The 72,089-nt window shown below is 34.3% G+C and overlaps 4 protein-coding genes and 2 long non-coding RNA genes across 6 annotated transcripts; 4 read left to right on the top strand and 2 right to left on the bottom strand.

The window, feature by feature from the left end:
* The first annotated feature begins 24,327 nt into the window (after nucleotides 1–24,327).
* On the top strand, nucleotides 24,328–28,617 carry LOC141692741 (F-box protein CPR1-like). Its single transcript, XM_074497674.1, has 3 exons — nucleotides 24,328–25,756; nucleotides 27,844–27,924; nucleotides 28,296–28,617. Exons 1-2 carry the CDS (start codon nucleotides 24,615–24,617, stop codon nucleotides 27,881–27,883), a joined length of 1,182 nt encoding a protein of 393 aa, XP_074353775.1. The 5' UTR covers nucleotides 24,328–24,614; the 3' UTR covers nucleotides 27,884–27,924; nucleotides 28,296–28,617.
* A 1,333-nt stretch (nucleotides 28,618–29,950) lies between these two features.
* On the bottom strand, nucleotides 29,951–38,670 carry LOC141689008 (uncharacterized). The gene is made up of 4 exons (XR_012562227.1): nucleotides 38,537–38,670; nucleotides 38,280–38,451; nucleotides 37,455–37,620; nucleotides 29,951–30,262 (listed from the first exon to the last, which is right to left on the bottom strand). It is a non-coding gene; the product is annotated as an uncharacterized LOC141689008 (long non-coding RNA).
* LOC141689007 (uncharacterized) lies at nucleotides 37,617–49,587 on the top strand. The gene is made up of 4 exons (XR_012562226.1): nucleotides 37,617–37,837; nucleotides 37,912–37,994; nucleotides 38,315–39,721; nucleotides 48,768–49,587. It is a non-coding gene; the product is annotated as an uncharacterized LOC141689007 (long non-coding RNA).
* A 780-nt stretch (nucleotides 49,588–50,367) lies between these two features.
* On the top strand, nucleotides 50,368–53,407 carry LOC141693505 (F-box protein CPR1-like). Its single transcript, XM_074498635.1, has 3 exons — nucleotides 50,368–51,732; nucleotides 52,703–52,780; nucleotides 53,112–53,407. Exons 1-2 carry the CDS (start codon nucleotides 50,585–50,587, stop codon nucleotides 52,740–52,742), a joined length of 1,188 nt encoding a protein of 395 aa, XP_074354736.1. The 5' UTR covers nucleotides 50,368–50,584; the 3' UTR covers nucleotides 52,743–52,780; nucleotides 53,112–53,407.
* Nucleotides 53,408–54,630: 1,223 nt separating this feature from the next.
* On the top strand, nucleotides 54,631–60,560 carry LOC141692782 (vacuolar-sorting receptor 1-like). Its single transcript, XM_074497721.1, has 12 exons — nucleotides 54,631–55,109; nucleotides 55,763–56,455; nucleotides 56,892–56,980; nucleotides 57,089–57,158; nucleotides 57,229–57,312; nucleotides 58,050–58,126; nucleotides 58,260–58,341; nucleotides 58,502–58,584; nucleotides 58,873–58,939; nucleotides 59,419–59,547; nucleotides 60,020–60,117; nucleotides 60,244–60,560. The coding sequence occupies exons 1-12, from the start codon at nucleotides 54,812–54,814 to the stop codon at nucleotides 60,340–60,342; spliced, it is 1,869 nt and encodes a 622-aa protein (XP_074353822.1). The 5' UTR covers nucleotides 54,631–54,811; the 3' UTR covers nucleotides 60,343–60,560.
* Nucleotides 60,561–65,081: 4,521 nt separating this feature from the next.
* LOC141692657 (protein FATTY ACID EXPORT 3, chloroplastic-like) lies at nucleotides 65,082–69,898 on the bottom strand. Its single transcript, XM_074497566.1, has 7 exons — nucleotides 69,590–69,898; nucleotides 68,437–68,824; nucleotides 68,039–68,206; nucleotides 66,885–66,931; nucleotides 66,752–66,789; nucleotides 65,780–65,876; nucleotides 65,082–65,444 (listed from the first exon to the last, which is right to left on the bottom strand). The coding sequence occupies exons 1-6, from the start codon at nucleotides 69,788–69,790 to the stop codon at nucleotides 65,786–65,788; spliced, it is 933 nt and encodes a 310-aa protein (XP_074353667.1). The 5' UTR covers nucleotides 69,791–69,898; the 3' UTR covers nucleotides 65,082–65,444; nucleotides 65,780–65,785.
* Nucleotides 69,899–72,089: the final 2,191 nt, after the last annotated feature.

Here is a 72,089-nt window from a genome sequence, read left to right as displayed (position 1 = left end):
CTAATAAAAATAGGGTTTATAATAGTGTATTTATAGGCAAAATTTACAGCTGAAATTTTCCCATAAATATTATTATTATTATTATTATCCCATTTATTATTCTCATTAATAATTAAAACACCTTTTAATTATTAATCCTTTTTCTAAACACTTTAGAAATAATTCTCTCTCTTGATTTAATTTCCAAAAATTAAATCCTTAATTAATAATATTAAGAACTTTTCTTAATTAATTTATAATCAATTAAATCTCATTTAATCAATTATTAAATTTGCCAATTAATTATTTATTTCACAAATAAATAATTATTAGCCATTATTAATTAATTCCTCCACCATTAAATCATTCTCTTTTTATGGTGTGACCCTGTAGGTTCAATATTAAGCCGGTAGTAGAAATAAATAATAATAAAACTATTTTATCATTATTTATATAAATTCTCTAATTTATTAAATATGATTAATTAATTAATCACATTTATTCTACATCGTGAGGGATACTTCTCAGCATATCGCGACTATCCGGATAATATGAATTCACTGCTTAGAATACCAAGAACCTATTCAGTGAATAGTTACCGTACAATAAACTCCTTCTACCCTACAATGTCCCGATTAAATATAAGGCATGGATCTCGTGTCAAGCCTATCTAATTTAATCACTTGCTTACCATTTATTATGCGTAGTTCTATGCAAATTAGAAACTCCTTTCTAATTTCATTCACTCTGGCCAGAGATTCATGAACTAGCATAAGTGGATCAGCCTTGAACATTCTCTTCCTTCACTGGAAGGGGTAGATCCTTTATTGATCATACACTATCTTCATGTACAAATTCCTATACCCAGTAGAGCCCTAATAATTGTCTCTGGAGACTAAGAACTAAACCAAAGCATAGTTCAGTGTACACAAGATGACTATGATGACCTCAAGTCTAAGGATACTTGTACAACTATCACTATGTGAACAACTGCTGACACGTGAGTGAACTCCATCAGTTGTTCAGCTGTGCGAGTCATGTTCAGTGAACTTATTCTATAATAAGCACCTACATACTAGCTATAGTGTCACCACACAAATGTCTATGAGAACAGACATCCTTCATAATGAAGCAAGCATAGTATGTACCGATCTCTGCGGATTATTAATTACCAGTTAGTAATCCTACGACCAGGAACTATTTAAGTTTAGAGTTATCATCTTTTAGGTCTCACTATTATGATCTCATCATAATCCATAAAAAGCTTTACTCTAAACTATGGTATATCTTATTTAAACACTTAAATAGATAGAGCCCGTAATAAAAATAAAACAAGTCTTTTATTAATATCAATTAAATCAAAACAGATTACACAGAAAGTTATTCCTAAATCCTAATTCATGATTGGACTTAGGACATATTCCTTTCACTCTTGGGGTTTTCTCAATGTACTCAATTCTGTCAGAAGTAGGTTTGAAAAACCTTTTCTTGTCCAGCTTGGCAACCATATCTTGTTGATTGATAGATTCTTGAATTTTGTCCACGTTGTCCTGAGTTACAGATTGTTGACCTTGAAGGTGTCTTGTACTGAGTGCAGTAACTCTTAGTTGTGTCTTGAAATCATCATTGACTAGCATCTCATCAGCTTTTACCAAGTTCTCAGCAAGTATAGTTGAAGAAGGAATATAAGTAACTTTGTTCCATTCCTTAGTCCACTCCCTTCCTCTAGGAGTTTCACTCCAAGGTACTGGTGCTTCCCCTGTAACAAACTTCTTGACTAAGTCGGCTTTATGAACAGTTTATTGAGGTGCATGTCCTGATGGACTAGCTGCATCAGCATCTACATTGACAGCAGCTTCACCAGTAAGTTCAATATTAGCAGCATCAGAACTTATAGAATCAGCATCATCAGCATCCTCTGATAAAAGAACAGTATGAGAGGCTATTGAGACTTCAACATCATCCTCTAAGTGCCGATCTCCAACTAAGTTCTGATCAACAGCCAAACCTTTATGCCCACCTAAATTCTGATTTTCATCATCCAGATTCAGAATTGGTGTAGAAGGAATATCTTTATCAAAATCAGCATCTAGAATTGGTGTTGTTGGTGGAGTGATTTGAGTTGGTGGAGCTTCTACATACAAAACCTGAGGCACTTCCACGTTACGAAAGTCAATTTCATCACTTGGCCCCTGGTTATCAGCATGTACTGGAGATACTGGAGGTGTGGGAATATGAGTTGTTTCTGGCTCATGAAGTGGAGAATGATGAGTTGCATGAAGGTCTGGATCAGCACTTGGAGAATTGTGAGCTTTAACAGGGTCTTGTGAGATCAGAGATTCCTGACCCCTTTCCTTAGCTGTTGCTTCCATTCCTTTACCAGAACCTGCAGGCCTTTTTGCTAATGTTTTAAATCTTTTAGCTTTTGAGGAGACTGTAGGAGCTGCATCATCAGAATTAATTGTTCTAGGCCTTTTCAGGGACTTAAAACTCCCAGTCTCTGTATCAATCTGAGAAGAGACGTTCTCAGCTGCAGAAACAACAGGTTCTGTAGGTTGAACCTGTGCCTCATCATCTGATTCATCTCTCAAGATGATCCTCCTTCTTTTCTGCTGTAAAACTTTCTTAGATCTTGATGTTGTCGCTCTAGCAGAAGAAGGCTGCACAGGATGTGCTGAAAATTGAGGTTGAGATGACTGTGATGGTTTGAAATATGTCCTGATTGAGGGTTGAGTAGGTTGAGGTTGAGAAGGTTGAGATGTTTGGGTAGATGTGGTATGGTCTGATGGGCGTTGTGGTGTCTGGGATTTGTTGGTGGGTTGAACATCAGGGTAAACAGATGTGTAGGTTTGAGGATCAGCATTTACCAGTATTTGTTTCACCAACTGAGGTATCTGTAAGGGTCTAACCACCCGATTTGTTGACTCATGATCGGAATGGCATCAAAGTTGGAGCACTTATTGGCGAATGCCTTAGTGATACAATCAAATAAAAAGCTCCATTCCTTCCTGATATTTGCTCTTTTCAATTGTCCAAGCTATCCCAAACTGCTCTCATAGCCCAAACTGGCCATGAGCTGCTGTAGAACAGGGACCTCCACTGTTGAGAATGTACAGCCTTCTGGTAAGTGAAGAGCTTTACGAACTGCTCCAGGAGTAACCACATGCTCAATATCATTTACTTCAAATACGATGCTTGGAGTACCGGTAGCACCACCATTATCAAAATGCCCAGTCCGCCAAAACGTCAGTACTTGTTGGCTTGAAATAGTTTGAGGTTGGGTCAAAGCATACCCAATCTCACTATTGGCTAACAAATCTTGCACAAAGTGCAGATCTGATGGAGCTTCAGCCTTATTCAAGATTGCAACATAGTTATTTGGTACAAACTTGGCTCCATCAACAATTAAATCCTTGGGTGTCATGAGAAATAAGTGAGAAATAAAATTGCCTGTAAGGTGTTTGATAAAATATATGTAAAGAAACCGTCAGAAAATGTGAGAGAGAATAAGAAAAGAGAAAGAGTAGAATAAGAATGAAAATAAAAGATTTAAAAGTCTTTTATCTCTTTTACTTAGACACCCCACGTGACAGTAGTTAATATGTAGTGGAACAGACCTTTACACCTGTCAGACATGCAGTAGTTAAGGCAAAAATTAATGGGCACGGTAAATAAGAAATTATTACTTATCACATGCAGTTTTTCAAGGAGAAAAACCGTCCCACTAACCAAGTAATCCCATTAAATAAATGATTATTACTGCTTTATCTCTCATAAACCAATATTCAAAAAAAATATGACCGTTGAGGTAATGACCAAAAATAAACCAAGTAAATAAATACTGCCACGTCAGCATCAAAACTTGATTATTATAAGAATTTAAAAGTCATCAAGAATTTGGCTCCTTAACTCGAAAAGTGAATGTTTATTTCTCTAATTCTTCACACAAATACTGATATGAGTACATCATAACTTAATCATCAAAACTTCCATCAGAACTTATCCTCAGAATTTATGCAACTGACACTTAAACTGTTCATCTAAAACAACATTTATCACCACAGTAATTTTCATCATTCATAAGGAGTGTAAGTGTGTGCAATAAGCTAAATATCAGACAAAGAGTAAAGTCTGATGCACTTCAGTACATCTTAGAAATAAGGCATAACTAAGAATTTTGCTCAAAATATGTCATTAGTCTGAAGCCTACTATAGAATGAGTTCATGCATGAGTCCACCTCAACTGTTTTCTGCTCATTTTATGCATCTTTTGAAATTCCTTTTTACAGTGGCTTCTCAGTGTAAGTGAGTCACAACTGCTTATCCGAATTTATGCTATTATCAGAGTATTTCTCCAGTAATCATAGAATGTGAAAAGTCACCAAGAAAATTTTATTTTGCTTTTCTAATGCATATTACTTAATACCAACAATGCACTTGGGTCTTCCCTTCCACATATATTTTTCTCTAGATCTCAAAGGAGTACCTGATATTTATTTCTTTTCTTTTCTTTTTTCTTTTGATAAGTGAGGCTTATCAGCACTTAGTACATCCATCAGATTTAACAGATAAGAAGCACTATTCTAGTTTTTGACTTAGTAATAAGATACACAAAGTAAACTTTAACCAAGCTCAATATCAGAATTTGCTTGTGTTAAAAGATTTCCATATAAACAATTACTTCAAACATGGGATTAGTAGTATATTAAAGACTACTAGGTCAGCATCTAGCATAGTTATCCTCATTGGATTGAATAGTCACAGAGACATGCATATCATTATCAGAGTTTAGAGATTCATATCAGACAACAATCAGCACTTAAGCAAATTTCAATTTAAGCACATAATACACAAAGATAGTAATATCTGTAAATACTGATCATAAAATCTGATGTATCAGAACATAAACTAAGGAGATTTAGAGAAAGAACCTGAAACCATTCCAAGTTCATTTACCAATCTTGTAAAAGTAGCTTCACACAGTGGTTTTGTGAAGATATCTGCTAGTTGTTGGTCTGTTGGAACAAAATGCAATTCCACTGTACCTTCATCCACATGTTCCCTTATGAAGTGGTACCTAATGCTGATGTGCTTTGTCATTGAGTGTTGAACTGGATTACCTGTCATAGCAATAGAACTTTGATTATCACAGTAAATAGGAATTTTAGAAAATTCCTACCATAATCCAATAACTGATTCTTCATCCAAAGAATCTGTGCACAACAGCTTCCTATAGCAATTTATTATGCGTCTGCAGTTGATGTGGAAATTGACTTCTGTTTCTTGCTAAACCAAGAAACTAATCTACCTCCAAGAAATTGGCAGCTTCCACTTGTGCTTTTCCTGTCAATTTTGCATCCTGCAAAATCTGCATATGAGTAACCTATTAGCTTAAAGTCTGATTCTCTAGGATATCACAATCCCAGATCAGCTGTACCCTTAAGGTACTTGAAAATTTTTTTCACAGCTGTTAAGTGAGGTTCTCTTGGATCTGCTTGAAATCTCGCACAAAGACAGGTAGCATACATGATTATCAGGTCTACTTGCAGTTAGATAGAGTAATGAGCCAATCATACCTCTATAATCAGTAATATCTACTGATGTACCAGTATCCTTATCTAATTTTTTTGCAGTGGCCATGGGAGTGGATGCACTTGAACAATCTTGCATTCCAAATTTCTTCAGCAAATTTCTGGTGTACTTGGATTGACAAATAAAAGTGCCTTTTTCATTCTGCTTGACTTGAAGGCCCAGAAAATAGCTAAGTTCCCCCATCATACTCATTTGATATCTTGACTGCATCAGCTTGGCAAACTTTTTACAAAGTCTGTCATTTGTAGAACCAAAAATGATATCATCAACATATATCTGCACCAAAAGTAAGTCCTTTCCATGGTTGAGATAAAATAATGTTTTGTCAATAGTCCCTCTTTTAAATCCACTTTCCAGAAGAAACTGAGCTAGTGTCTCATACCATGCTCTCGGAGCTTGCTTAAGGCCATAAAGTGCTTTGTCAAGTCTGTAAACATGATTAGGAAATTTTGAATCTAAAAAACCTGGAGGTTGTTCAACATATACTTCCTCTTCCAATTCTCCATTGAGAAAAAGCACTTTTCACATCCATTTAAAAGACTGTAAACTTTTTGTGAGCAGCATAAGCCAAAAATATCCTTATGGCTTCCAATCTAGCAACTGGTGCAAATGTTTCATCATAATCAATTCCCACATGTTGAGAATATACTTTTGCAACCAGCCTTGCTTTATTCCTTGTAATTATGCCATCACTATCAGTTTTGTTTCTGAACACCCACTTTGTACCAACAACAGATCTGTTCTTTGGTCTTGGCACTAGGTTCTAGACTTTGTTTCTTTCAAATTTATTTAACTCTTCCTGTATTGCTTGTACCCAATCATCATATTGAAGAGCTTCTTCCACTTTCTTTGGTTCAGTCTGAGAGAGAAAAGAGTGATAAAGACATTCATTTGATGTAGCTGTTCTAGTTCTGACACCTGCATCAGGATTTCCAATAATTAAGTCAGGTGTATGTGCTTTAGTCCACTTCCTTGCAGATGGAAGATTTTCTCTCGAATTGGATGCTCCCCCATGATCCATACTGTCTTCATCAACATTTTCTGATTCTCCCCCTGAAATTATGCTCTCTGAGTTGATTCCTTCAGAATTTGAGTTTTCAAAAATATTAGCACTTGAGTTTCCAGAATTATCAGAACTTGGCCCATCAGAACTTGATGAATCAGAACTTGAAGAGCCTGTTGTAGGTTCCGATGCTTCTTGAAATGTGGTTGTATCTTCAGTATGCTCCCCCTGCACAGGTGCAACTTCCTTTGGTGTAGTCACCACAGTTTCAATAACATCAGAGTTTAATTCATCAGAGTTTGCAGTATCAGGATTTAGACTGCCAGGATTTACAGTATCAGAATTTAAAACTTCATTCTCAAATCACAGCTGATCATGATCATTGAAATCTTCAAGTCCTTTAATCTTCTTATCATCAAAAGAGATATTGATAGATTCCATGACAACCCTTGTTCTTAAATTGTAGACTCTGAATGCTTTTGTGGAAAGTGGATATCCAACAAAAATTCCTTCATCAGCTTTTAGATCAAATTTGGATAGTTGTTCAGGATGAGCCTTAAGAACGAAACACTTACATCCAAATACATGAAAATACTTCAGATTTGGCTTCTTTTTCTTCACCATCTCATATGGTGTTTTGCCATGCTTGTTAATGAGTGTTGCATTCTGAGTAAAACAAGCAGTCTGCACAGCTTCAACCCAAAAGTAGGTTGGCAACTTTGCTTCATCAAGCATAGTTCGTGCAACTTCAATAAGAGTTTTCTTCTTTCTTTCAACAACTCCATTTTGTTGTGGAGTTCCAGGAGCAGAAAATTTCTGCTTTATTTCATGGTCTTTGCAGAACTCTTCCATAATCAAATTCTTGAACTCAGTGTCATCATCACTTCTTATGATCTTCATAGAATCTTTGACCAATTTATCCAGTTGCTTGACATGATCAATCAAAATAGATGCAGTTTCACTTTTTGTGTGCAAGAAATACACCCATGTGTATCTGGTGAACTCATCCACTATGACCTAGCATATTTCTTCTTTGCAATAGACATGACATTCACTGGACCAAATAGATCGACATGTAGTAGGTGATAAGGCTCAAGAATTGAAGATTCAGTCTTGCTCTTGAATGAAGATTTTCTTTGTTTTGCCTTTTGACAGGAATCACAAAGACCATCAGGAGCAAAAACTGATTTTGGCAAACCTCTCACAAGATCTTTCTTGACAAGTTCATTTATATTGTTGAAATTTAAATGAGAGAGTTTCTTGTGCCAATTCCAGCTTTCTTCAATTGATGCTCTACTTAACAGACAGATTGCAGAACCATCAATACTTGTTGAAAGCTTGGCTACATAAATGTTACCATGCCTGTATCCTTTCAGAATAACTTTTTCTGTAGATTTGCTTACAACTTCACAGTGTTCTTCAAAGAAATTCACATGATAACCTCTATCACAAATTTGACTAACACTGAGCAGATTGTGTTTAAGTCCTGAGACCAGAGCTACTTTTTCAGTGATGACATTCCCCAGATTGATATTGCCATATCCCAAAGTTTTACCCATGTTGCCATCTCCATAAGAAATATATGGGCCAGCTTTCTCCATAAAGTCTGATAGCAGGGCTTTATTTCCAGTCAAATGTCCTGAACATCTACTGTCCAGAACTAGGATGTTTTTTCTGTTGACCTGCAATCACAAAGACCACTAATGATTAGTTTTAAGGACCCAGACTTGCTTGGATCCTTTGGCATTATTAAGTTTGTTAACATTTGCAGCGGATTTAACATCAGAGTTTATGTTAACATTTTTCTTATCAGCATTTACACTATCAGACTTTGTATCAGAACTTACACTAGAAGGAACAATGCTAACTTTCTTTAAAGAAGGTTTTATTTGATAATAATCATAATACAAACTATGATATTCCTTACAAGTATAAATGGAATGCCATAAACTACCATAATGAAAACAAGGATTTTGTGGCCTATATCTAACAGACTGACTCTTAACTCCTGACTTTGAAGGTAAGGAGTTTATGTTCTTATTTTTCCTGCAAAAAGAAGCCAGATGGTTAGAAATTCCACAGTTATAACATTTCTTTCTAGGAGCATTAGGAACAGGCTTATAATCATTACTTTTATTCACACCTTCCTTTCCATTCCTATTTTTCCTAGGTGGATTTACCTTGTTTACATTCTTAACATCTTTTAGCTTATGCTTAAGCTACTTCTTTGTCATTAAGCCTATGTTAACTTCAGCTGGCTTATCCTATTTTGGTTTGTCAGATGTTAATTTCTCTTTAACTTCTGATTTATCAATATCAGACTTTACAGCTACAAACTTAACAAGATTTACCTTTGGCTTTTGTTTAACAACTACAGGCTCAATTTCTACAGTTCCCTTATCATTCTTATCATCTCCATAACCTAAGCCTTCTTTCCAGTTTCCACTACTTAACAAATTCTGAGTTGTTCTGCCAGAGTTAGTCCAAGTCCTGATAATCTCTTTTTCCTTTTCTAACACAGTTTTTAGAGATTCATTTATTTTAATTATTTCATCCCTAACATAAAAGGCATCATCTCTATCTTTCCGAGTTTGATGGGACATGACTAACTCTTTATCTAAATAATCATTCATCTTCTTATAAGCAAGATTTTCAGAAGTTAATCTTTCACATGTTAAAGTTTGATCTCTATAACTAATAAACATGGTTTTAAGATATCTTCTCAACTCATTAATATCATCAGTATGAAAGGCATAAGTAGTTTGAGGTACCTTTAACTTAGCAGTATCAGAACTGCTATCAACATTTGCCATCAAGGCATAGTTCACTTCACTCTCAGAATCTGAAGTGTCTGTCCAGCTTTTCTTCTTTGTGACAAGAGCCTTGCCTTTGTCACTCTTCACTTTCTTGCAATCAGGAGATATGTGGCTTTTCTCACCACAATTGTAGCATTTGACATTTGTGTAATCTCCTCTGTCAGACTTTCCTCCTTTGCCTTCAGATTTTCTGAAACTCTTCTTATAAGAACTTGCACCTTTCCTGGAAAACTTCTTTCCCTTTCTGGATTTCCTGTATGCAATTCTTGTGATTCCTTTCAGCATAAGAGCACACAGCTTCATCATCTCTTCATCAGGATCCATCTCAGGTAAGCTTTCAGTTTCAGAGTCATCATCAGTATCAGAACTTGATGATTCAGTATCAGACTTTGTGATGAGAGTTTTTCCCTTGCCTTTCCTTGAGGCAGCTGCTTTGGGGAATTCCTCCTCAGCCTTAAGAGCGACTGTCCTTGACTTTCTTCCTTTTCTCTCGTTTCTTTGTTCCATCTCAAGTTCATGAGTCTTGAGCATCCCATTAATTTCATCAAGAGTTGTTTCTTCAAGATTATAGTTGTCTCTTATAATGGTGGCCTTTAAATCCCAACTTTCAGGAAGAGCTAACAGGAATTTAAGATTTGAATCCTCGAGATCATATTCCTTGTCAACTAGTGATAAATCATTCAAGAGTTTGACAAATCTTTCATATAAACCAGTTAATGACTCATCAGGCTTTGAGTCAAAGTGCTCATACTCTTGAGTGAGTATAGTCTTCATGTTCTTCTTAATTAAATCAATTCCCTGGCATCTTGTCTCTAAAGCATCCCATATCTCCTTTGCAGTCTTGCAGTTGATTACCCTGTTTGACATTACATTATCAATGGCACTATACAGCAAGTGTCGTACCTTAGCATCCTTAGCAATTGATGAGATATCTTCAGCAGTGTAATCACTCTTCTCCTTTGGTACAGACTTTGCTAGTTCACCTGCAACTACAACAGAAAGTTTGGTTGGCTTGTGTGGTCCTTCATTGATTATGTCAAGGTAATTAGGATCAGTAGCTTCCAGAAACATAAACATCCTCACCTTACATATGGAATATTCAGATGGTTTCAGTATGGGAACTCTAATAGTCTCATATCGACTATGGATTTAAGTCTTTGGAGGTTCTTCAGTTTTGGTGGGCTTGGTTGGAGTTTGTTCTTCTTCAGACATGATTGTTTCCGGATCTTAAACTGTTTGTGTGTTAACAAATCTGCTCTAATACCACTTGTTAGGTCACACACACTGTAGAAGGGGGTTGAATACAATGTTTATCACAATCAAATCGAATTAAAGAACACAAGTAACAGAAAACAAGCTTTATTAAACTCTGTTACAATATGGAAATGTCCTCTCTCAGTGATGAACAAATTATCACGAGAATTTCTAGGGTTACAATAAATAATAACTTCGATTATGATAACACATATAGTGTAAACCCTATGTCTGTGTTTAAATTCTACACAGTTACAAGATAATCTCTAATTGATATGGAATATAATTCCGCTTCCTAAAATATATCAACTAGTTATTTTTTCTTCCAAGTATTCTATTTTTCATAGTATTCCTTCTTCACGCATATCTCTTCTTGCGTTTGTCTTGATCTTCTTTACTTTCAATCAGCCGCCTTCATTATCTGAAAGTCTCCTTAAGTCCTGATATTATCTTCTGATAAATATCTCCTGATAACTTAAGTTCTGACAACTTAAGTTCTGACTTCAATATAAATGTTGATTTCCAGTTAAGTACTGATTTGTCCTGTTAAGTAAAATCTGAAAACTAAACACAAATCATATTAGTCATGACATTATCAAATATATCTAACATATATTATTAAGTATATTCACACAATTTTGTGAATCACAACCAGAATAATCTATTTCCAGACCAGATGAATTATATATCTCAGTAAAGAAATTTCCACCTCCAATATAATTCAACAATACCGTATACATTTGTCGGACATTATGGCTTTTCATAAAATTTTCAAATCCAAGTAATTTTTTATTATCACTATCATAAAATCCTTCACAATTAATTCCTCCTCTGCAAATAAGAAAGATTTGTCGAGGAAGTTTGGCACAAAATTCCATTGAGAATGGTTTTGGTACTCTCTGTCATCAATATATACGCAAACGATCAATTTCACATTTATATTAATTGCCAACGACTCTAAATTGAGTATTGTATTATATACCAATGAACCAAAAGAGTTATGTTCACAAATTCCGATTAAGAAGCTTTTCCTCTTAGCCTTAAGGCCTTCTTCTGTTCTTGATAAACGACCTTGCAAAATTTGATAATATTGAAATCATTACGTAACTTTCAAAAAATATGTCAGAACTAGGCTAACTAGGCTAACTTTTTATTCATCCAAACATCAACTTGGAGTATAATGTAGAGGTTAAATATCACAAGCAATGTATAAATTATAAATAATAAAATAATTTGACATTACTTAGCAAAAGATTGTTATGTAAATCATATTAAATTACAAATAATAATACACAACACATTATACTATAACTCTCCAAAAGTGGTGATATGGAATATATGTGTTTTTGTACTTTCAAACTAAGTACAAACTAACCTTCATCATTTTTGCACGAGAGAGATGGTACAGTGCTAAACTGTGACTTGCAACAAGAGCCGATACGATGATATTTTATATTAATAGAACTTATAATCTAAGATCATTTTACAATGCATCTTGGTTTTTGTAGGATTTTTTTACATTGTATCTTTCGAATTTATGCAGCTTACTTAATTGTTGCAATGATTTTCAAACTAATTAAATGAATATCTTTATGAAGATTTGACCAAGATCGATATATATATATATATATATAGGTTTTTTTTAATATATTGGACAGTTTTAGATAAAATAAGACAACTAATATATTTATGAACAATATATTTTTCATATATTTAGCTTACTTAAATCTTTATATGATTCTGTAGAATCACTGGAAAAACTTCATGAAGATTTGTAATGAATCAATCGATATCTTTTCAAATTTTAAAAAATAAGATCTAGAATAACGAAATTTGTAATTTACATGCTTCCTTAAAAACATGTGTTTGTTTCCAAAGTTAAATTAAAAAAAATTAAAGCTGATAAACTGATTTTCCGGATACGCTTTTATTTTTAAAATATTTTTACTCGGATTCTCAATAATCATTTGTATAATTTATCAGCAATATAAAATAAAAGAAATAATTGTTTTAGCTTCTTTCTACAAACTAACTAAAGGAAAGTTTAAAATTACCTAGGTATCGCTTATCAACTTTTCCTTCCTTTTGTATCCATATCTATCAATCATAAATCATTACAATTATATCTTTTCATATCAATCAATTAATGTAGTGAAAAAACAATTAAAGATTATGAATCAAGTTTTTGACCAAGCATTAAAAACTCCTGTAGTTGTGATTTTGTACAAGGTCATCGTTAAATGACATAATGTTAATATTATTACTTTTAGGTTTATATTTTTCACATAATAATTTATGACTTATTAACAATATTGAACTTTTATATTTTTAAAAGCCTCAATAGCAATAACCAATTTTCATGCATCAAGATATATGTTAATCTTGATTTGGAGGTGGTTATAATAATGAGAGAAATGTGTTTTTATTATAAGTTATGTTATATTAATATTAAATATTAAATATATTAACTTAATTTATTTATTTTTACTTTTAAATTACAATTATATTGTTTATAAATTTTTTTGTTAATATCTTCTCATGTTTTTTGTTTCAGTCTTGAATTTAAAGGATTTGATGGATCGCTTTTTACCGAGTGAAATTATTAATCATCATCAAAGATCTTAAGGATTTTAAATTGCCAATATATTCGATAAAATATTAAGACCGTAGTATTTTTAAATTGGTAGTGGTATTGGATATTGGATTTTTTAACCGGTTCATTGAGTATTTGTGGTGGGAATTCATAAAGCATTATAAATTTTATTTATATTTATTAGCAACTTATCAATTTTATGTCTTTCAATTATTATACAATAATGCACGCACAATTTGTTTCAGTGATGTAATTTCACTAATATAATTAATTTAAAAATATTTTTAACAAATTTAAAATTTACTCCATGTACATTTTTGTAATCGTAAATAATTAAATATAATTATGTGTTTCAACATACTAATTCAAGTATCAGACACCTATGCCAATCTTTATATTTTTTTTAACAATACAAAGGTATGATGAATTTTGCGATATTTCACTAAAAAATTTTAAAATAAATTTTGTATATTGCAAAAAATTCCCGTGTGCGAAGCACGGGCTATATTACTAGTATTCTTAATGTTTACTAGCACTAGTTTTTACAATTTACATAAAATGCCCTTCTCTATTTTACTCTCCTTAATCATTTGTTTACCCTTTTTGGTCATACAAAATTCAAATACATGATCCATTTTAATAATTCAACCCAATTACAACCCATGAATTTATCCGATTTCAATTTATCAATACAAACAATACTATATTTAGCGGATACTCCATATTCACTATCCATGGGTTCCGGATACTCCATATTCACTATCCAACATATTTGAATTAATTCAACATGGTAACTACCAATATGACATCAATCACAGTTATTCTACAAAGAATAAAAGGAATGTTTGATCACAATTATCATCACAATTATCATCAAATGTATTTCAATTTCCTTGATTGTAGAGCTACATGATTCTGCCGATTCTTCTTTGTAAACATAATTCTTTATCGCACAATTTGTTGCACACCACATCATACATACAATCTATAGTATGTATCATACTGAATTTTCAATATATTCTTAATATTTACTAGCACTATCTTTTACAATGTACTTAAAATGCCCTTCTCTATTTTCCTCTCCTTAATAAGAGTAAATAGTCGTATAAATTATTTATTAGCAAATTACACCCTGCAAAAATATAGATATAGTTCTAATTGATTTTTTTATGATTTACAAAATCAATAATCCGAATAATATCATACATGTCCATAATTCATTCTATAATTGATTCTTTTATGATTAGAAAATCACTAATTTATTATTTGAATCATGGAAACAATTATTAAGTGCTGATTTTTCTATACATACATCAATTCCTCCCACTAATTATGTCTCATTCACATATATAAACCATGTTCATCCTTTCACACAAAATCACATCTTCCTACTAACAGTTAGCAACCACTACACAAACGTAATAATACTCAACTATTCCTGATTTTCTATTTTCTCATTATTTTTTTCTATATCTATCATGTAGTTAAAAGTTGAATTGATTCGAACTAATTCGCTGAATATACTATTTTCCAGATTTGTAGCAACAATGTTCGATCAACTATCTTCTCTCGACCTCTCTAGAACCACCTGGAAAATTAAAGCAAGAGTAACTCGAATGTGGCTTTCGGTTCCAAACTCTTCTACCACAATCGATGTCATCAAGAGATATAACCTCATTCAGCTCGATGATAGTGTAAAATCTATAAAAAATTTACTTATAATAGTTACATAAATTTTATTTAAATATCAATCTGTTTATAAAATATTTGCTATGTTTAACCACTTCTTCACCATTGTTTGTTTATGTGGATTGTCATGTACATGCTTACATATATCCAGATTACTGGAAAAATGCATTATGATAAGATAGTGGAGGGTGGCGTATACGTGTTTTCTCATTTTTACACCAAAAAAGCTCTTGGAACACTAAAACCTGTTTCCTCTAGGTTAATAATTAATTTCTCACATACGACAACTGTAGATCCTGTTGATGATGACGATGTAATGATATCTACCCACAAATTTGAATTTATGGATCTGAGTGAATTATTTGTTGTTGCACAAGCAAACGGTGGTACAGAATTTCCAGAATTTGCAACAAGTTTTGAGGACACAGTCCTTTTTTAAAATTTTCATGTAATTTTTTTTTCATGCAAAGTGTCTAACGTCGAGATTGATTGTAGATGTTATGGGATTATTAGAGAGTTTTGAGGAGCTTTCCAAGATTGACACTAAGTTTGGTCAAAGGGACATTGTCCATTTTCAGATTACTGATGGAAGGTATTAATATTCTTGGTTCTATCTGATTATTATTTGTGTACATATATTTAATATTACTTTCCATATTGTATGTTTACTATTACTTCACCTATTATTTTATTCTAGGCATTCCTCCAAAGTTACCGTGTAGGGTAATCTTGCAATTGCAATTGATGCACGTTATAAAGAGATTCCAAAAGAAGAGCGAGTGATTGTCATATTGACCACTACCAAACTTAAGATTTTTCATAGTTAGTTAATTTTTAATGAACTAACCTCTTTATTAATAAAACTATCAAAAATATTGCAGCAATGAAGCTTAATTTTCAAATTTTCTTGGCTGCGGCCTCTGTTCAGATTAACACTATACCTGCTTCCAAAATTTATCTAAATCTGGACCATGATGCCGTTTTTGAGATGAGACAGAGGTTCATATTTGAGTAATTATGGCACTTTTGTATGTATTTATTCTCAATACCAAAATTATTACATGTACTTCATTTCTCGAATTAAACTCCGTGAAGAAGGTTGCATTCCTTCGAGAAAAGCTATATCATCATCAGCTCAATTCGAAGGGTCAATTTATCATACTATTCATACTATCACGCTAAAAGAACTTAGTGAGAAAACTGCAGCTGATTTTTTTGAAGGTATTAATTAATTATTTTTCTTTACATAATTTTACTAACTACATATGTATAGAAATTTGAGTTTATTTTTTTTCTACTGCCTCCAGAAAATTTTATTCATCATATGTTAATCATTTTTTAGATGATTTTCCTATACAAAGTGAAAGTTAATAATGTGGAGGAGAGTGTCGGCTGATGCTACCGTAGCTGCAGCAAGATGGATTGCTCTGGAGAAGTCACAAAACTGGAAAGAAAATATAAAAGCTCCACATGCAATCAAAACAATCATGTTCCTCAAAAAAGGTTGTATAATTGTAAACTAAACCAGTTTACAGTTATATGAAACTACAAAAAATCACATAAGTTCTTAATCATTTTTTAATGTTTAGGTTCAAGATTTTTCTACTTGCAGAAGACTCTACAGAAGCGTTTAATTTCGTCCTCTATGACTGTGCTATAAAACGATTAGTGGGTAAAATAGTAACAAAACTTATTGCCGAGGGTTTTGAGGTATGCCAATTTGTTATTATGGTATCTTTATTTTAAATTCAACTTTAAATTTCTATTTGTAACAAATTTATTTGCCAGAATCAATTATTTTTTAGGATTCAGGACATATCCTTTACATATTAAGGCTATTGCAGGGAAAGAGATTACACTCCGAATTCAGCTCAATGATGATAACAGCATCCTCAATAGTTCAATTTACTATGCAATTCATGCTTATGATACTAATGGCTCCACATCTTCCATGTCTGCAAATACGGTGGCCTCTGAAATTTCAAACTCAGTAAATATAAGTCTTATTGTAATGCTCAGATTTCATCATATGATCCTTAAACTATTTATTTTTTGTATCTCATATCATTCACAATTGATGATTCAGTGACTATATTTTTTATAGTCTGATGTGGTAGAAATTACGGACCATGGACATACTCCAGGATCCGCTAGGTCTACCAGCAAGAAAATAAATTTGGTAAGCAGTTTTTATTATTTTACCACATATAAAAGTGATAACCTTGACACTTTTCTGATATATAGTTCAGTGATAAACCTGAATTATAATTACACCCATTTGTTTCTTTTTTAGGAGAGGTAAATGTCCATTTTCTCCTGGATCTTTGTTCTGAATGCATTGGGTTTTGATGGTATTTCCAGTTTTTTGTCATTTTAGTCGTACCAATCCATTTTTATTATTATTTCCCAGACACTTTTAAGTGTAATGTTTCCATATTTTGCATTTTTGCTTTAAAACAAAAACAAGAGATTCGAAAAATAAATGACTATTAGTGTAATGACTCTTTTATTTCAGGGGTTTTGTATGGTCGGAGTGTCAAAGTTTATACATATTATATTTAATGGTTGCCGCGTAAAATTTTTGAACTAAGGATTTCTCCCATTGGACCGGCTCTTATAAGTTATAACCATATGTACTTTAACTTTGGATGTCTCAGTTTGGGAAGATTAGTCATATGAGTTCACTCATCTATCAACGTAATTATCAAATTTGATATAAATTAATGATCTAATATGATGATCATGTAATCGTTTTAACCTATATATTTGATGATCTTAATATAACCATGATGATCAAGTAAGTGTCTACTTAGACACTACTGGAAATATGTGCAATCAACACCAAAGAATAGATGTTGGATATTCTACTAGAACAGATACTGTACTATTAGATTACTAAAAATTGATAAAAACAAAACTCTGCTACAATTAAAGCAAAGGAGACAACAACCAGAATGAGCTAATTTATTCCAACACCAACTTAACCAAAACAAAAGATTGTACAATTTTGTGCATCAACCATATTCTACAAAATCCAAAAAAATAAAGATCAGATTAAAACAAGTGCTCATGGTTGGTACATTTCTGTAAGTTAACGAACACTGAAACACTACAAATAAGTTAAGAACTAACAACAAGTGATTTCTACACATGAGTAAACTCTTTTTCTTTTCTTTTTTAAGAATATTAGGATCTCTTTCATTTACAGAATTTGTGGAGCACTTAATACACTTCAAATAAAATTATGGTAGTCGAAATAAGAAATTTATCCAATAATCTGACATCTTGCAAGAAGGTTCTTCGGAAAAATCATTAGCTCAACATTAGTCTATTTACATGATGGTTGTTCGTTGACGAACACTTGCAAAGTATGGCCAGCTGACATAATAGTAAGAATATGATATTTTCCATGCTTGAGGAACCATTCATTCGATGTTATATTCACAATGGAGAGAACAGAGTAAGATCATAAAATTAGTTTAAAACAGATATTTCAAAAGACACGATAATGATTAATATCAGTAGACGATAATACTTACTCTATAAGGTACCACAAATAATCTGAGGAATCTATGATGAGATTTAACTGCTCATACAACCCCCATTTTTCTAGAGTATCACCCTCATCAGCAGTTGGAGCTTCTTCGGTGAAAGATTGTCAGTGGAAACCTCCACTAACAGGGAGAATCTTCATACGAGCACCGTGGAAACCTAACTGTAAATATTATTATTTGGGGTGATATTAGCTGAAGAATTGCTAAACAATATTTATATGTTTGGGTTTATAACCTTTAAATATAAGGACAGAATGACAAAAATCATTTTCCATAATGTCAGTCATTACAAATCATAAATGATGCATACATAGTTAACATTTAAACAAAAGGAATGTCGGCTTGGATTGTTTCTCCGATACATATAATCGAATAAATCTAACAATGATTATTTTTATTTTAATTACTGTAGGAAGTACAATCAAACTAATCATCTGACCATGTGGAATATGACAGATTTCTGGATTGGATACATGGACCTTGGTCCACCGTCCAAAATTTGCCCACAATAATGAATCATGTACCTTATCAATTTGTCGACACCTTTATAGAATTACAAGCAACTATTATTTATGTAATCTACATTTGTATATCACTTCTCCTATTATAGAGTTCTTATTTATCTATCTACCATTTACTGCATAAATAGAAAATTTGTTCAAAGATGCTGGGAAGATCCTCAAAGATTTCACCATTATTATTTTCCTTATTATTTTCCTGATGTCAGTTCTTACATGAATTAGAGAACAGGCTAATTACGTTAGAGCTTGGTTACAACCAAGCTCAGCAGCGAGAGAAACATGAGAAGCTGTTTACAAGTTTAAACGAAGACCAACTTCAGACATATACTTCTATGCTCAACAGTGTCGCAAATAATGCTGGTGGCGTGTTTTTTGTATATGCTTCAAGTGGTCGTGGGAAGATATTTATCTGGAAAACACTCTGTTGTAGACTACGTAGTTTAGGAAATAATGTGATTCACGTGGCCTACTCTGGAATTGCAGCTACGTTTTTTCCAGGAGGCAAAACCGCTCATTGCAGATTTCACATTCCGCTAAAACTTGACCAGTGCTTGGTTGCAGGTATTAAACATGGCTTAAAGATTGGAGAGTTAATTAACAAACCAAGAAGTAATGAAGAATATAAAGAATGATGCATAGGATAAATATGGGAGAAATAGTTTACAAGTCATAGTGATAATATGTTGCGGTTTAGCAGTCTGAAATCTTGGAAAAAATGCAGTTTAACAGTTAACAAAATTGCATAAGGACAAGCGTACATTGCTTTAAAAACTATAAGGAAGACTGCTGACAAATATTCAGAATCAAAATAGTAAACTACAACTAAGTAGTAGCAAAATCAGGCCAAAATGGTAAAAAAATAGAGCATAAACAAGGATTAACAAATACTACTCAACAACTACTATATCAAAAGTTACTTCATCTGCCAGCAAACTAAGAACAACTACATCGTGAACTTTCAGTTCGTTTTCCCGCACAAATTTGTTCCAGCCGGCCGAGAACCTTCTTTTTCCATTAGTCACGTTAATTACAGTGTTTCAAATTTGCCCAAATCTTCTACGATAGGATGCAGGGTCCCATCAATTTACTACAAAATTATTGTTTCCAATTCATAATTTTGGGTATTTAAGAATCTTCCACTATTGTCCACACTAAAAATAATAAATTGAAAACTTACCAATTGGTTATAGTGTGTACCCACATGAGATTTCATAAGAGTACATGCAACTTTTTCAATAATATTTTCGCCCATTTCCTCAAGTCCATCTTCGATATTGTCGTCTCCATCACTATTATCAATAATATCACGATTATCTATGTGATTGTATCCATTCTCACTATCATGACCATCTTTATCATCACTAATTTGGACAATTATATCATTATTTAGTTCTTCTCCTTCTTCTGATATTATTTTTGTGTAATCTATGTCATCCACGTTTGAAAATATAGTAATAAGATACATTATACTTCATTATATTATTATAATGATATATTAAATTGTGTAAAAACTTATAAAGTAGTTGAATATTTTTTTTTCCGCATATCTTTCATAAACCAATGCACAAGTGTAATATCAGGTCTCGAAGATATTAAATCATATTCCACCTCCATCCCATCGCTCCTGTAAATTCTCATCATGGCTTCATGATTTCCATCAATCGTGATTAAAAAGGTATCACGTCTATGTAGACTATATTGCTTGAAAATTTTCCCACTTTTCCAATACCCTATGTCTTTTTTATACGATACTGGAAAAATAGTATCTCCGTAACGTACTGTATTCGCGTTGGAAAACATATGATCATAAAATAGATGAACCAACATTGGTGGAATCAGTCAGGTAACAATAGTTTAGAAGACATTGTAGTACATATTTTTGAAATAGTAAACTAAAAAATTAATTTATGTACCAAGTCAGCTTACAATTTCTTTATAATGCCACGTATGCAAGTGCATTATATGTAAAAAAAGATGCAGTCCTATCTTCAGTTCCTGTTCAAAAGATATATAATTAAAAAAAATCATAAATGTAGCATTAATCATCTATTCTCATATAATGCATATTATTATTACTAATAAAGCACAAAAGGCCAAACATTACCTAATGATATTTCATTTGATCGAATATCATCACTTTTGAACAGACAAACATGGATCAGGTGTTCGTCCAATGAAATAAGTGAATCGAACACAAGAATGTCAAATATTTTCACTCTACTATACCTCACTATTTGTTTCCATCCATTACCAAAATAACAATCACTGTGAGATTTTTCAATTTTAACTTCCCAGGTTTTATACAGAAAACACAATTATATTGTGTCCCCGTCTTTCCATTGTCCATATAATTCTGACATTTTTTCGGAAGTAGCTGTATCAGTAAAATAATCAAAAAGTTAAACATTTATAACACAAAAAAGATATAAGAAAACATTTATGTATCAACCAACCATTTTACTTATCCATGGGCCAATATCAGATGGGCGGATGGTATGTTCATAAAAACTTAATTCCCTTCCAAGTATGCTAAAAAATACCGCATCCTCGCCTTTTCATCCTCCAAATCATCCAAATCGAGAATAAACTTTTTTTCTTTTATATTATTAGGTATATTCACACAATTGTGTGAATCACAACCAGAATAATCTATTGCCATGCCAGATAATTATATATCTCAATAAAGAAATTTCCACCTCCAATATAATTCAACAATACCCTATACATTTGTCGGAAATTATGGCTTTTCATAAAATTTTCAAATCCAAGGAATTTTTTATTATCACTATCATAAAATCCTTCACAATTAATTCCTCCTCTGCAAATAAGAAAGATTTGTCGAGAAAGTTTGGCACAAAATTCCATGGTGAATGGTTTTGGTACTCTCTGTCATCACAATATACGTAAACGATCAATTTCACATTTATATTAATTGACAACGACTGTATATTGAGTATTGTATTACATACCAATGAACCAAAAGAGTTATGTTCACAAATTCCGACTAAGAAGCTTTTCCTCTTAGCTTTAAGGCCTTATTCTGTGCTTGATAAGCGACCTTGCAAAATTTGATAATATTGAAATCATTACGTAATTTTCAAAAATTATGTCAGAACTAGGCTAACTAGGCTAACTTTTTATTCATCCAAACATCAACTTGGAGTATAATGTAGAGGTTAAATATCACAAGCAATTAATAATTATAAATAATAAAATAATTTGACATTACTTAGCAAAAGATTATTATGTAAATCATATTAAATTACAAATAATAATACACAACACATTATACTATAACTCTCCAAAAGTGGCGATGTAAAATATATGTGTTTTTGTACTTTCAAACTAAGTACAAACTAACCTTCATCATTTTTGCACGAGAGAGATGGTACAATGCTAAACTGTGACTTGCAACAAGAGCCGATACGATGATATTTTATATTAATAAAACATATAATCTAAGATCATTTTACAATGCATCTTGATTTTTATAGGATTTTTTTACATTGTATCTTTCGAATTTATGCAGCTTACTTAATTGTTGCAATGATTTCCAATCTAATTAAATGAATATCTTTATGAAGATTTGACCAAGATCGATATATATATATATATATATATATATATATATATATATATATATATATATATATATAGGTGTTTTTAACATATTGGACAGTTTTAGGTAAAATAAGACAACCAATATATTTATGAACAATACATTTTTCATATATTTAGCTTACTTAAATCTTAATATGATTTAGTAGAATCACTGGAAAAACTTCATGAAGATTTGTAATGAATCAATCGATATCTTTTCAAATATTAAAAAAAATAAGATCTTGAATAACGAAATTTGTAATTTACATGCTTCCTTGAAAACATGTGTTTGTTTTCAAAGTTAAATTAAAAAAAATTAAAACTGATAAACTGATTTTCTGGATACGCTTTTATTTTTAAAATATTTTTACTCGGATTCTCAATAATCATTTGTATAATTTATCAGCAATATAAAATAAAAGAAATAATTATTTTAGTTTCTTTCTAAAAAATAACTAAAGGAAAGTTTAAAATTACCTAGGTATCGCTTATCAACTTTTCCTTCCTTTTGTATCCATATCTATCAATCATAAATCATTACAATTATATCTTTTCATATCAATCAATTAATGTAGTGAAAAACAATTAAAGATTATGAATAAAGTTTTTGACCAGGCATTAGAAACTCCTATAGTTGTGATTTTGTACAAGGTCATCGTTAAATGACATAATGTTAATATTATTACTTTTAGTTCATATTTTTCACATAATAATTTATAACTTATTAACAATTATTGAACTTTTATATTTTTAAAAGCCTCAATAGCAATAACCAATTTCCCTGCATCAAGATATATTTTAATCCTGATTTGGAGGTGGTAATAATAATGAGAGAAATGTATTTTTATTATAAGTTATGTTATATTAATATTAAATATTAAATATATTAACTTAATTTATTTATTTTTACTTTTAAATTATAATTATATTTTTTATACATTTTTTTGTTAATATCTTATCATGTTTTTTGTTTTAGTCTTGAATTTAAATGATTTGATGGACCGCTTTTTATCGAGTGAAATTATTAGTCATCATCAAAGATCTTAAGGATTTAAAATTGCCAATTTATTCGACAAAATATTAAGACCGTAGTATTTTTAAATGCGTAGTGGTATTGGATATTGGATCTTTTAACCGGTTCATTGAATATTTGTGGTGGGAATTCATAAAACATTATAAATTTTATTTATATTTATTAGCAATTTATCAATTTTATATCTTTCAATTATTATACAGTAATGCACGCACAAATTGTTTTATTGATGTAATTTCACTAACATAATTAATTTAAAAATATTTTTAACAAATTTAAAATTTACTCCATGTACATTTTTATAATCGTAAATAATTAAATATAATTATGTGTTTTAACATACGAATTCAAATATCAGACACCTATACCAATCTTTGCATTTTCTTAACAATACAAAGGTTTGATGAATTTTGCGATATTACACTAAAAATATTTCAAAATAAATTTTGTATATTACAAGAAATTCCCGTGTGCGAAACATGGGCTATATTACCAGTCATATGAATACATGATGGTACTATTCTGATTGCGGAAAACTACATTCACTTATAAAAATGTCATTATTATTTTATATTTAAAATCACCTACATCTCATGTAAGTTTCTGGAATATTATTGTCTAATGGTTATTGATAGAAAGAAATTTTGGGGAAATGAAAAATCCAAATAGAAAAGGAAAAGGAATAAGGTCTTTACTCTTTAGGCCCAATTACTAAAAAGGAGTTCTTACAACATTACTTAGGGCCACAGTACATTTCAATTCCCCTGAAATGTAAAACAACCGACAAGTGTAATTAGGGCATAAATTGAACCAAGGGATGCTTTTATTACCGAAATGGAACTGAAGCTCGCCTGAGATAAGTGTCTTATTCAGTACCTACATACAGTATATTATATATACCAGTTCAATTTACTTTACCTAGTGTTTTTTTCGTTTTGTCTTGATATCCTTCAATTTACTAAACCCTAGTTCTTTTTACAATGGCTCTTCCATATGAATTATTTTGTGATGAAGTACTCTGTCGCCTCCCTGTTAAGTATCTTCTTCGCTGTCGATGCGTGTCTAAAGAATGGTGTTCGACTATCGATAGTAATGCGTTTGTTAAGAAACATCTTAAGAAATCTATTGAGTGTAACCCTTATGGTGATGGGGTGATTTTCACCGTGGCTAATAAGTTTCACTTTACTGATCTCGAGTCATTGTATGCTAATGATGTCACTGTTTTAGAAATCAATGATCCACTTAAGACTGTTTTATCCGGTACTGTTTTTGTGGGTGCTTCAAATTGCTTAGCATGCTTTCGTAACAAGGTTAAGAATGAGTTTTTATTATTGAATCCATCAACCAGGAAGTATAAAAAAATACCGAGTATGCCACATGAGTTTGCATCTTGGTTTGAGATGGAAGAGGTTCCCCAGTGCGGGTTTGGTTATGATCAAGTTAATGATAACTACAAGGTTGTAAGCATTGCTGATCTGTTAGAACAGGGAAATCCAGACCGATTTGGTGTAATGGTCCTGGTCTACAGCCTCAAAACTAATAACTGGACACAAATTCATAACATTCCCAGTAATTATTATCTCTCAATACCCTTGGGCATGTACAAAAGTGGAGTCCTACATTGGTCGGCCATTAAGTCCTCGCCAGGTATTTGTTCTGAATACATTATTGTTGGTTTTGATCTCGGACTTGAGCAATTCAAGGAGGTTCCCTCTCCAGCTGTTGATGGGAAATTTGTTGTTCCTGGTGGGGGATCCTTTTGGGTCCTTGAGAAGTGCACCAATTCTCGTATGACTGTGTGGCACTCAAATTCTAATGGGACACAAAATCTTTGGTATAAGGCATTTTCCGTGGAGCAACCAGGTGCAATTGGATCTTTTGAGTTTATTAGACCTGTTGCTTTTTCAAACAGGGGAAATGATATACTTTTAGAGGTGGATAACACAAAACTGGTGTGGTATGACCCTGAAACGAAGGTAGTAAAGAATGTTAGAATTCATGGAATTCCGACCAAGTTTAGTTTACATTTATACAGAGAGGGTCTCTTACAACTTACTGATAAGGAGCAGCTGCTGAAGACACCATCAGAAGAAAAGAAAGAGAAGAAACAACAAAAGAAAAGGTAATAAAATGTTCTGCCACTAGTTTGGTCTATAGTTTTTTTGATAAATAGTGTGGTCTATAGTTGTGTGTTTCTTTGGTCTGTAGTTATAACTTAGTCATACTGAACATTAATTGTGTGTGCTGAACATATTTTATTGGACTAGTATATATTATGAAACATATATTTCTTATGCACCAGTCACAAACAATTATGAACAGTTATATTGTTTCGATGTTCGCCTGACTATGGTGGATCAATACTGTGGGCCTGTGGCTGAGTTTTTTTTGTCATTTCTTGGGTTACATTTTCACCTTAGTTTGAATATATTTGATTTCTTGCTTAATTTTTCATTTTATGTAATTCTTTGAGGAGGATTATACAATTTTTAAAGGGTTTGTCTAGTGTGTGTGCCCATGGGCATATGCTAAGCACTATAAACTATGAATTTGGCTCATTTTGATTGGTTTAGTTGTGAATGAGGGGGGTCCATCATTATTAAGAAGTGGAAGTCAATCAAAACAAGCTTAATTTATAAACTTTTGTGCTTATTGTGCCCGTGAACACACCATAAAAAACCGATTTTTAAAATGCTTTTCGGTCTATATGGTCCCTGACTCTCTAGTCTCTACGTTTTATCCTGAGACGTAAGACAGTTCTTCCAGTTCTCCTTAAAAATATTGTTACTTTGAAGTTGCATGCATGAAAGTAGATATTCATTTTATATGGTATGTTGTGGCTATGGTGCCTTATTTTAGTTTTTTTTTCTCTTTTTTAAAAAAACCTTTATAGGCTGTTTGGTGTCGGTCTCTTTGTGTCCTGTCCTAGAGCATAGGAGTGTTATTCTAGTTTTCCTGAAAAGTTGTCACTAAAACGTTGTACACGTGAAACTAGGATATTCATGTATGTTGTGTGTTGTAGTGCCCAATCAGTTCATCAGACTGTCTTTACTTTCATGGCACAAAGATCACATGTATGTCTACTGCATATTGTTATTTTTACCAAGGTTTCAGAAGAAGTATTTATCTTTTGTTTTGCTCATCTTTATAAAAATTTGGGCTCTTAAATCTTAATTTTACATATTTCGTGAGAACTTGGGAACATAGATTATGTTTACTGTAAGTTTGCTCAAAATAAATTAGGATATTTGGTTACGGTTTGATGTACTACCATATTAATCCGAAACAATTGTCTTTACTGCAATGGCACCCAATGCATTTGAAATTCTCACATCAAGATCACATATATAAACAATATGGAGAAGGTTTCTATTTACAGGACATGTACTCATGCTGTCTTCTACTGGAACACTCATGATAGACTTGCAAGCATCCGATTTTTGCAAGAGATCACACTTGAGCACATAAGTTTAGATGAAGAAGAATTTGGTACTGATGGACATGATGGTCACGTGTACATACACACACATGCCCCAGATGACCATGCACATGGTTTTTCCGTCCCGAGTATCGAATGCCATATGTAATATCCAGTTTCTAGGACTCTACTATACAAATTCCTAGAATTTGTTGCTGCCAAGTGCTAATAAAGAACGTATTAAGCACAGGAGCAAATGCCAGAAAGCTATTCAGAACACTTATCTAGTGGCCAGTATTCAATATAGATAGTATCATGCTTCCAACTAGTCCAGAAAGCACATATTATGAAGCTTATCAACAACTATAGCAAATATATTTATGATGCTAATCTTTGTTAAGAAAGAAGAGAAGTTAGCATTTCTCTTTTCCCATGAATGTCTTGTTTATTACTTTTCGCTTTCCGCTTTCCCTGTGAGTTCATATATGTTAACTAACTGTGACAGAAAAGGAATTAGGTTATAAAAATAAGACATTAGAATATTGACTATTGAGTATCATTTTAGTCTTGTCAAACTATTATCATATATAAATATTGCATATCTATTACTAAAAAACTAGTATTCAGTAACTCTGTTAGGAAGTTAATAATCACTTGACAGAATCATTTTATCTATGATCTTTTGTTTCCTTAGTCAGTTTCTTTTTCTTGATTGCTGTTGAAGTATTAATTATTTCTGGTCAAATGTTCTATACTAATATTTTTGTCATTCCTGGACCAATCTCTTGCAGAGATAATTTTCTTTCCAAAGGATTCAAACTGAAGCTATAAGATACTTGGTTTACTGAAAGATGGATGAGTTGGCTAAAAAGGTAAGAATATTTTGTTATCTAAAGCTTTTGCCAAGAAGGTTTATGGCAATCATTTTTAATTGTTGTTTGACGTGGTAAAGTCTCCCTGGAAACCGTATTCACCAGGTATCCACTAGGGATGGGCATTTCACCCGCCCCTGTTTACATGCAGACAAATAGGCTACAAACCTATTTTTGCCTGTTCACTTCTGTTTGTCATTATTTGGTAAAACATGAATTGTTTATTAAGTATTAGGTACTATTTACTTGCACCCAGATCAGCTAGGAACTTACTTGAGTTTTTAAAGTTTTTATAAAATAGAAATAAACTTGTGGCATAACTTTGAACTTGTTACCTGAGAAGAAGGTTTCTTTGTAACATCGTGTTACAGGAATGCAGCATAGACGGGCGACAAGTAGGGTTGGGGAGCTTTTAAAACAGAACAGAGTTAACCAATGCAATGCATATTTTCATGTACTTGTCATTGTTCGTGGACAACTCTCCTTTCGTTTGTCAGATGTAGTTGTTTGCCGGTGCTTTTAAGTATTAATGTAACAACAGTTTGAGATTTGCTATGTAAGGATGCCATGTTTCAGTCTTTCAGATGCTGCTACTTTATGTTACTTTTGACTGACTTGTTTTCTTTCAAGTATGTATGTTTCTAATTTGGATATAGAGCTCTATTTGTATATATGTAACGGTGTATACATGAATGGCTTTTTGGGAGCAAAATTGCAGACTGCCGCCCTACATACCTGTTTCTAAAAGAAAAAGTACTGCCTGTGTAACTGGCTGCCCATTTTGCCCGTTCAATATACAACCTGGGAATGCATATCTACAATATATGCATCTTAGAATGGCGTATGTATGATTGTACATACACAAAACAATAATGTAGATGTTAGTTTTTTCTTCCTTTCACAATCATGCGCATTTTGGATATGCCTAATAACATATGTATAGAGTCATTTCGTAAGAGATCGGGTAAGAGATGGAAGGGGGGGGGGGGGGAAGGCTTCTCATGTTTGATGCGGATATTTAAATATTTTTTATGGATCTAGAAGTAAATACTGAACTGACATTGCACCATGTTTATTAGAAACTCCGAAAATATGCACTTGTCACGGTTGTATAAATATTTTTGAACAAAACATGAGGACAACCAACTCTCCGGAACCCGGTCTAAACAAACAAAAAGCTGATTATTCAAAGAGGGTACTGACAACCATTGACGGAGAGAACTTGATCATTACTTTTGAGTTGAGAGTTGAGACGTGCAGATGATGATGAAATGAGGACCAGCTCTTGCAAATTAGCTCGTGGCCAAGTAGAGAAGATTCTAGCTCTAAAAATGGCAGGGGATGGAATGTTGCAAATTTAGGCTGTTTCGAATTTAAATTTATATCAGCCTCACTTATCAAGAGATCATAACTAGGTAGTGTACTTTATAATCCCGCATAATCTGATATACTGAACTCATGTACTACATATTTCGTGGGATTCAGGCGTTACAAATAACAATTAGTCTATGAACTTCAAACACTTTTGGCCTAAAATTAGTAGTTCATTTGTGCAAATAAAATTTTGACCAAAGTGCAAATAAAATTTGCCTTGAAGGTTTTATGAGAAAACAATAATAAATTAACATTTATTGATTTAAAGTTTTATATAATTTATTTTTTAAATAAAACCAGAAAATTGAAATCATATGAACTTGTAATCAAATGACTTACCCTGTTAATAACTATTCTTCTTCGCACTCAACTAGTTACATAGAGTATATTACTTTGTCAACTAAATTTTTTCACTCAAGTCTGACGCCCATTGTTTTTCTTGAAACTGAGTATTGAACGAAACATTGTTTTTCTTGAAATTGAGTATTGAACGAAAGAAATTTATGAGAAACGAAAAATAAAAACTTTTCTAAAAAATAAAAAATTTGGCCAAAATATCATAAATAAATGTTATAACTGCAATTTTTTTCGTAAAATAAAATTTGCTATTTAAAAGCGATTATATAGTACAATAACAAGGAAGGAAAAACAAAGTTACAAACTTACTATACAGTTTCCCCGGATGCAACAATTGGGCAGTGAAATTTCCCAAGGCTTGGTCTTAAATAATTGGCAGGTGTAATAAGGGCGTAAATTGAACTGAGTTAATTTTATTGAATCCATCAACCAGGAAGTATAGAATGATACCCAGTATGCCACGTGAGTTTGCGCATTCGCTAGACTTAATTAAGGATTGTTCCCAGTAATATTTATGTCACAACACCCTTGGGCAGCTATAGAAGTGGAGCATTACACTGGTCGGCGACTAAGTATATAAGTGCACCAATTCACGTGTGGTTTGACCCTGAAACGAAGGCAGTAAAGATTGTTACTATTCAGGGAAATCCGGTCAACTTTGGTTCACATTTATACAGAGAGAGTCTCCTACAACTTACCAATGATGAGCAGCTGCAGAAGACATCAGGAGACGAGAAAAAGATGAAACAACAAAAGAAAAGATAATAAACTGTTCTGCCATTAGCGTGGTTTTTGTGTTTCTTTGGAAGTCATTGTCTCGTAATCAGTTCTTCCAGTTTTCCTAAATATTTTTGTTACTTTGAAGTTGTACGCACGGAACTAGGATATTCATTTATATGGTATATTGTATTTCCATATTAAGTTATATGACTGTCACTGTCTTTACAGTGAAGGTACCAAAATCACATCTATTATTGGGTACATAGCTTGAAGAAATTAGGCAAAGAGCACTGTTCAAATTATATATGATTTTCAATTTTACTGACTTGCTTACATATGCTGGAATTGCAGCCTTTAACAGAACTTGAATTAATTAGGAGACTCATGGTTGCATACATCAGATATGGCTCATGCAAATTATTTAGCCAGGACTACAAAATTCTGGACTTTATATATAAGGAACCAAAATTCTCTTGTAACATGCACTTTTAGTTTGTGATTCTCAGTTGATCTCTAAAATATGCTAATTTCTCGAATATGTCTGCAACTTGAACCTTTGTACTGACAAAGTCCAACTAAACTTCTCCCTTCTGAACCAAGTCCCGAATGAAATGATAATGAATGTTTTGAATTTTTGGTCCGAACGTAAAAGATAGATTTTCTGTCATGATTTTTGCTGAATTTTTGTCACATTAAAGGAGAGTCGGATCATTTCTGAACTTGCTTTAAATGGAACAAAATTCATCTAAGCCAAAAAGCTTCAGATGATTTATCTGTTGCTAAAAGATATTTAGCTTCTGCGGAAGCTAGGGCTGTTGTTTTCTTTTTATCAGATGAGAAAGAAATGGCATTTGTACCCTCTGTTAAAACAATCTGCGATTAATACAAATAATCAAACAAGTGTGTGCGTGAGTAAACGAAATCAAACGGAGGAAGAAAAGATATAAACAGAAGAGAGATCCTCGAGTCCAGTTGAAACTGTCTCCTTAAAGCTATTTCGCCTCTCACCGTATGTGCGAGTCGATAGCCTCTCAGGATAAAACGAGGTAGCGGCGGCGTTACGGATAACGAGCACCTTCAGCGAGTTTGAACGGGCACGAAACTATCACCGAGAGAGAGAGATTTGTGTTTAGAGGCGAATATGTTTTTTTGGTGTGTCTAACTCTAACGCCTTAGAGGTGTTTATATAGGTGTAGATAGACTTGTGCGCTACTCTTTTCCATAATTAAATATCATTAATTATGGAATCGGTGTAATACTTGCAAGCTACTCTATTCCATAAATAATCTGAAACAGAATCAGATTAAGTATATCAAGACATACACCATATCAATTAATCTGAAACAAAATCAAATTAATTTATGCCATAATATTTGAGCCAAATTCTAATGGAAAATAATAATTTCCATTATTAAGAGAATATCATCATATCTCACACATCTTTTAGTCATAATGCTCAAAAATATGACTTACCAATATGGGACTTATACCCATATTTTCCAACAATCCCCCACATGGGTGAGATTGGTGATCTTAGTAGCACACACCAGACAGACAGACAGACAGACAGACACGGAGTTTGACTTGGTGATAGTTTCTTCGATCAGATATAGCATACGATAGGTAGAGAATGCTCCTTGAACCTTCGCTCGAGTAAGCATACCGACTTTACTGGTAGACAGTAGACGTGCTTGTCCTTGAACTGTTCGACCGTTTATGTAAACGATGATATACTTATCACTATATCGTTTCTGACTCGTTCAGCTCTCATGAGTATGTCCATTTTGGCCATGGAACATCGTCCTGGTTCTGCAGAAGTTTCTAAAGAATTGTGCCTCGCAATTCTCCTTTGAAGCGGCCCCACTTCTCTCCCACATAGGTGATCTTTATCTTATAGAGTAACCCGCGTTTACTCAACTGAATTCCATACGTTCACTCCTGAACTCCATGTATTCATCAAAGATCATTAAAGGCTCAAAGCTTAACCTCGTACCTTACGGGTCTCACTGTTTCCTCATCATAGGAACAGGCCAGGGGTTACCCCCACAGTGATTTGGTCATCATGATTTAGTTGTCCCATTGAACCAAGTTCTTGAGATCTCCAGTCAGCAATGGTTGGGTGTCCACCATGATGCCGTTAAGCAATAGGCTTAAGGCCCATCCCTCTCGATGATTTCTCAACCACTTCTCTTGATAACCCTTTGGTTAGTGGATCCGCGATATTATCCTTTGACGGTATATAGTCAATAGTGATAATTCCGGTTGAGATCAATTGTCTAATGGAACTGTGTCGTCGTCGTATATGACGAGACTTTCCATTATACATCGTGCTCTGTGCTCTGTCAATAGCGGATTGACTATCACAGTGAATCCCTATTGCAGTTACAGGCTTTGGCCATCTTGGAATATCCTCCAGAAACTGACGTAGATATTCAGCCTCTTCGGCGCATTTATCTAGTGCCACAAACTCAGCTTCCATCGTGGAATGAGTTATCACCGTTTGTTTTGAGGATTTCCATGATATTGCCGCTCCAGCTAATGTAAACACATAGCCACTCGTAGACTTAAGTGCTTTCTTGCTAGATATCCAATTTGCGTCAGTATATCCTTCTAATACTGCTGGGTATCTTCCATAGTGCAGTCCATAGTCTCGAGTTCCCCTCAAGTACCTTAGTACCCTTATAATCGCTTTCCAGTGATCAGCTCCCGGATTACTCGTAAACCTACTCAACTTGCTAATTGAGTATGCAATGTCTGGTCTTGTACAACTCATGAGGTACATCAGACTACCAATTATCCTCGAGTATTCCAATTGGGAAACAGCTACACCTTTGTTCTTGGATAGGTGCAAAGTCATATCCACAGGTGTCCTAGCTTTCTCAAAGTCATCCTTAAGAAACTTCTCAAGGATCTTGTCAACATAATGTGGTTGACTGAATGCGAGACCCTCTGATGTTCTAGAAATTTGAATTCCCAGAATTACATTTGCTAGTCCCATATCTTTCATGTCAAACCTTGATTTCAACATGTCCTTTGTAGATTTGATAACTTTATCATTGCTTCCAGCAATAAGTAGATCATCTACATATAGTGTCATCATGACATAGCCATTGTCATTCTCCTTGACATAGCTGTTCTCGTTATCCTTGTAATAGGCACAGCTATCACATTCATTGATTTTGAAACCATTGGCCAGCACGACCTCATCAAATTTTTCATGCCATTTCATAGGCGCTTGTTTCAAACCATACAATGATTTCACCAATCTACACACTTTCCTTTCTTGTCCTGGGACAACAAACCCTTCAAGTTGTTCCATATAGATTTCTTCATCTATGTCTCCATTTAGGAAAGCTGTTTTCACATCCATTTGATGTACAGTTAGATTACGCATTGCAGCAATAGCAAACATCATCCTTATGGACGTTATTCTCGTTACAGGAGAATATGTATCAAAGTAATCAAGGCCTTTTTGTTGCTTGTATCCTTTAATTACAAGTCTGGCCTTATACTTATCAATAGTGCCATCAGTTTTCAACTTCTTCTTGAAAACCCACTTGCTACCTAATGGTTTGCAACTAGTTGGCAAGTCCACTAATTCCCAAGTATGATTTTGTATAATTGAATCAACTTCATTCTTGATGGCCTCTTTCCACATAGGCCCATCAGGTGAGGTAACCGCCTCCTTATAAGTTTTTGGGTCACCTTCTTCGAGCAAATAGGTCATAAAATCAGACCCATAGGATTTCTCCGTTCGTTGTCTTTTGCTCCTTCTCACTACCCCCACATTTTCGTCTTCACTTTCGTCACTCTCATTATCGTCATCTACAGACTCATGAGATCGTTTAGACGTCGTAGGTTGTTGGTTTCCTGGATTACAGGGAAACATCGTCTCAAAAAATGAGGCATTCCTTGATTCCATAATGGTATTCCTTTGAATATCAGGAATCTTGGATTCATGAACAAGAAACCGATATGCAGTGCTGTGTGGAGGATATCCGATGAAGACACAATCCACAGTCTTAGGACCTATCTTCACCTTCTTCGGTGTAGGGATCAGTACCTTTGCAAGGCACCCCCACACTTTCAGGTGTTGGTAACTTGGTTTCTTTTTCTTCCACATTTCATAAGGACTTACATCCTTATTCTTGTGTATCGTAATATTTAAAATATTATTTGCGCTTAAGATGGCTTCTCCCCACATTGATTGTGGGAGCCCAGAGCTTAACAACATCGCATTCATCATCTCTTTCAGAGTGCGATTCTTCCTTTCAGCCACACCATTTGACTGAGGGGAGTATGGTGCAGTGACCTCATGGATTATACCATGTTGTGAACAGAATTCCCCAAACGGTTCAACATATTCACCTCCACGATCACTTCGTATCGTTTTGATTTTCTCAGTTTGTTGTGTCTCAACTTCTTCCTTATAGATTTTAAATTTATCTATAGCTTCGTCTTTGCTTTTCAACAAATATACATAGCAGTATTTTGTACAATCATCAATGAATGTAATAAAATACTTGTTTCCTCCTCTTGTTGGAGCGAATTTTAAATCACATATGTCGCTATGTATTAGGTCTAGCACTTTGGTGTTCCTTTCCACACGTTTAAATGATGATCTCGTTAATTTTGCCTCAACACAAGTCTCACACTTATGTTTTGGATCGATAGTAAGTTTAGGTATGTATTCTTTTGCACTTAAACGTCGTAAAGTGTCATAATTTACATGTCCTAATCTAGCATGCCATAAATTAGGAGACTCAAGCAAGTAAGCAGAAGAATTCTTCATTTCATTATCGTCCTTAACGGACATTACATTGAGCTTAAAAAGCCCATCAGTTAAATAACCCTTGCCTACAAACATACCACTCTTAGACAAAATAACTTTATCTGACTCTATTACAATGCGAAAGCCATGCTTATTCAACAGAGAACCAGACACAAGGTTCTTGCGAATATCAGGCACATAAAGTACATTCTTCAAAGTCAGATTCTTCCCAGAGGTCATCTTCAGGATCACCGTGCCTTCACCCTCAATGGTAGAAGTTGCTGAATTCCCCATGTAGAGCTTCTCACCAGCATCGGAAGCTTTGAGGCTAGAGAAAACCGCCTTGTCTGAGCAAACATGCCTAGTAGCACCAGTATCAATCCACCATTCACGTGGATTAGAACCGACCAGGTTCACTTCAGAGACCGTAGCACAGAGGTCTATGTCACCCATCTCCTTGGAGATATTCTCTACCATGTTTGCTTCTTTCTTCTTGTTGGGCTTCTTGGGCTTCTTGCAGTCAGAAGACCTATGACCAACTTTATCACAGTTGTAGCACTTCCCTTGAAATTTCGACTTCGAAATCCCTCCCTTGGGTGCCAGTTTTGCCCCTTTACCAGAATTAGCCTTCTTGGGCTTGGAGCTTTGAGCATGCTCCACCATGTTTGCCTTCTCAGTGGCAACGTTAATTTTCTTCTCGGACCCTCTGTTGTCTTCTTCAATACGAAGTCTAACAATAAGATCCTCCATAGACATCTCCTTTCGCTTGTGCTTAAGGTAGTTCTTGAAATCTTTCCATCCAGGTGGAAGCTTTTCAATAACAGCAGCAACTTGGAAAGACTCACTTATGACCATTCCCTCAGCATGAATGTCATGAATGATCACCTGCAGTTCCTGCACCTGACTGACCACAGTCTTAGAGTCTGCCATCTTATAATCAAGAAAGCGGCCAACAATCCACTTCTTTGCCCCAGCGTCCTCGATTTTATACTTATGGTCAAGTGACTCCCATAAGACCTTAGCTGTTGGCTTCGCGCTGTATACGTTATACAACGAGTCAGACAAACAATTTAACACATAGTTCCGACAGATGTAGTCGGAGTGCTTCCAAGCATCAGCAGCATACACAGTCTGCATGTTACTCTCAGCAGTGAGCAACGGTGGTTCTTCCTTAAGGAAGCGATCCATATGCAACGTGGTCAGATAAAAGTGCATCTTTTGTTGCCAACGTTTGAAGTTCGTTCCGTTGAACTTCTCAGGTTTTTCAGCATGTGCAGCAGGCACAGTTGGCATAACAGGTGCAGCAGGCACCACGGGTGGAACAGATGGTACGTGCGTCTGTACTACAGGTGTATGCACACCAGTAGGCACCGCAGGTATGATCGGAGGAGTGAATCCTGCCGATATCTGTCCAAGAGGAACACTAAACTGTCCAATGACAGTGTGTCCCACAGGCACATGTCCCGAAGGCACATGTCCAACAGGCGTTTGACCCCCATCAGATCGTACGATCCGTGCGTTAGGGTTAATCGGCTGCTGGTGAACCCCATCAGATCCAGTGATCTGTGCGTTGGGATCAGCCGTCATGTTCATCGAATCGTTCACAGTTTGGTTCTCCATCGATCTGTTACTCAACAAAACAAGCAGATACAGATGTATCAGTCACAGATGTATATAAAATAAATAGCTTTAAGATTGTGAAAACAATCTGCGATTAATACAAATAATCAAACAAGTGTGTGCGTGAGTAAACGAAATCAAACGGAGGAAGAAAAGATATAAACAGAAGAGAGATCCTCGAGTCCAGTTGAAACTGTCTCCTTAAAGCTATTTCGCCTCTCACCGTATGTGCGAGTCGATAGCCTCCCAGGATAAAACGAGGTAGCGGCGGCGTTACGGATAACGAGCACCTTCAGCGAGCTTGAACGGGCACGAAACTATCACCGAGAGAGAGAGATTTGTGTTTAGAGGCGAATATGTTTTTTTGGTGTGTCTAACTCTAACGCCTTAGAGGTGTTTATATAGGTGTAGATAGACTTGTGCGCTACTCTTTTCCATAATTAAATATCATTAATTATGAAATCGGTGTAATACTTGCAAGCTACTCTATTCCATAAATAATCTGAAACAGAATCAGATTAAGTATATCAAGACATACACCATATCAATTAATCTGAAACAAAATCAAATTAATTTATGCCATAATATTTGAGCCAAATTCTAATGGAAAATAATAATTTCCATTATTAAGAGAATATCATCATATCTCACACATCTTTTAGTCATAATGCTAAAAAATATGACTTACCAATATGGGACTTATACCCATATTTTCCAACACCCTCAAAGAACACATGTCCAGATGTACTCTTGTCATCATCCAAAGAACCTGCCCAATCTCTCTGTGTATATCCAGCCAGCCTAGTTTCTTCATTAGGACAATCTTGGAAGAAGACTGACTAATTGTACTTTATCTGGCAATATATTTGTGAGATGTATAAGTAATTTTTCATCAATGCTTTCTGACCCATCATCAAGTTGTAATTTTTGATTCATAGGCTCATGAGTTTTCATTGGCTTGCAACATTCCATATGAAATTTTTTCAACAAGCCATCAATGATTTTGTGTTGAGACAAAATTTCTTGTGTTGACTTTTGCACCAAGTCAAGATAAATTTTTCTTAATTGCAGGTAATGGAGAATAGATTTGAAGCTAATGTTCTTTACTAGTACTTTTTTCGGATTGCTGACCTTATCTCTTGTAGGGAGGATTTTCTTTCCAAAGGATTTAAACTGAAGCTATAAGATATAATTTGTCGTTTGAAAGATGGACGCGTCTGATAACAAGGTAATTTTTTTTGTAATCTACAGTTGTTGATCAAAAGTTTCGTATCCAATGTGTTTTTTTTTGTTTACAAACCTTTTCCTGTTGAAGTTGTCACCTCTACGCGTTGTGTGTTGGCTTGTGTAGGTTGTGGGTTGTGACTGAGTTAAAGTTTTTCATTATCTGATAAAGTGTGTGTTGTTGGTTAAGTATTTGTTATTGCATTCAGACTACTGATGAATTTGAACACATGAACTTGTTCAAGTTTAAATACTGTAATGAATTAGTAGTTGTATTATAACTTGTTACCTGACAAGATGTTTGGGTATAACATTGTGATGCAGGAATGCACCATAGGCGGGAGAACCGGATCTTTGGAACAGAAGGGACTCAACCTGTTTGTTAATATATTAATGTACTTCTCATTAAACGCTAACTCCCCTTTTGCTTGTAAGATGTAGTTGTTTGCTGACTTTTAGTTCTGACAAATTTCAACAAAATGCAAGTTAGGATTACACATAGCCGCAACCGAGATTACTAAGGAAGAATTAAATGGTATACCGCACCATTTCATTGGAATAATAGCTTCCAGTGCAGATTTCACATACACTGATTTTGTTACGAAAAAATAGATGATCCTGTAGTTGGAAAACTTGTTCCTATGATTGTTGGATGCTCTAATAGCTACATCAAAGCTCTCATAGACAATGAATTTTATAATTTTTGGTCCAAGTACGAGTGCTATTACCTTTGGGCTGATGTTGCAATGTGTGTGCTATGTCAAGTCTTATATGATCGTGTTGATCAGATGGTCGAGAAGGGATTGTTTGAGGTGGGTAGAAATGCTGATTATTCAAAGGGGGTACCGAGAATCATTGCCCGACCAGAACTTGATCATTACAATGCAAGTTGAGACATGTGAAGATGAATAAACTTGGCAAAAAAAGAAGCAGCAAGCTGTATAGGGCCCAATTATACATCAATGAGTGTATATTATTGAATCCATCAACCAGGAAATATAAAAAAATACCTAGTATGCCACGTGAGTTTGCATCTTGGTTTGGGACAAAACAGATTCCCCACTGTGGGTTTGGTTATGATCACGTCAATGATGATTACAAGGTTTCAAGATTATGGATCATTGTGGTAATGGCATGATGTTCATGGTCTACAGCCTAAAATCTAATTGTTGGACATGGGTTAATGAAATTCCCTCTAAAATTCGTCTCGTATCAATGACGGCCATGTTTATACGTGGAACTCTACATTGGTTGGCAGAATCTCTAGAGTTTAATGAAGAGATCATTATTGGTTTTGATCTCGGACTTGAACAATTTACGGAGGTCCCCTTTCCTACCGTTAGTGTGAAATCTTTTCTTCGTGATGGAGGACCCCTTTGCGTCTTTGATAAATATATTAGTTCTCATATGGATGTCTGGATGATAAAAAAATATGGGGCCGAAAATCTTTGATACAGAGCATTTTCCGTGGAGCAATCTGATGCATTTGGATCTGTTGAATTCATTAGACCCGTTGCTTTTTCGAAGAGTGGAACGGGTGTACTCTTAGAAGTGGGCAGAACAAAACTTGTGTGGTATGACCCTAAAAGTAAGGCAGTAAAGAATGTTAGGATTCACGGGATTCTGTCCAAGTTCAGTGCACATCTATACAGAGAGAGTCTCTTAGAACTGACCGAGACTGAGCAGCTACAGAAGCCATCATCAAAAGGCAAGAAAGGGAAGAAAGAAAAGGTAAAAAAATGTTCTGCCATTTGTGTGGTACGTAGTCGTGTCACTGTGTGTTTCTTTGGCAGTCATTGTCTTATTATCTTTTTGTACAAATTTAGTGATTTTCGAATCACACTAGCTAAGACATTAATCGTGTGCACTGAACATTTTTTAGTAGACTAGTAGGTTTTATGAAATATGTCTTTGATAAGCACTATGAACAAACACAAAGCATATATAAAAATGAATTTTAGGAGTATAGTTTTAGTGTTTTCCTGTGTATTGTAGATAAATGCAGTGGCTAAGACTTCTTTTTCTTCTAATTTTCGGTTACATTTACTCCTAACTTTGAATATTTTGTTATTTCTTTCTTAGTTTTTCATATTTTAAATTAGTTGTGAAGGTTTGTTTAGTTTTTTTTTTTAATATGATCTCTGACTCCCTACTTCCTGTCCTAGAGCATAAGACTGGTCTTCTATTTTCCCTAAAACAATGTTTTTATTTTAAATCTTGAGGAATATAACCAGGATATTCATGTTATGTTGTACTGCCATATAAATTTATTTGACTGTCTTTACTGTAATGGTACAGAGATTGCAAATACCTACTGCATTTTAAAAAAATAAAAAATTACTGAGGTATAGAAGGAGTTAACATTTTTTGTTTGGCTCACCTTTTCAAAATAATATGTGCTCTAGTATAAATTTTAAATAGTCCTAAGAATGTGAGACCAAGTTCATGTAGTAACTGTAATTTTTACTTTAAGGATGTTCAAGTGAAATTAGGATATAGTGCACTGCCACATGAATTTATCTTTGTTTTTACTGCAATGGTACAAAGATGACATGTTTGTCAGTTGCATTTTGTTTTTTCAAATGAGTTTAGAAGGATTTATGGAAGTGGTTAACGCCTTTTGTGTAGCTTACGTTTCTCAGAATTACATTGAAATTTTTATCTCATATAATTCTTAAGTTTATTTTTTATTTTGATGTTTGTATGCGTCGATATTTCTATCTTACAAGTAACAAGTCATATAATCAGATAGTAATGTGGGGATACCTAAGTAATCCTACTTAAGCTTTGCCCTACCTTTATCTGTTTGATGTATAGGAGGATTGATGCGTAAATAATACTCTATTCAAGTCCATCAGTGCAGCATTTACTGAAAATTTAATACCAAAAATTTCTTGTCAGCAGCTTCATGTATTCCAGTCGAGAAGTATTATACTAATGTGAAAAATGAACATCTGCTGCGCTTCAGCCACACTAAACTTGTAAGACGGAATTGATGCCCTAAATTTTAAAGGTTCCTCTATGTAACACCCCCTTCTTAAAATAGAAGGTAGATATTACTTAAAATCCAAAACCTGCAAACAGAGCACTAATATATTTCTAACAATAATTAAACAGTCTAAAATCTCCAAAAATAATATTAAATCTCCAAAATATCTAAACCAAAAATATAAATGCTGAAATCTCTAATAAGAAATTAAGTCTAAATATTGATAGAAGTCTGAAATCCTAAAAACGAAATAAAGGGTAGCTCTCCATCACACAGTCCCAGATCCCCCTAAGCACCTGCCAGAAAAAGAATACGGCATGAGCCAAACGCCCAGTACGGATTTGGAATACAATTTATAAAACAAGAGATCAAAAAAAAATAAATAATCAGCCATTTATAATAAAACAAAAATTTTAAAAATAAGTAAGGCTGAAGCAACGAGGGCTAAGATATTTCATACCGAGAGCAAAACAAATAACAAATACACACATCATAGGGTACCTAATGTGTGCAACAAACCAGTTAACGAGTACGGCATATACAACGTCACTGTCGAATCAAATCACAAATCAAACTCTGGGTGCACCCACGTATCCTGAAACAAATATCACAATGGCCAAAGCTCTCCTCCTGAGCTATCAAAAGGATACGCCATGACCAATCACACTGCCATGGAAGTGTCATGCCAATGGTGCCGCAATGACATGGCTGTAGTACCCCTACAGCTGGTTAACTCGGTATACCCTATTTCACTCTAAGGGTTCAAATAAAATAATTTTCACAATTTTAAGAATCACTTGCAGCAGATATTTCAAATATTCTAAACAGATATTTAACAAACATAATTTTAAAGCTCGCAAGATTAAATATTTAAAACTTCCAGAACAGATTTAAAATAATTTTCAGAGATCAAACGAATAAGAACGGAATGAATAAAAATATGAAGGGAAAGAATCAGATATATTTAATAGTAAAAGGAGTAGCACTAAAAGAAAGGGGACGAAATCCGTACCTCATCTGATGGACCATTAAATCGGATTGTTGAAATACGATTGAAAGTGAACAACTTATACTAATTCGAATTTTAACAGCAGATAAGTTAAGGATTTGAAATAATGGTCAACCGAGAAATAAAGTAGATTTAACAAGGATTCCAAAATGATAAGATTCATCAAAAACGCACTGATAACGAATTAGTTATGAATTTTTGAAGTTCAGGTATCACAGCAGAAATTATTCAGGAACAGATTACAAAGAAGGCAAATTTAGACAATAAAGACAATCTGATCTCACTTCTACTATAACTAGACAATGAAAGAGAATTCTCAGAGGTTTCATAATTTATAAAGATCATAATTTTATGACGAATAATGAAGAAGATATGAATTTTTGAACATGAAACAACTATGCTGATAAGTATAAACAGTCCAGAATATTTGTAAGGCAATTTAGGCAATTTAAAAGATTTAAATATATAATGGGTATACCATATAATGAAAGAGAATTTCATAAGCTTTCCAGATTGATATCATGAGTAATTTTCCGACATAAGATCGATTTATAACGAATTTTAGAAGGTATGAAAAACTGTTCACGTCATAAATCTGAAGGGTCACAAAGAATGGATATTTGCACATAGTTAGAGGCTGATTCCACAAAATATGTAAACATGGAAGTTGTAGGTATCGAAACAAGCTTTCCAGAAAATCAAGAATCAATGAATTCCGTGTACAAACGAATAAGTTTTGGATTTTACAACAGATACGAGATGCTGATTTTATCACATACGAATTTCAGCACAAACAAATAAGAAGATGAACATGATATGATTATGAAGAAGAAAAGATCGATTCTCGTACCTTGATCAATCGAATAACACAAGAATAAACTTCTAAGATCTTCTTGTCTTCTCAAACCCTAGCCTCTAAGAGCGGCTCCAATTAAAAAGACATAGAATAGGACATAACTTGTATATATATATATTTATAGGCCCACAAGCCCACAATTAATAGAATCCTATCCCTAATCTAATTAATAATATAATTACTAATTCTATTCCAAATCAAATTGTATTAAAAATTACTATTATTACTAATTCTAATCTATTTCTAACTAATACAAATATTAAATAGATAATAATTAAAATAAAAATACGGATATTACATATATACCCCCTTAAAAAGGATTCCGTCCCCGGAATCGAACGAAACTAAAACTCGTACCTGAATCGAACAAATGCGGATATTTCTCACGAATAGATTCTTCTAATTCCCAAGTAGCCTCTCTTTCCGAATGATTTTTCCACAAAACTTTCACAAACGGAATGGTGTTCTTCCTCAAAACTCGCTCCTCTCGAGCTAAGATAGCCTCAGCTTCCTCCTCACAAGAAAGATCCTCTTTAATCTTATGTAATGGATACTGAACTACATGTAATGGATGATATTTGTAGCCCCTCAAAACCGACACATGAAACACATTATGCACATGAGATAGTTGTGGTGGCAACGCAACTCTATAAGATACTTCCCCTACTTTCTCCATAACGTCAAAAGGGCCAACATATCTCGGACTAAGCTTTCCCTTCATACCAAAACGCTTCACACCCTTACAAGGCGACACCTTTAAGAACACATGATCACCTGGCTCAAATCCCCCAAACTTCCTATGTTGGTCCGCGTAACTCTTTTGACGAGATCGAGCTTCCTTCAGACTTTCTTTAACTTTCTCTACCTTCTCATTAGTAATTCTAACTAACTCCGGCCCTTCGATGACTCTCTCACCAACCTCATCCCAACAAGATGGTGCCCTACACCTCCTACCATACAAAGCCTCAAATGGTGGCATACCAATACTCGCGTGCCAACTATTATTGTACGCAAACTCAACAAGATACAAATATTTATCCCAATCACCTGTCCACTCTAACGCGCAAGCCCTCAACATATCCTCCAATGTCTGAATCGTCCTCTCTGACTGTCCATCGGTCTGCGGATGATAAGCTATACTGAAATTAAGCCTCGTACCCCAAGCTTGCTGGAATCCCTTCCAAAAACGCGATGTAAATCTCGTATCCCTGTCAGAAACTATCGACACCGGCACACCATGAAGTCTAACAATATCTCGCTGAAAAATCTCTGCCAACTCATGAACAGGAGTAGTCTCTTTAATAGGCAAGAAGTGAGCGGACTTAGTGAGTCTATCAACCACCACCCATATAACATCATTCTTCTTGAAAGTCCTCGGCAAATGAGTTACAAAATCCATAGTAATGTTTTCCCACTTCCAAACTGGTATATCTAGCTGTTGCAACAATCCACTAGGCCTCTGATGGTCTATCTTCACTTGTTGACATGTAAGACATTTTCCCACAAATTCTGCTATATCTCCCTTCATTCCACTCCACCAAAAGTGCTTCTTCAAATCCCTATACATCTTGGTGGAACCTGGATGAATAGAAAATGAAGAACTATGAGCCTCCTTCAAAATTTCCTCACGAATCGTCGGGTCTGCGGGCACGCACAATTTACTACCCAACCACATCACACCCTCATCATCGAAATGAAATTGTGTTTGCTTTCCACCTGCCACCTCGGATCTAATAGCTTCCAAACCTGTATCACTCTTCTGAGCTTCCTTAACCCTTGAAACAAGATTCGGTTCCACTTTCAAATTTGCAATACTACCACTTGATCCTCTAACATACAACTCAACACCCAAGCGCTCCAAATCTGAAATAAGGTGCGGCTGAGTAATGAGAGATGCAACACTCCCCAAGTTCTTCCTACTAAGAGCGTCTGCCACTACATTCGCCTTCCCCGGATGGTACTGAATATTTGCATCATAATCCTTAAGAAGTTCAAGCCACCTCTGCTGCCTCATGTTAAGCTCCTTCTGAGTAAAGATGTATTTGAGACTCTTGTGATCAGTAAAGATGTCACAAGTCTCTCCATAAAGATAGTGTCTCCAGATCTTCAAAGCAAAGACCACTGCTGCTAACTCCAAGTCATGGGTAGGATAATTCACCTCATATGGTTTAAGCTGCCTAGAAGCGTAAGAAATCACTTTCCCATGTTGCATAAGAACACACCCCAATCCTCTCTTAGAAGCATCACTATACACCTGAAAACCTCCACTCCCTGATGGCAACACAAGTATTGGAGCTGACACCAACCTCTTCTTTAACTCTTGAAAGCTCTTCTCACGATCATCATTCCACTTGAACTTAATTCCCTTCCTCATTAGCTGAGTCAATGGTAAAGCTATGGAAGAGAAACCTTCCACAAAACGCCTATAGTAGCCTGCCAAACCCAAGAAACTCCTCACCTCCGTCACATTGCTAGGTCTGGGCCAATTAGTAATAGCCTCGACTTTCGCAGGATCCAACTCAATGCCCCTACCAGATACAACATGCCCCAAGAATGCCACTTCCTCCAACCAGAATTCACACTTGGAAAATTTCGCAAACAACTTCCTCTTCCTCAAAATTTCAAGTACAGTACGTAAATGCTCCTCATGCTCCTCTCTGCTCCTAGAGTATATCAAGATATCATCGATGAAGACCACCACGAATTTATCCAGATAATCATGAAAGACCCGATTCATCAAATCCATAAATACCGCTGGTGCATTCGTCAACCCAAAGGACATCACGAGAAACTCATAATGACCATAACGAGTGCGAAATGCAGTCTTCGGAACGTCTTCCTCCCTAACTCGTAACTGATGGTAACCAGATCTCAAATCTATCTTCGAAAAGTACTTCGCCCCTTGTAACTGATCAAACAAGTCATCAATGCGTGGCAAAGGATACCTGTTTCTAACAGTCACCTTATTCAACTCCCTATAGTCAATGCACAATCTCATAGAACCATCCTTCTTCTTCACAAACAACACAGGAGCGCCCCATGGAGACACACTTGGTCTGATAAATCCCCTATTCAACAACTCCTGCAACTGCTCCTTCAATTCTTGCAAAGCAAAATGAAACGATAAAGAGCATAATGAAACGAAATTAAATGGAACACCCATCCTATCATCTACCCAAACTCACAGGTCAACCTAAGTAGGTTTTCTACAAGAAAGAACCTAAGCTCTGATACCATCTCTGTAACACCCCCTTCTTAAAATAGAAGGGAGATATTACTTAAAATCCAAAACCTGCAAACAGAGCACTAATATATTTCTAACAATAATTAAACAGTCTAAAATCTCCAAAAATAATATTAAATCTCCAAAATATCTAAACCAAAAATATAAATGCTGAAATCTCTAATAAGAAATTAAGTCTAAATATTGATAGAAGTCTGAAATCCTAAAAACGAAATAAAGGGTAGCTCTCCATCACACAGTCCCAGATCCCCCTAAGCACCTGCCAGAAAAAGAATACGGCATGAGCCAAACGCCCAGTACGGATTTGGAATACAATTTATAAAACAAGAGATCAAAAAAAAATAAATAATCAGCCATTTATAATAAAACAAAAATTTTAAAAATAAGTAAGGCTGAAGCAACGAGGGCTAAGATATTTCATACCGAGAGCAAAACAAATAACAAATACACACATCATAGGGTACCTAATGTGTGCAACAAACCAGTTAACGAGTACGGCATATACAACGTCACTGTCGAATCAAATCACAAATCAAACTCTGGGTGCACCCACGTATCCTGAAACAAATATCACAATGGCCAAAGCTCTCCTCCTGAGCTATCAAAAGGATACGCCATGACCAATCACACTGCCATGGAAGTGTCATGCCAATGGTGCCGCAATGACATGGCTGTAGTACCCCTACAGCTGGTTAACTCGGTATACCCTATTTCACTCTAAGGGTTCAAATAAAATAATTTTCACAATTTTAAGAATCACTTGCAGCAGATATTTCAAATATTCTAAACAGATATTTAACAAACATAATTTTAAAGCTCGCAAGATTAAATATTTAAAACTTCCAGAACAGATTTAAAATAATTTTCAGAGATCAAACGAATAAGAACGGAATGAATAAAAATATGAAGGGAAAGAATCAGATATATTTAATAGTAAAAGGAGTAGCACTAAAAGAAAGGGGACGAAATCCGTACCTCATCTGATGGACCATTAAATCGGATTGTTGAAATACGATTGAAAGTGAACAACTTATACTAATTCGAATTTTAACAGCAGATAAGTTAAGGATTTGAAATAATGGTCAACTGGAGAAATAAAGTAGATTTAACAAGGATTCCAAAATGATAAGATTCATCAAAAACGCACTGATAACGAATTAGTTATGAATTTTTGAAGTTCAGGTATCACAGCAGAAATTATTCAGGAACAGATTACAAAGAAGGCAAATTTAGACAATAAAGACAATCTGATCTCACTTCTACTATAACTAGACAATGAAAGAGAATTCTCAGAGGTTTCATAATTTATAAAGATCATAATTTTATGACGAATAATGAAGAAGATATGAATTTTTGAACATGAAACAACTATGCTGATAAGTATAAACAGTCCAGAATATTTGTAAGGCAATTTAAGCAATTTAAAAGATTTAAATATATAATGGGTATACCATATAATGAAAGAGAATTTCATAAGCTTTCCAGATTGATATCATGAGTAATTTTCCGACATAAGATCGATTTATAACGAATTTTAGAAGGTATGAAAAACTGTTCACGTCATAAATCTGAAGGGTCACAAAGAATGGATATTTGCACATAGTTAGAGGCTGATTCCACAAAATATGTAAACATGGAAGTTGTAGGTATCGAAACAAGCTTTCCAGAAAATCAAGAATCAATGAATTCCGTGTACAAACGAATAAGTTTTGGATTTTACAACAGATACGAGATGCTGATTTTATCACATACGAATTTCAGCACAAACAAATAAGAAGATGAACATGATATGATTATGAAGAAGAAAAGATCGATTCTCGTACCTTGATCAATCGAATAACACAAGAATAAACTTCTAAGATCTTCTTGTCTTCTCAAACCCTAGCCTCTAAGAGCGGCTCCAATTAAAAAGACATAGAATAGGACATAACTTGTATATATATATATTTATAGGCCCACAAGCCCACAATTAATAGAATCCTATCCCTAATCTAATTAATAATATAATTACTAATTCTATTCCAAATCAAATTGTATTAAAAATTACTATTATTACTAATTCTAATCTATTTCTAACTAATACAAATATTAAATAGATAATAATTAAAATAAAAAGACGGATATTACACTCTAATATCCAATTTCTAGTACACCACTATGCGTTCTAGAATTATGTGCTGCTAAAAGAGAGCACAATAAGCATGGGCTTTAGACTAAATGCCAGAAAGCTATTTTGAAGCACTTAATCAGTGGCCAGTATTAATGTAGTAGTATCGTGCTTCCAGCGATTCCAAGAAAGCACATAGTTTCAATGTTTGCACAGCTATAAGCATTATGCAACAACTACAGATGATAGATTTATAATGCTAATCTTGGTCAAGCAAAAGAGAAGATACCATGTCTCTTTTATTATGGGTATCTTGTTTATTGTTTTTTGCTTTTCTGAGTTTTCATATATGTTGACTGTGGCAGAAAAGGAATTAGGTAAAGAAGACATATTAAGTAGCATGACTATTGAGTATCCTTTTTGTCTCGTCGAACTAGTATCAGATAATATTGTTGCATAACTGAAAAGTTTTAATATTGTTGGTTGACTGTTGTTGATGGGTGGTTTATTCTCTGGGTAATGACTAATTTTCTTCACTGATACTTTTTCCATTTGTTGACAACCTCTTGCAGGAATGATTTTCTTTCAGAGGGATTCAAACTGAAACTTTAATTTACTTGGATGGAAAGATAGATGAGTCGGATTCGGATATTAAGGTTTATTTATTTATTTAAATTTGTAATTTAAAGCTGTTTCCACGAATTTTGTAATAATCATGTTATCGTTTTTGTTTACTCTTGCAAGTTTTGAGTGTTTAGGTCATATTTCATCCATGGCATTATTCTGTTGAAGTGTTCACTCTTGTTAAAATTTGACATCATCGCTGTTTATTAAATATTTAAGTTGTTCGCCAAGTATACACTATTCAGTTCCTGGCAAATTAATTTGGTGGAACATATGAACTTGTTTGAGTTTTGACCGACAAAATATAATGGCATTGAAATAACTTGTATTATCACTTTGAACTTTGAAATATATTCTGTTCTCCCTTGTTTCATTTCTTCACGTTCTTGGCAGGTTGGTTTTAAGGCTATCGGCCTTCCAACTATTTAACCCCATGAACACTAAATATTTGCTTGTGGTTGTTGTGGCTCCTCGAGTACGCCCTTCAATGGCTTTCTAACATGCATGATTCACATTTCCCAAACATCTGGTGTTTGATTCTAGAATAAAAGACTATGTTCGTTCTCACATACGTTAACGTTATTACACATAAAGCAGCTATGTTAGAGGATCTGTTCTCAGAATTTTAAGCTTGGACGGCGTCATTATTACACATACAGCAACGATTGAAGGGGTAATATTTAATTGTGTTAGGAGTTCTAAGCTAAAAAATTCAGCTGATAAAGTTTGGTGTTACTATGTATTTTGATTTCCGAAGATGAACCCAAAACAGATGTTTAAAGGTGTTGCAGTGACTAGTAACATTGTGCATTTTGCTTTCTAAGTTTAAGTTTGAGTACGAAAAAGCTCTATTTTTGTTTTGGTTACCCAAGATATCACTTGGATTTTTAGCTTTATAAAAACTTGATCATTTTATAAAAAGTCATGTCTTTGTTCTGGCTCCATTTCGACTTGTTATGGTAATGGTGTCTGTGTTGGTCTTGTTTTTTCTCTTTTTTTTGTCAAGAGTGTTTTGTTGGTCTTTAAACCCTCAATAATGTTTAGTATTGCTGATGATTCAGACCTGGTCACATTATGTCCGGCTTCTTCAAGATGTGCGATGTGTAATAAATATTCATTTTGTGGAAAATTAATATTAAAACATACTTTTGTAGAATCATTGAAATAATCGTATTTTCAAAAATATCTTTCAAAAGGAAAAATTTCCCTAATTTCACATAATTCATTTTTCCCGTAATATTTGAATTGAGAATCGAGAATGAAATGTATACAAGGAAAAATCAAAATATTTTTGATTCTCGTTAACCATCGTGAAATCAAACTAAACCCATATAAAAAGAATGAAATTTTTGTGACCCATATAAAAAGAATGAAATTTTTGTGATTCCTTGATAGCCGACGTAAACCAAGTACCCACATAATTTCCATTCAGGATCAGGGCGGGTTAGGTATAGGTTTCGGGTCGAGAATCACAACACAATTTCACGTCCTACACGGTGTGTTGGCACGTACCCAAGAACACGCCACGATCCCCTGTACATTAACCCCCCCCCCCGGTTGTTCTCGGTTGTACTGTAAGTAGTGCGATGAAGATAAATTAGGGCCACAATTACAATGAACCAAAATTAGTGCCTCAAATTTCTCTTTCGTAGTACATATAAACACATTAATTAATTTACATTATACTCTGCTCATTTCATTTCCTATTTATATTATTCTACATAGCTTTATTTTTCTTGTTAAACCCTACTTAATTTTCATCATAATGTCACTTCCTAACGAACTCATATTTGATCAAGTACTCTCTCGTGTCCCCGTTAAGTATCTTCTTCGTTGTGGATGCGTGTCGAAAGAATGGTGTTCGGTTATCGATAGCGTTGCGTTTATTAAAAAACATCTTAAAAATGCTGTTGAGTGTAAGACTAATGGTGTCATTTTTGTTGCGGACAATGATAAATTTTACTTGACTGATAATGAGTCAGTGTGTGATGACAATGTGGGTGTTATCGAAACGAATGATCCCGTTAGGAGTGTTCTTTCGGGTGCTGATTTTTTAGGGGCTGCTAATGGGTTAATGTGCTTTTGTAAGAATAAGAAGAGTGAGTTTATATTGTTTAATCCGTCGACTAGGAAGTTTAGGAAGGTATCGAGTATTCCACGTGAGTTTGCGGGGATTGATGGTTTGGTTGAGGTTGCTTTATGTGGGTTTGGTTATGATCGTGTTAATGATGATTATAAGGTTGTTAGGATTGGTCAGTTTGCGGGGGGAAATCAGTTTTATTTAGTGGTTGTTGTGTATAGTATGAGAAGTGATTCGTGGACGCGGATTCAGGATGTTCCGGGAAACATTTGTATTACGCCAGAACGGGGTAGGTTTGCTGGTGGAGTTTTGTATTGGTTGGCAATGAAGTATCAGGTTGATTTCCGGGGTAGCATTGTTGGTTTTGATCTCGGGCTTGGACGATTTACGGAGGTCCCTTGTCCTGCTGTCCGTGGGAAGGTTTTCATGTTGGTTTCTGCTGGAGAATCCCTTTGTGTTCTTGATAACTACAATGGTTCTAGTATGGATGTGTGGCTGATGAATAGTGCTGGAATGGAAAATTCTTGGTCTGGAATGGAAAATTCTTGGTACAGAGCATTTTCGGTGGAGAAACCTGGTGCACTTGGAAATTTTAAGTTTGTTAAACCTGTTGCTTTTTCGGAGAGTGGCAAGTGTGTACTTTTGGAGGTGGACCGTGCAAAACTTATATGGTATGACCTTGTAAAGAAGGCAGCCAAGAATATCAGGATTCGTGGGATTCCGAGTAAGTTTGATTCATATGCATATACTGAGAGTCTATTGCAACTCACTGAGGGTAAGCAGCTGGACAAGTCATCACATGGCACGAAAGAGAAGAAACAGCAAAAGAAAAGGTAATAAGTGTTAATTGTTGGATATTTCCATAGTTATGTGATCTAAGTTGTGTTTTCTACTTGTTAGTAGCTTTGTATAAAACTTAGTTACTTAGACTTTGAATACTCACTTTGGGGAGCTTTTTTGCTTAATATGTTGTATTAAGTATTATGAACCATACATTTCATACGCAGCATAGACAAACACAAGCATGTATGAATAAGAATGTTTATTTTAAGTATTCGCTTGGATTTCTACACGCAATTGGGTTCCATTACGCCTAACCGTGGGTATATGCCATTTCTTGCTTACTTTTTCATGTTTTGTTATTCATGCCAGAGGCTTATAGGTTTTTTATCTTATCTAGCATCTATCGTCTCTGTTTCCTGTCATGTAGCACGATAGAGTTACTTAAAGGCTATTACTTCTAGTTTTCCTAAATGATTTTGTTAAGGCTTTGGACCTGAAACCTGGGATGCTCATTTATGTAGTTTGGGTACTGGAAAACACCTGAAAATATGTGAACAATTAAAAGATCTGTAGCCTGTATTTCCATTTCCACAGCTGTCTCTGGCAATAAATGTGTTTATCAGAATCACCGTCTTTGTAGTCAGTAAGTGTTTTCCTGTCAATATTACAAGTTGGATATTCAGAAAACAATAGTGTGGGTTCCTTCATATTTGTAGATAATCAGGAACCGCATATCCTAGTTAATCTTTCCCCTACCCCCCATTTTGGTAGATGCAATGGCTTACATATTCTAGTCCAGCTAGTCTAACTATTATGATTTAATATTTTGCATCTCTGTTATTATAATGAGAGTAATCTGTGTATCAAAGTTACTAATCACATGGCAGACCCTGTTTATTTAATGTCAATAGCTTTACTCAGCCGAGATGTCTTTTGCTTGATTACGATAAATGGAATATTCATTATCAGGCGGATGTTCCTTACTGATATTTTTGCCAATTGTGACCTTATCTCTTGTAGGGAGGATTTCCTTTCCAAAGGATTCAGACTGAAGCTATAAGATACATGATTGAAAAGATAGATGAGTTGGATGACAAGGTAGAGTTATTTGTAATCTAAAGTTGGTGCAATGGAGTTTTATAGCAATCATGTTTTTGTGTTTGTTTACCATAGTAAGTTTGAGTCTTTGGCTCCTCCATAACAACCTTTTTCTGTTAAAGTGTTCACTTCTGTCGATTAAACTTTATTACTGTCCAAAAAACATGAGTATTCACTTGTACATGAATAAGCTGTCCAACTAATTAAATGTGTAATAGGAATTATTGTGAACTTGCACACATGAGCTTGTTTGTGAAAAAGAAATAACTTGCATACAAAATTTGAACTTAGTTACCTGACAAGATGGTTTGCCAACAATATTGTGTTGCAGGGGCACGGAAGATGCGAGACAACTGACTAGTAGAGATCTCGGTCTTCTGGGAAAGAAGGGAGTTACCAGAGCGATAAACATATTGATGTTCTTGTCATTGTTTAGGGCCAGCATTCCTTTTGTGTTGGTTAAATTTACTCTTCCTTTTTTAATGTTTTAGTGATACTACTACACTGGTAGTTGTTTCAGATGCTGCTCTTGTCTAACAGTTCTGACTGGTTTTTTTCTTATATGATTGCCCTGTAGTTTTTTATTGAAATCTTCCTGTGTAAAATAAGCAGTAGCAAGCATGTGTACTGTAGGCGTTCTTTTGTGTTACTGAGCTTAAATAATTGCAGCATGCATCTCAGTTTGGCAGGTAAGATTACGCCATATTTAGATTAGATGACATATTACATGATTCTATTAAATTAGGGTATAGTTTTTCTTATTTTATAAGTAATTTATAAGTCGAAAAATGTAGGGAACTTGTCATATACATTCGAAATAAGTTGAATCATTTTATTAAGTAGGTAAAACTGATGGGAAGAATAAATCAAGAATTTTTAGTGCAGTGTCGTGTCGTATCGTAAAATTTATTCTACTACTTATTCAAGATAATTCAATAATAAATAATTCTACTACTTGACAGAAAGACTGTGTGATGGCTTTATTTAGGTAGTTATAAAATAATTGAGGATAACTAACATCAAATCAGAGTGGCGCAGCGGAAGCGTGGTGGGCCCATAACCCACAGGTCCCAGGATCGAAACCTGGCTCTGATATATATATTTCATTTCTTTTTTCTCTCCCTCCCGCCTGGTTTCAAGGCTAATGGCCTTTGCATTTTCTACGGCAATTTTTTACTTTTAATGACATTTTACAAGTTAAGCAGACTACGGTATTATGGATGTATGAATTTGTGCACTTAAGTTCAACATTGTTCTCGCGGTTAGCAGAATAGTGTGTCACAGTTAATTAATCCATTTTACTCCGGAATTATGGATGCAGAACCGTGTTGTCAACTTAGGTTGTTGATAAACTACAAATTATTTAATTTAATCCAGTCTATATTTGATCACTTTTCTTCCTCTTCAATATGTCTACTAGGTTTATTGAAACTTTGATTAAAGGGAAATTCTAATACTTGAAAATTAAGGGTTCTTCATCACCCTTTATATTAACTAATAATCCATATAATTCTAAAGTTGAAGCTGACAACCAACATATATTAAAAATTTGAAATCAAGTGCGGAAATATAAATCTAAAAACTGAAAAAAATTTGTATATCATATGTCACTTTTTATTTTGTTAAAGCATTTGATGTCACCTTTAGGTAATGATCACATCACCTATTTACCCCGTATTTATATTTATTATTAATTTATACAAAGTACTGTCTGAAATACATGCAAAGAACTGACAACTTCTCCATGTGACACGTAATAACTGACACACCTGTTCCAAGTCTTTCCGGTTTTATTTCTAAAGGATCAAACTTGTTTCCTTGTTCACTATTGTCCCATATTTGCAGGCACATCTTCCCTTTCTACAACTCTGTGTTTTCACTCATTTAATTTTGTGATCCGCGATGCCATCCTAATATATTCATGTAAAGCCTCTTGTTTATGTCATTCCAACTTGATAGTTATCGTTTTTCGCATTAAAAAAAAAAGATTTGAATTTCATTTTGTCTGTGATCTGGATTTTTTGTTGGAAAATGAGGGTGATGCATGGACTTTTAGTATGTGTTTGGTTTGTTGTGAATGCGGGGTGTTGTTTAGGTAGATTTGTGGTGGAGAAGAACAGCCTCAGAGTCACTTCCCCGCCCGAATTGAGAGATACTTATGAATGTGCTATAGGAAATTTCGGGGTTCCTCAGTATGGAGGGACAATGATTGGTGTTGTAGTGTACCCCAAATCGAATCACAAATCATGTAACAAATTTAGTGACCATGATATCTCTTTCGAATCTAAGGCTGGAGGAAGACCAGTTTTTCTTCTTGCTGATCGTGGAGGTATATTCTTATGCTTGTCCTGACATTGTTGTATAAACTATTTATGCCTGCAAACTACATAAACTATGAACTGGATATGTTTATAATTTTGCATATGTGTGATTAGCGAGTTTTTGTAACTTAATGAATCTTTATTCTGTCATATTTGTGCATAGTAACTACATTGTATTACGGGACTATATGAGAGAGCATTATACGTTGATGTGAGCCTATTGGCATATGTCATATAGTATAGTATTTTTTGTATTTGATCATAATCAAGGGTTGAGCTACTTATCAAGATATGATGTGCTAGAAAGTAGAAACCTTTTCTTGTTTAAAAAAGATAAAAATCTTTTGTTTATCTGCTCCTGTAAGTTTGATCTGTAGTTCGGATTTGAAATTGTAACCCGTTGTCTGTACTTTGTGCAGTTTTTTCTCCTCCAAATTTAGTGTTTTTTTTACTGTTTAGACCTTCTTGTTCCAGAGTGAGGTAGTTATAGTTTTACTGTAAAACTATAACAAATTTCTAAAATATTAGCTGTTACATATTAAGAAATTTTTTAAGGTAGTGACTAAAAGATAAATTTGACTGTGATATGCATACACAAGGAGATGACTGATTGTGCATACCCTCAAGAAACATTCTTATACTAACCTTTTTTATCTGGAAGATTGTTACTTCACCTTGAAAGCTTGGAACGCACAGATGGCTGGAGCAGCAGCTCTTCTCGTTTCTGATGACAGGATTGAACCTTTGATAACCATGGACAGTCCAGAATCAGAGAAAGCTCAAGCAGATTATCTGCAGAACATTACTATTCCGTCAGCACTTATTAGCAAATCGTTAGGGGATAATATCAAGAGAGCTATATCTGATGGTGAGATGGTTACTATAAATCTTGATTGGAGAGAATCTCTCCCGCATCCTGATGATCGGGTTGAGTATGAGTTCTGGACAAATAGCAATGATGAGTGTGGGCCAAAGTGTGACAACCAGATAGAGTTTGTCAAGAGTTTCAAGGGAGTAGCACAGATACTTGAACAGAAAGGTTACACCCGTTTCACGCCACACTACATCACTTGGTATTGCCCACAGGCTTTTATTTTGAGCAATCAATGCCAGTCCCAGTGCATCAACAATGGCAGGTATTGTGCTCCAGATCCAGACGGGGATTTTGACAGAGGATACGATGGGAAGGATGTGGTAGTTCAAAACTTACGTCAGGCTTGCTTCTTTAAAGTTGCCAAGGAAAGCAGTAAACCATGGCTTTGGTGGGACTATGTCACAGACTTTTCAATCCGCTGCCCAATGAAGGAAAATAAGTATAACAAAGAGTGTGCAGATACTGTTATTAAATCACTTGGTAAGTCTGCATATAAATATAAAGTATCTCACTTCTAATCTTTAATGTGTTATATGGATTTTTTTATCTTCTGTATAACTAGGTAGATATAAGGCGATGCAGGATACTTTTTCTGGAATTTATTTATTTCCTGCATTCAAATTTATTGTGTAACATACTACATGTTATGTCTGTTTCGCTAACTTAAGTTTCTAGCACTCATTCAATTAACTCTTTTGCAATCGTAAATACTTTCCTATTCTTAATTTTTTTGTTTTGATAATCGAACACACTTCACATGCCCAACTTGTCTGTGACAAGATTTGAACATCAACCTCCAGTAAGGGAGCGCTGGTGTATTTGGTTACTTTTGAACTGTATATTGTTTTAATGAATTAAATATTGAGATTTTATATTTTAAAATAATCGATATTAACATTTAATTTTTTGTCTATAGGCGTTGATCTCAATCAAGTAGATAACTGCATAGGGGATCCTACTGCTGATGTAGAAAACACCGTTCTCTCAATTGAACAGGAAGCACAGGTTCAACTTTCTTTGCGTTCAGAGTATAATGTTCTATTTTTAATTATCATTGCCTTATCAGATATGTATCTAGCACATAAACTCGTGATTTGGAAATTCTGGATCCAGGTTGGCAAAGGTTCTCGTGGCGATGTGACCATCCTGCCAACTCTTCTCATAAACAACAGGCAGTATAGAGGTATGAAGTTAGATCAAAAGCGTCGTATGAATACACATATGATTTTGAACCCTGTTCATCTCTTGTTTAGGTAAGCTGGACAGAGGAGCAATTCTCAAGGCCATTTGTTCAGGTTTCGAGGAGACGACTGAGCCAGCCGTTTGTCTTACCAGAGGTGATAAAATTTTACCTTCTTATCATTTCAACCCTTTCAAGAACGGGAGAAGCCCAATAAGTTTTTTACCACTGCTGGTATATGTCATTATATTTCTTAATCAATATGGTAACCATGTAGAAGTGTGTTTGTTGTGCTGATGCTTAAAATTATTCCACGAGGACGCTGTGGTTTCTTTTTCGCTAGAACCTTTGTTAACTGGTGGCTTTTTCTTAACTTTTTCTTCCCGTTTCTGCCTTCATAACCAACCAATTAATATACACTTACTGACATAAATATTATGAAGGCCAATGCAAACAGGACCACTTACGTATCAGTAACTGCCTGTCGTATTTTCTGTTCTTGTATTGATCAATTCCTTGATCAAACCCATTTTTTTGAAAGATGCTTTCTGGTGGACACTCATGGAAAGAAGAGTGTAAACTTTTGATGGTATTTTTAGAACTCCACTTTCTCCAGTTCAGTAGATATATCATTTATAAAAATTTAACTGTTCTTTTGTTTAAGAATGTGAGCTGTGACTCATCGTCTACTTCAAACCAAACACCCTAATGCTTGTTATCCCAATGTTGTTATGAGGTAAGTTGTTTATCATTTGCCAGGACTTGTCTGCAAAAAGGGCCCAATCACCTTTGAATGTGAAAAAAAATTGTATTAGACAAACTTGTTGTTTGCAATTGTGTTCAATGTGTCAACTTATTTGGATTAACTTGTTCTACCATTTTTGATTCTTTCAGATATAGAAACCAACGAGTGTTTAGAAAATAATGGTGGATGTTGGCAGGATAAAGCTGCAAATCTTACTGCATGCAAGGTGATCCGCCTGCAATTGATTTCTGTCACTCATAGCTATATGAGTCATATAATATGACCATATATGTCTTGGCAAGTTCTAGTTAATCATGTTTTACTGTTTATTGCATGATTTTACATATGTCTTGATATAGGACACATTCCGTGGGAGAGTGTGTGAATGTCCTATTGTGCGAGGAGTAAAGCTTTCTGGTGATGGATATACTCATTGCCAAGGTTGGTGTTCCACTATGATACTATTCTTATATGTGCTTTTGAAACATGTACATGCATACATGAGGAATAAACCATGACACTGAGCACAAACGTGAATGACATTGAGTACGAATCTGCATGGTTTCTCAGACATTATTTACTTGTCAAATTTCTGTGACAGTTTCTGGAGCATTACGTTGTGGAATTAATAATGGAGGCTGTTGGAGAAAATCCCAGGATGGAAGGGCATATTCTGCTTGTGTTGTAAGTTTTTCTTGATGAACATATACTTTAACATATGTTTCTTCTGAAGTTCGGATTGAGCAAGATTTTACGAAGTGTTGGGACAAATGAATGCTCCACTCCGTATCATATAAGTTTTCCGAAGGACATTTTGCAAGTCATTGTGTCAAAAGTAACATGTAACATGACCTGTAACAGACAAGTAGAGCCATAGAATTCAGTAATTGAATACTCCTATTTACATCTGTTGTCTCAATGTATATCGTTGTGATAATTTTTTGTGCTTACAACTCTTTAATGATTTTTCAGGATGATCGTACAAACGGTTGTGTGTGCCCACCAGGATTTAAGGGCGACGGAGTCAGTAATTGTGAAGGTACATTCTTCTATTTATTCTAGAATTCAAGATGATTCTAGTTGTACTTTAAAATTTCTTGTTACTTTGAGAAGATCCTCAAGTATCATTATCTTGAGGCTAATCACTTGTATTGTCACCGATCGAATGCTAAAAAAAAAATCAAGCCTCTATAGTAGTGATCTTATACTTTGGGGCTATTTTGTTATGGCTAAGTAACCAACCTGTAAACCTGTGGAGTTTAAATACTGGACAAACCTTATACATCGTCTATTTGTCGTATTCAAGTTGACTGGACTAGTATGCTATAACCCTCTTCACAATTTTCTTTACTTCCATAGATCTTAATAAATAAAATCTCGAGTGTTCTCCGTGCAAACAGTTGGTCAAAACGTTATATGCTTGACAGCTCCTTATCATGCTCTGAAGGTGTCGATTGGCGGTGTCTGCAATAAAGGTCTTCAGTTTAATACATATTTTCTGTTTGTTGGTTCTTCCAGATGTTGATGAATGCAAAGAAAAACTGGCTTGTCAATGCCCAGAGTGCAATTGCAAAAATACCTGGGGAAGTTATGACTGCACCTGCAATGGGAATCTATTATACATGCGAGAACATGATACGTGTATCAGTAAGTTTCCGCATATGCATCATTTTTGTGATTGTTTGACCAAAAATTATATTCACTAGTACTCTCTCATCGTTTATCAATAAACTTGTTAAGTGATTAATTTCCAACAGCCTAAACATATGCTTTGTGACTTTCCCATATGTTTGCATTCTTTTAATGTCCAGGTAGTTTACTTTGAGTATATTGGATCCATCATTTACAGGTTCTGAAAAGTATTTTCTGTAAAACTGAGTCAGATCCAAGCAGCCTTGTGAATTTCACTGATATGGAGCAATTTTCACAGTTTCTGTGCAGCTTCGATCATTAGTTAAAAGATATTTTTCCAGAAAAGAGATTAGAATAATGATAGAATTAGTAAACTATAAGTTCTTTGCTTGATTTTTATGCCAACAGCTTCTGATGAATTATCTGCAAAAGGAAACTTTGTTATACTGTTGGTTACTGCTGAAAGATGTTTATATGGTATATACAGGTAAATATTTTAAAACAGATCTCAACTGGGGTTTTGTTTCGATAATTGTAATTGCTTTGGCTGCTGCTGGATATGCAGTGTACCAATACAGGATACGGGTATGCCTTATCATTTTACTCTTTCTAAATTTATATGTTACTGATGAGGTATCGGTTTCTGAAACAAGCATGTCAGTTAATGTCTAGCAGCAGCTACACATAATGAAATCGTGAACTCTTGTGCAGAGATATATGGCTTCCGAGATTAGGGCAATCATGGCACAGTACATGCCTTTGGATGACCAACCAGAAGTTCCAAATCATGTCGCGCAGGGGGAGGTCTAACTGCAATATCGTTAGATTATTTTACCCCCTGCGCTTATTGGCTGGAGCTGTTAGGCATTTCCTATGAGCTACTAGTTGTCTTGTTGTATCATTGCATAATGCTGTTTATTTCAAGGGAGAATCTCATCTTCATTATGTATATGTTACCAGTCTGATGCACATAAACTACCTACGAAAAGAGGAAAATTTCCTCTGGAGAAATGGATTGTTTTTAATCATCTCATATTCATGTCAAAAGGACAAACAAATAATGATTGAATTTCATACCAAATGAGATGCATCCCTCTATTGAACTCTGCTGGATGACCTTAAGTTTAGAGTTTCAAGATTCTTTTTTTACTAAACGAGTTTTAAGATTCTTGTCATAAACATGATACATCTATCTGGTAGACGTATTAGAATTTTGTTAATTGTTGACTTGCTTCTCATTTTCATTAGACGTTTTTACAAGTTACATACAGTTTATAAATTTTATCTATCCAAAAACTAAGTTCGTAATTCACTATAAAACGTGCAATTTGATCGGCCACCGCAGAATTTACCGTTCATAAATTTTATCTTAATCCGTCAATGCAAAATTCACCGTTTCATAAATTCTATCTATCTAAAGGTTCAAGTTAGTAGTTCACAAGTGTACGTGCAATTTGCTCTACCACCGTAGAATTCATCAAAATAAAAACATGTAAGCTCACTTACAAGTTACAAGGGTACTCCTTGCCAAATAGTCATGTAAGCTACAGTTATAAATGTGCTCCTTGTCAAATAGTCATGTAAGCCATATTTACAAGTTATAAATGTGCTCCTTGTCAAATAGTCATGTAAGCCACATTTACAAGTTACAAGTATGCTCCTTGCCAAATAGTCTGCAACTATCATTTTTATAGCCAGATGCTCATCTGCAGCACATTAGTTAATATTTATTTGAAGGTTGCTGCGGCATTTGGTTATCTAGTTAATTCACGTTGAAATGTTGTCCAGGAACATTGTTTCTAGTACTCCAGTCTGACTAATGATACAAATAGAACCAAAATATTGTAAATCCAAATACCTAATCCGGACAAGAAGCCTATGTAAAGTTGTCACCCTTGTTGCATAAAAAGGTAACAACCTTCTTTTTTATTTTTAGCTAAATAAAAGGTAACAACCTTTTGGCAGTGCGACATGTACTCCCTCCGTCTCAATTAATTCTTAACTTTTGAAATAAAGTGTTTGACACGCATTTTAAGGCTCTATTTATTATAATTACCTAAATTATTTTAAAAACTATTTTTGCTGGAATAAAAATTAAATGCTCAAATTTTTATTCAAAAAAAGAAAATCTTAAAAATAAATTATGAATAAGAGCCTTAAAATGCGTGTCGATGTCAGGAATGCAACATTAGTATAAAAGTCCTAGTAGTAGTATGCTATATAGTTGTAAGGGTAGTACTGTAATTTCAGAGTTAGTTAGAACTGCAGTAGTATAAATAGCAGCTCAAATGTAATTTGAGAGTATGCTTGATGAAATAACAGAAAATGGGACTTTGTTCCACAAACTTCTCTCTCCCTTCTCTCTAGGTTTTCTCTCTCTAAAATTCTGGCTTGTTCTACAAGCATTCTCTTCTCATCTTAAATCTGATATGATCTCTTCTGTTTCTCATCTTATTTCTTCTGTTTCTCACCTACATTTCTGCTTAATCTCTACTGTTTCGTTGCTGTTAAGCTGTTATCTTACTTGTTACTTCAGAAAATACCAAAAATAGACACAAATTAGGTCAGAATCTCACTCGATCTTGACAAATTGGTATCAGAGCCATATAAAACGATCAGTTACGGCTTCACCGGTCCTGTGCTATCAAAAACGAGTCCAATCATGTATCAGTGTTGCAATCCATTCAGTTTACACAGAGTTATGTTCATCACAGTTCAGGTACTCTGTTTCTCAACTGTTCTTCAGAGATCGGTTGTGATTGAGGTTGTATCTGTTGGTTTGTCTTCAGTATAGACTCGTTTTTAGTAATAGATAGTGTATGAGTGTTGAAAAAGCTAGAAAATAACAAAAAATAGTTAAATAGTGTTGTTTTGTAGATTCACCGAGTCAACTCAGTACCGAGTTTGCTATTTTCAGTTGTTTTGTGTCAAAATTGTGGTGGATCTGTGTTTGTATTGTTGAAGGAAGCTTGTTCTATGTAGTAGCTGTGATTGTGTTGCTTAGTGAAGTATAACTGTTGAATTTGTGGTAGTGAAGTTTTGTGGTAGTAGCTGAAGTGATTTAGCTTGTGAATTGGTTTGTATTGCGAAGGTGTGAGTGTTGGTGCATGTTGCCAAAGGCAATTGAAGTAGTGCACTGTAATTGTTGGATAAATTGATCATGAGAGTATTGGTTAGTTTGTGTTAGTTAATCAGTAGAAGTACTGTGCACAGGAAGTGTTTGACAATTTGACTGTGAGAAGTCAGAATTATTGTGGTAGTACAGACCTGAGAAATTCTTAGGATTAGTTATAGTAATCTGCATCAGTGCAGTTATGGCTTATGTGAGGAAGTATTATGGATATGCTGAAGCCTCCGGGCAGGAAGATAAGTCCAATAATGAACTAATGCAAGAGGTGCAACAACAAATTCTACTATACAAGGAGAGTACTAATAAGAAGCTGCAGAAAATTGAGGAATTGATTGAACTTGCTGCAGAAAAGATGAACATGTTAAGACAGATGCAAGCTAATAAAAGAGGAAAGAGTTATGTTAATCATTTTGATTGGAAGGTCAATGTTAATCATGATAGAATTATGCAACTAGAGGTTACATCAGATGCATTGCATCATCCGGAGTGGAGACTCCCTAAGGTTCAAGGATTAGAGGTTTCTGAATGGCTACAGGATGATGAGCACCAGCTGGCTGATTTTGGCAGTGGAAAAAAGACAGAGGAATGGTCAACATCTGTAGAGGAAGAAAATTCATGTGCTTCTTGGGAAGTATATACAGGGGAACCTATCTATGACGAAGAACTTGAGGAGGACCTGGATTACTGGCCAGAGAAGCAATTTATTTCAGCAGTCTTGCAAGGAGGTCACCCTGACTTTCCAAATCCCTTACCACCTGAAATCTGCACTAGTGTAGCATCAGAAGATAGTGTTAATCTATCTTATACACAAGTGATACAGGACATGAATCCATTACTGATAAAGACACCTAGTCAGTTGGAAGAGAGGATAAATAATGGATTATGCCCCTACTGCCCTACACTAGATGGTTTCCAGCATGTTTGCAAGCAAGCATGCCAATCTAAGAGAATAAAAGAGGAACCTGCAACATGGTTGGTCAACAAATCAGACAGGATAGCTGAATATGGTGACAAGACCAAGTTTGTGGAGTACAAAGGTGAAGATACAGAAGGTGTTGTTAAACAAGAGGCTTCAGTTGTCCCTACCAACATGAGAGAAGTGATTTGGAATGTTCTTTTCCGAGATGGTCCAACAACTGCAAACTCTTATGGTTGGGAACAGAAGTCTAGCCATCTTAATAGAAAGAAACTGTTTATCTTTGATCCCGGTGGTAAGGTGCAAAACGAGCAGTTAAAAAGTGCTAATCATGACTCTAAAAACATTAACCAGAGTGAGGTTCGACAAGAAACTGTAATGAAAAACTCTGCTGTTAGTCAACTTAGGCATTGGCAGGATATGGATTTTTTGGCAATAGAGCAGCAATTATTGAAGGAATCCTTTCAGTTACCGAGGAAGGTGTTCATCATTGAGATTGAGGTTCCAACTAGATTGCAAGGCCAAGGCCAGAATATTCAGAAAGGGGGTGATGGGTTTGATAAAATTGTTGATGAGATTAATCAACAATTTGTTGATTTTGGGAGAACTGGGATGATTGCACTACCATACCAGTACCAATACATGGTGCTAGAACAAGGCAGACCTCAAATATACAAGTCAATGGGACCTGCATGCCATGAAACCTCAACAAAATCTGTTGCCACATACATATTTGATCCAGGAGGAAATTCAATTTTTCTTCACAGTGTTTTACTTCTTGTCCCTAAAAGCTACCCACTAAAGGAAAGGAGAACATTGTGATGTTTTCTGCTCTCACCAATGCACTTGGTCCTGGGCAGCATCTCAAAAAACTTGTGTTATACTTCTGTGACAAGATATTACTACAATTCAAAGCTGGACAGGTCTACATGACACAGTTGAAGGATAGTTTTGAAGTGCATGATCCACCATGAGGACATGGTTAATTTTCAAGGAGGGAGGAATGTCAGGAATGCAACATTAGTATAAAAGTCCTAGTAGTAGTATACTATATAATTGTAAGGGTAGTACTGTAATTTCAGAGTTAGTTAGAACTGCAGTAGTATAAATAGCAGTTTAATTGTAATTTGAGAGTATGCTTAATGAAATAACAGAAAATGGGACTTAGTTCCACAAACTTCTCTCTCCCTTCTCTCTAGGTTTTCTCTCTCTAAAATTCTGACTTGTTCTACAAGCATTCTCTTTTCTCATCTTAAATCTGATCTGATCTCTTCTGTTTCTCACCTACATTTCTGCTTAATCTCTACTGTTTCGTTGCTGTTTGGCTGTTATCTTACTTGTTAATTTAGAAAATACCAAAAATAGACGCAAATTAGGTCAGAATCTCACTCGATCCTGACAGTCGAACTCTCCATTTCAAATGTTAAGAACCTACCGGACTGAGGGAGTATATAGATGGATGGATCAATCATTCATTTTTGCATTAAATTTTAAAAATGATAAGGTTTCCAAAGCATTCAACTCATTCAAATGGAACAGGCCATAAATGCCAATATCGACACTGCTAAACAACGCTGACACAGCCGTTAACTGAAGGTTGACAAAATCATGGTTACAACAAAGATTGTACAAGCACAAATAGCAAAAAATGATACACAACCATTAAACATCCTATACTACTAGATAGTAATGTGCATAATTACTTCTGTAGTTCTATTTTTAAATTTGGTTTTTGATCTTTAGGAACGAAGAGTATAACAACCGAATCAAAGATTCCAACTCCCTTAAACAAGCAAGGAGATGTCGGTTCTTGGATCCGAAGTTTTACTTCTCCCAGAGCTATATCCTTCCAAATAAACCTGCCACCTGTACAACAGATGAGAAAAAAAATTACTGCACATCAGCCTTAGTTCTATACAATTATAATCTGTTACGAAGTCCCAATGGATGTTGTCAACTTCATGTTGTTTGCACTAATAAGAGAAATATAATATAACATGGTCCCAGCGGCAGGCACTGAAAAGTGAAAACTTAAATGCCTTTATATAAAACATCAAGTTTCATTGGTACATTTACGCACTTTCTTTTCCATTGTCAATTAATGAACCCAATGAAATGAATTACTTGTGAGAGCCCTTGTGCAATCAACTAATTTATGTGCCTTACTAAATAAAATTAGCTAAAATGCCTAGATAACTTACAAAGTATTATGTTTGTATTTCAGGTTCCGAATTTGATCCTCCCATGTGCTTGCCATCCAATATGGTTCTATAAATATAGAAAGCTAGCATAGCACCACTGTACATAGTAACAAAGACCAATATTAGACAGCCAAAAAGATTAAAATATAAAGTGGAAAAAATTTAGTAATAACTATTACTAATTTTAGTTGCAAATCAAATTGCAGTAATAAGATATACTCATGTATTAGGAGTAATTTAAACTTGAGTGAGGATTTGGGGCTATCCTAATGATAAAGGGTAAAAAATGCAGAATAGTTTAGGGTTTGATCCTTATCAATTCCTTTTCCTCTTCAACTCCACCCTTCCCTGGTAATATGTTAAAACAAGAAACAAAAAAAAATGCAGTTTATAGTAAATAACCCACCATGCAGAACTAACAATATATTTTCAATTAATTACAACCAGTGATACTGAACTTCTGAAATGTTACTCTCCTAGGAAGATCTTCAACAAATGCCCCTAAGAGTGGACAATGTGCTTCATGGATTGAACCAAACAACTGAAGATTCTAATATTGCAATCTTCATTTTAATACAACTAGTGCTGTCATATTAAAGGACTTCTAATATTTTTTCTCCAACCCATAATTACATAAATCGGTTTTTCTTAATCATCACAAATTTTCCCTCTACTCATCTATAAAGGGTCCACAATTTTAAAGTAGATATGTTGTACTCCTAATACACACACGCACACACATTATATATCAAGCAAGTAAACTTCATTGGATAGAAACTTTGAACTATAAGAAGTTCTTAAACGAATAATATCACTAACGAAAATACAGAACTACAATTCCTAGCTAGGTGGTGTTCCAACAAAATTAATATCGTTAAATTAACAGCACTAAGAATGTATTGAACTACAATTTCTTTTTAAATATTAACACTATTGGTGACCCAATATAATACATGGAAAATACAAATTTACCTAATGAAGGCCGTCAAAAAATTGGCAAACGATGACCTCTGCAAGGAAGCGGTGTCAGAAAATGGTGCTCAAAAGTGAAACTAAAAATCAAATATAAATTTTCCCAAAAAAATGACCATAATAATCATCTTACCACAAATAAAATGCGTATGTCCCTAAGAAATAATATAGCTGCAATAGCTGCAAAAATAATAACCATTTCAACAACGTTAATAATAAACAATAAAACAGATAGTAGAACACAAATATTAAGATTCCAGTAACATTCATGCTTTTGCTGAAACTAATGTTTGAACAACTGAAAAAAATATAATTCATCATATAAAAATGTAAGACAGATGAAATCAATGAATTAGAGTAGTTGTTAAGAGATTAATAATCAATATTAGCACCTCATACCAAATGAATGCCCTATGAACATAATGCAGTTACATTAAGGAACTCTGCACCATCTAATATATACAAAGCGGGGCCTCCCACTCAAAATTCATTAGACAAACAAATTTTATACCTACAAGGCTACAACATTCTCTAAGGAGGTCGTGTAAGACTGTAAGTCACTACTCGTAAACACAACGTAGTAGTTTTTCCTAATTAATACAACACTACTCATCAGAATTTTTGGAAAAATTTATTAAAATTAGAATTCTGTTATATATCTTTATCTAGATTATGCGTCCCCCGCCTATAATAAACGTTGACTGGTTTATTTTAATATCTTTGTCATGTTGCAATTGTAGCTCTTTGTGCATCACTAGCTTCATTGTTACTTTGTACATATTTGCGCCTCACTAGTATTGGTAAAACAACACAGTTGGTCCATTACGTTAATCTCAAACCAATAGATGTACTCCTTGTTAAATTTTCAGTCTGAACATGTATCTTTGCTACCTAGGCAAAATAGCTGAAGCAATGAGCACAGATATAAATGAAAATGATAACTTAAATATAATACTCCTGAATAAAGTTCTTTACTATATATGTTCTCAGTTCTCCTATAATACATTTCTCTGTCTCCGACTCTCCATATTCAAACATATGGTTCAAAGGATCAAAAAAGAAATTATACAGAACACTAGAGCAATTTTTCCACAACCATTTCATTATAATATGAACATATTAAGTTTGATTACATAATACATGCATAAATGTTACAAGCATGTAAGGATACTGCAGATGGATGTTAAGAAATCTTATATATCTTCACTGAATATACAGAAGTACAAAACCATGTCAACAATTGTTTACATTGGTAGATGGCATGTCAAGTATTGAGTCAATACGGACCTGCTTGTCCTTTCAAGGCTGTAGATGAAGATTCTCCTCTTTTCCAAGATTGGAGACTTGAAATACTCAATACCAAGAGAGCACCTCCAAGGATAACCCCGAACCTGATGGCAGGAATGCTTCCAGTAATCATGAACGAAAGAAAACCGCCAACAGAAAGTAGCAGTCCTGCAAAATTTAAGCAACGAAGTATAAAGGTCAATTAACCAACATATAAGTCTATGATTAATTGTAATTCAAATGAGGGATTGCAACATATCATTTAAACTTGGATATAACAACTATAACATGTAAACTTACAGCAATCAGGTTGGACAACCCGAAGAAGATAAAAAAGAATAAAGAAATAACAGCAGGTTTAGGAATTTGAATCATAGATAGGGATATCTTATGTGTACCATATGGTATTCCAAGATAAAAGTCACGCACTTCAGAAATTTCATCCAAATCCTCTGTTGACGAAGCAAAAGTTTCTACAACATCTTTTACTGAAGGATTCTCTGCAGCTTTGGACAAATATTCTCTACTTTCCTCACCTACTTCCTTGGCTACCACACTCAAATCTTGCTTTGCCTTTTCTGCTTGAATCTTTAACTGCTCAGAAGCTTCTTTGAAAACAACCGCTGCTTTCTTAGAGTACTGTTCATAAGCTTCTTGTGAAACACTCTGCATCACTAATGCTTTCTCCTTAAACAAAGCTAACGTCTGTTTCCAGGCTTCTTCTGATTCGTTAGCATCCACATTGATATCACTTTTCTCCTTGGAGTCTTCAGCTTCTGATGGATTCTGATTTAACACATATATCCAATCACTTAACAGATTAATATATGAAAATCAACATCAAAAACAATAATGCTAGTCATATAGTCATAGGTAGGCTGTCTTTTAGTTCAATCTTTTCTTTCAAGTTTATAATTTATATATCAACGATGTGGTCTAACAGTGGTTCACTCTCCTTGCCAAGGTTATAAGAACAGCATTTGCATTTGTCATTCATACAGTCACACACAGTTTCAAATCAAATATCAACATCCCACCACAACAGATTATTTAAATTACAAGCAAAAACGTACAATTAAAAAATTGATATTGCCAACTTCGACAAAAAAAAGGCCAAAATTCATACAGTGGCACCCTGTACCATACACTCAACAAACAATGACACACCGCATCTCATACTTTCAATTACATTTTTTCCTATCCTCCCCTCTTTTCTTTGTAACACAAGGTCAAAACTTCCTCACCTGAGACATGGGTGTGTTGGCATCTAGAAATTAAATGCAACCGAATCGACCAGAACCAAATTTTTTTATCAAAAACAAACATTTTTACTTATTATAATGTAGCAAACTATACCCAATTCAACAAAAGTAGTAAAATTAATCAATTTAGCAACCAAATCAACTACTAGTACAAATCACCACACATATACAAACACTATAATTCCACAAACATATTACATATACAATAACAATAGAATCAAAAAATCAAGAATCAGGTATATACATACAAATACATACAAATAAATTGAAAATCAAGAAGTGGGCTAACCGATTCTTGATGAGAAGCAGCTGAAACTGAAGAAAAGAACCGATTTGAAGAAATGGGTCTGCAAAAAGAGAGATTATAAGGAGTTTTAAGCTGAAAAGACAGCGGCGGCACAGACAAGAATCTAGAAGTGGTTGTGTTGTTAAGGATACTAGGTTTAGGGTTTGTGATTGTAAAAGGTTGTAATAAACTGCCCATACTCATTGTCAACAGATTATAGATACAGAATTGAAGAAGAGATAGTGTTACAGAGAGTAGTGAATCAAATGTTAATAGCAAGAAATTCTTGATTCAACTGCTATAACACTTTGTACATTTTATTCAAATGATAATTTTATTTTATTTGAAAAATAAATATTTTAACCTTATATTTTAGTTGTCTCGTTTTTTTTTGTTTTTTTAATAAATTTACTAATTCAAACCCTTAGGGGACAAATAATATTTGAACGATTAATAAATCTGAATAGTCAATAATCTGAATATGAATGAATAATATTATTTGATAAATAAGTTAATATTTTTGAATAATATTTGTTATATATATAATATAAAGGTATAAAGATAGAACTTGAGAGAAGCTATATAATAATAGTGGGGGAGATCACCGTCTCTTTATTCATCTATCTAAGCACATGTTTACAAGATTTATATAGACTGAAATTTTGTAAGTTACAGGTAATTGAAAGGCCAAAGATTTGTACAATAATGATAAAATATGAAAGGCCAAGAGTCATACAAACACTCCCCCACTCCGCCTTGGATGACTCGCGCCAACAACATGTCTCATTAAAACCTTACTAGGAAAAACTAAGTGGGAAAAATCCTAGTGAAGGAAAAAAAGTACATGTGTTGTATAAATAATAAAATACTATGACTCCCCTCGTTTGAACATTAATATAAATGCTAACATATATCCCGAAATTTGCGCATCTCAATCTTCTGTACTAATTTCTCAAAAGGAGTTGTAAGAAGCGCCTTTATGAATAAATTTGTTGGATTCTCACATGAGCGAATCTGACAAACATCAATTTCCCATCTCTGTTGAAGTTCATGAGTGAAGAAAAATTTGGGGTCAATGTGTTCCGTTCAGTCTCCTTTGATGTAGCCTTCTCTAGTCTGAGTAATACAAGCTTCATTATCCTCAACCAATATAGTTGGACTTTCTTTACTGACCGATAGATCACATGCCTCTCGGATATGATGAGCAAGAGATCGTAGCCATACACATTCCTAACTTGCTTCATGAAGGGCCAATAACTCAGCATGGTTTGAAGAAGTTGCAGCAAGTGACTGTTTGGTAGACCGTCAAGATATTGCAGTATCACCATATGTGAATATGTAACCAGTTTGTGATCTTCCTTTGTGGGAGTCAGAACTGTTAGTGTTTGTACCCTAAAGACAACACTATTATATTTATATTATGAAACATTTGGATTATTAATTATAATTTTATGAATTATTCTTTAGTAATTTATTATATCTTTATTTTCTGCGATAAAATGTTAGATTAATAAATGTCCTCGGAATATGATATGTAAATCTATATCTCTAAGTACGTGACTTAGAAATGAGATTATGAGAATAGAATTGATATTCCTAAAAGGTCCCTAGTCAAGTATTATTGTTAAGAGACGATAATAAATACGTTAAGACTAGTGTGTTTGTTGACAGATGATTACATCTCATTGATCATAGGTATGGTGATACTGAAGTCAAAACACATGCACATGTATTAAATACATGATGCTGGATTGACCCGTTGTGAGATACTACATGTTTAACGTATCATAAGTTAATCTCACAGTGATAATGATGTATTGGTCCTTAGACCTGAAATCATTATATTTCTATACGAGAATTAATATACTTTAATACTATTGAAAGTTATCCTTGACAGGGTAATCATAAAAGTAGACATTAGGTATATTATGAATCGTATGAGAAATAAGAATGATCTAGATGAGATTTAGCCCTTCTATATTTAGGGAGTGATATTATTGGTCTCTTGATTGGGTAAGACTATAAAATGCATGGTCGTGCTTAAATACTGATTTGTTTAATAGTTTTACTCATTGATCAAGGAAATAAGGATTAAACGCTTGCAAAGGATGACACAATACATGCCTCGAGTTTAATCTATAATATAAGGCTAAAGGGATTATATTACATTGTACATTATTCATGAAAAGTTTAATTGAATCACCAATTATTATTATTACTTGGGGAACAATGATGTATTACTAGATGCCACTCATTGTTTATAATTTTATTATTGAAAAATAAAATTATTGTCAACGTAATAATAACCTAAAGGGTCACACACAGGGAACTTTTAAACGGAGTGTTATTTAAATTATGAGCTTGAATATTTTTTTATTATTAATCGAATTTAATTATTAAATTAATTAAGTGAGACTTGATTAATTATATATATATATTAGAATTCGAATTTAATAATAATATAAACCCAAAACAGAATGGGTCTTTTAGAAGCCCATTAGGT

The sequence above is a fragment of the Apium graveolens genome, chromosome 10 (assembly GCF_009905375.1).
Source record: "Apium graveolens cultivar Ventura chromosome 10, ASM990537v1, whole genome shotgun sequence".
NCBI classification, from domain to species: Eukaryota; Viridiplantae; Streptophyta; class Magnoliopsida; order Apiales; family Apiaceae; genus Apium; species Apium graveolens.
Note: the sequence above shows the minus strand (reverse complement) of the source record. Positions and strands in the feature narration are given on the sequence as shown.

Bases quoted from the DNA above. Each gene is read 5' to 3' on its own strand.
- LOC141692741 (XM_074497674.1), top strand. From the start codon at position 24,615: ATGGCTCTTCCATATGAATTATTTTGTGATGAAGTACTCTGTCGCCTC. The intron at 25,757-27,843 runs GTAATAAAATGT...AATCTCTTGCAG, and splicing joins AAGAAACAACAAAAGAAAAG to AGATAATTTTCTTTCCAAAG.
- LOC141693505 (XM_074498635.1), top strand. From the start codon at position 50,585: ATGTCACTTCCTAACGAACTCATATTTGATCAAGTACTCTCTCGTGTC. The intron at 51,733-52,702 runs GTAATAAGTGTT...TATCTCTTGTAG, and splicing joins AAGAAACAGCAAAAGAAAAG to GGAGGATTTCCTTTCCAAAG.
- LOC141692782 (XM_074497721.1), top strand. From the start codon at position 54,812: ATGAGGGTGATGCATGGACTTTTAGTATGTGTTTGGTTTGTTGTGAAT. The intron at 57,313-58,049 runs GTGATAAAATTT...TGATTCTTTCAG, and splicing joins AGCCGTTTGTCTTACCAGAG to ATATAGAAACCAACGAGTGT. The intron at 58,127-58,259 runs GTGATCCGCCTG...GTCTTGATATAG, and splicing joins CAAATCTTACTGCATGCAAG to GACACATTCCGTGGGAGAGT.
- LOC141692657 (XM_074497566.1), bottom strand. From the start codon at position 69,790: ATGAGTATGGGCAGTTTATTACAACCTTTTACAATCACAAACCCTAAA. The intron at 68,825-69,589 runs GTTAGCCCACTT...GTGTTAAATCAG, and splicing joins CTGCTTCTCATCAAGAATCG to AATCCATCAGAAGCTGAAGA. The intron at 66,790-66,884 runs GTAAGATGATTA...GCTTCCTTGCAG, and splicing joins ACATACGCATTTTATTTGTG to AGGTCATCGTTTGCCAATTT.